At 30.9% G+C, this 63339-nt stretch overlaps 5 protein-coding genes across 7 annotated transcripts in view; 1 reads left to right on the top strand and 4 right to left on the bottom strand.

Annotated features, from left to right (window-relative positions):
- Positions 1 to 11379: 11379 nt before the first annotated feature.
- Positions 11380 to 13684, bottom strand: LOC137811925 (transcription factor bHLH19-like). 2 transcript variants are annotated; one of them, XM_068613784.1, is made up of 4 exons: positions 13549 to 13684; positions 12565 to 13119; positions 11903 to 12274; positions 11380 to 11641 (listed from the first exon to the last, which is right to left on the bottom strand). In XM_068613784.1, exons 2-4 carry the CDS (start codon positions 13102 to 13104, stop codon positions 11567 to 11569), a joined length of 987 nt encoding a protein of 328 aa, XP_068469885.1. In that variant the 5' UTR covers positions 13105 to 13119; positions 13549 to 13684; the 3' UTR covers positions 11380 to 11566. The 2 variants fall into 2 exon arrangements, with proteins under 2 accessions (XP_068469885.1, XP_068469886.1); XM_068613785.1 differs by having other exon boundaries at positions 12565 to 13116; positions 13549 to 13683.
- Positions 13685 to 18818: 5134 nt separating this feature from the next.
- Positions 18819 to 21420, top strand: LOC137811924 (L-galactose dehydrogenase). Its single transcript, XM_068613783.1, has 5 exons — positions 18819 to 19062; positions 19143 to 19371; positions 19475 to 19774; positions 20364 to 20492; positions 21016 to 21420. The coding sequence occupies exons 1-5, from the start codon at positions 18902 to 18904 to the stop codon at positions 21145 to 21147; spliced, it is 951 nt and encodes a 316-aa protein (XP_068469884.1). The 5' UTR covers positions 18819 to 18901; the 3' UTR covers positions 21148 to 21420.
- A 2820-nt stretch (positions 21421 to 24240) lies between these two features.
- Positions 24241 to 37327, bottom strand: LOC137811922 (probable protein S-acyltransferase 23). The gene is made up of 13 exons (XM_068613782.1): positions 36939 to 37327; positions 36569 to 36709; positions 35750 to 35862; positions 35266 to 35345; positions 34484 to 34647; positions 31232 to 31370; positions 31016 to 31115; positions 28604 to 28661; positions 28080 to 28157; positions 27855 to 27953; positions 27520 to 27598; positions 27273 to 27421; positions 24241 to 24726 (listed from the first exon to the last, which is right to left on the bottom strand). Exons 1-13 carry the CDS (start codon positions 37170 to 37172, stop codon positions 24538 to 24540), a joined length of 1623 nt encoding a protein of 540 aa, XP_068469883.1. The 5' UTR covers positions 37173 to 37327; the 3' UTR covers positions 24241 to 24537.
- A 6431-nt stretch (positions 37328 to 43758) lies between these two features.
- On the bottom strand, positions 43759 to 53729 carry LOC137811920 (probable sphingolipid transporter spinster homolog 2). The gene is made up of 16 exons (XM_068613780.1): positions 53144 to 53729; positions 52654 to 52782; positions 52321 to 52422; positions 51215 to 51319; positions 51024 to 51099; positions 50433 to 50507; positions 49937 to 50039; positions 49798 to 49860; positions 47691 to 47772; positions 47339 to 47436; positions 47056 to 47132; positions 46742 to 46855; positions 46022 to 46141; positions 45115 to 45243; positions 44936 to 45014; positions 43759 to 44090 (listed from the first exon to the last, which is right to left on the bottom strand). Exons 1-16 carry the CDS (start codon positions 53281 to 53283, stop codon positions 43951 to 43953), a joined length of 1632 nt encoding a protein of 543 aa, XP_068469881.1. The 5' UTR covers positions 53284 to 53729; the 3' UTR covers positions 43759 to 43950.
- A 2015-nt stretch (positions 53730 to 55744) lies between these two features.
- Positions 55745 to 63339, bottom strand: part of LOC137811921 (K(+) efflux antiporter 3, chloroplastic) — a 13274-nt gene continuing 5679 nt past the window's right edge. The window contains exons 11-19 of one of the 2 annotated variants that reach the window (XR_011081196.1): positions 63192 to 63326; positions 62492 to 62673; positions 62263 to 62398; positions 61792 to 61869; positions 61611 to 61712; positions 60991 to 61152; positions 60543 to 60648; positions 60306 to 60467; positions 55745 to 56194 (exon numbers count right to left, since the gene is read on the bottom strand). Coding sequence is in view for 1 of the 2 variants with exons in the window: in XM_068613781.1 (XP_068469882.1) it covers positions 55970 to 56194; positions 60306 to 60467; positions 60543 to 60632; positions 60991 to 61152; positions 61611 to 61712; positions 61792 to 61869; positions 62263 to 62398; positions 62492 to 62673; positions 63192 to 63326 (1272 nt within the window). In the remaining variant the exon portion in view is untranslated. The remainder of the gene's footprint in view (positions 56195 to 60305; positions 60468 to 60542; positions 60649 to 60990; positions 61153 to 61610; positions 61713 to 61791; positions 61870 to 62262; positions 62399 to 62491; positions 62674 to 63191; positions 63327 to 63339) is intronic. The other variant, XM_068613781.1, reaches the window with a different exon arrangement.

The following is a 63339-nucleotide window of genomic DNA, read 5'->3' as shown; positions in this document are numbered from 1 at the left end:
AGTTCTCCATTTGAGGTCAAAATCAATACTGCATTCGAAGAAAAACAAAATATATATGAATTATCCCTTCTAATCATCAACAATGAACAAAGAAAAAATCTTCCACATTATAGAATATAAAAACAAAATCGAAACAACATGAATAATAAATCTGGACTACAAAACCACTCCGTAACTAGTTATCACTGTTTTTCTCTTTATTTTCTATTTTTTTTATCAACAAATAATTAAATGAATTGCTACTTTAAGGGAAACATACCACCATTGTTATACCCCTAACCCAGTAGAGGTCCACACCATAAAACAAGCAATAAGAAAACCAGCAGAAACATCTATGAATATCACACCACACCAAAGACTTCTTAATACTTGTCCAACAGCTTGCTGCACTTGGTTGCCTTTTTCTAGAAGCATCAGCCAGCACCACTTCCCCCCAGCAGACACACATACACCAAACTAAGTTCCACCCATAGGCCAACACTCACATACGGTTAATAAAAAAAAAAAAAAAACCCTGCTTCTACCACACCAAACATCCCAGAATAATGACCCCTTATAGGATGCCTTGACAATCACCTCAGGAGTATTAACTTCTCCATTTGATGATCTCTTTATTTTCTATAGACATAAAACAATATCTTAAAACTTGAACTACGGCAAAAATCCAATTATTCCCTAAGTGTCAAAACTCTTCTTCAATCAAGATAGATATACTTTGAATATCAACCCTCTCCAAGAGCAAAATTGACGGGAGGTAATTCTGTTCCATAAAACCGTATCACCACCAAACCAATTGCAAGATTGCACTTCCTAGACTAGTGACCTTCTGATATACAAACCAACACGGTGTTTTGTAAAATATATAAGTATACAAACTTCTTCCAATTCTCTTCCTTCTACGTTAATTCCAGTATTTGTCCCACAAATAATTGTGGCTAGCCGAAATTACATAAATAAACCCTAACTCATGAATTATAAGGCATGTGTTAAGAAATCACACAATAACTCTGGATTTTAAAACATGAGTCAACAAAACAATAACTTGCCATTAATGTTTCATCACACATAACTATTGTATCTTAGCTTTTATTTACAAACCACCATCCAAACTCAAATTCCACAATAGGAATAAACTAGAGTTAATTTACACTAACAAAGCTATCACACACGAATGAAAACTCAAAGTGCTTAAAATTCAGTTTAAATAATCAATTGAAAAAATGAGGAATAAAGAAAATAAAGCAAGCAGTGATCATAAAGAATCATAAGAGAGTATAAATAATCAATTGAAAAAATGAGGAATAAAGAAAATGAAGCAAGCAGTGATCATAAAGAATCATAAGAGAGTATGAAGATGTGTATGGAGTTGAGTGAACATACCTAGCGAGTGAGAGATGGAAGAAAGAGAGAAGATTGGAGAGAGAAAAATAAGATGAAATAAGAAAAGTGAATGGATTTTGGTTTATAAGAAAAGAGACGGGGACTTCGTCTTCCTCTAACTCTAATAGAAACGAAGATCGAACTGAGAGAGGAATGGAGTGTTATATACTAAAGTTTTATAATTTGATTTGATTAATATTATTTAGTAGATATTGAGATTTAATTAAAGAGATTAATGTAATATTTGATGTAATATATAAATTCAATTTATCTCTAATATTTGGTCCGAAATGATAATTAATTTGTTAAATTTGGTAATGTGAAAATTTTAATTACTAGTTAAATTTAATATAATAAATAAATAAATTTTTACTCTAATTTGATAGATTATAATTATATTTTATTTAGTTCATAATATTACAAAGCTGCTGGTTTGATTCATAGTTGGGTATTGTGAAGTTTTATTGTGAAGACCAATTGATGTGCAGATTGCAGAGAGAGAATAACCATTTTTCTGGACTATCCTTTTATTTTAAAATGAGATTTTAAATATAATTTGTTACTACATAACATTTAAATATAAAAAATTATTTTAAAACTATATATATATATATATATTCTAACAAATCAATTAAAAAATAAAATAAAAATATTATACATATGTATATCAAATATTCCAACTAAAATATTTTTTATATTAATTATATTTCATGTGTTAGCAAATAATATAATGATATTTCATTTAAATTATTTATTTATTTAATTATATTATGTTTTCTAATTTAATAATTAAAATTTAGTTTCTTTACAAATATTATAAAATAAATTAAAATTAAAATTTAGTATCTAAAAACAATGCTTTAATGTTCGGATAGCATAATGTAATACCATTTTACTCAAATAACATAATATTTTCTTTCATCCTTTGCAAATTTAAATCAATGTAATGCCAAAATCCAATAACTTAATATCAAATCCATTTTTCTTCCTTTATTCACCGTATCCTAGGAAGGTTTGATAGATAATTTCTTTGATGATTATTAATCTCATAAACATATAATTATATTTAATATTCGTGTTCGAAAGTATTAGATGTGAAATTAAAATGTAATAAATAACTTGTTAATTATATAATAATCTTAGGTCAAAGAAAATATTTATTTTTTCTTAAGATTTTCCAACATTATAAGGTAGTATTAGTCATTAGGAAATTTCATTTAAGTTAGTTCAATAATCAGGTTCATATGTTTATTATCAATATTTGTAAAGTAATAAATGAGATATATTAATACTCATCCAATAAATATCATATATATATATATATATTTTGTTGATAAAAATAAATATATATATATATATATATATATATATATATTTTGATCTATCAAAATCATTATTCACAGTGATAATCATATAATAAAAAATAATTTAGACTAAAATATATTAAAATGAATTAAAAATAAAACCAGTTTTATTTATTCACATTTAATAACATGTTTGTGCCTTTGATTCAGCTTAGTTTAGAGATATAATGGCTTGTTTTGATGATAGAATTTTTGAGATAAAAAATGGAGAATGAGTATATAGCAATGAATTCGCAATTGTGTGACCTGGTGACCATTGATAAAGTGCAGTTGCACTTGACAGCTATATTTTAATGCTAGGCGATGCTGATAAACATGGTGTTTGTTTTGGTGATATGAACTTCATAAGATTGTGTGTTTGTTATTAGCAATGATTACGGTATTTATAATGTCTAAGTTGAATTATGTGATTGCTTATTTAAAGCTAACCTTTGCTTACATGTGCGAATAAACTACTTGAGCTCCTTTAAGTATTAATTAGTAACAATAACAAGATACTTTGATCAACATTTACTCGGTAAGTTCTTGTTCCCTTTCGTTTTTCATCTCCAATCTTAAATGTTGTTGAAATGGATTAATGCATATTAAAATTAGTCTATAGTAAGAATCTTATTTTAACTCTAAATATATTGATTAAGCACCAAAGGGAATTACTAACTCAAATTATGTAAACACACTAGTTAAGGTCATTTGTTATGTTAGTTTTCAGTCTATGTTGATAAGAAAATACTTAAGACGTGATTGCTCTCTCTGTCGAGCTCCCTTTCTTTTTCATGTTTTATGTATATAGCTAAGATCTTGTTTTTTCTTAGGTTGTTTCTTCCTGCACCTCTATACTTTCTTCTCTCACCTCCATAAATTTTTATATTTCCAAAAATGTCCCTCTCTAATATTCCAGATTACGTAATCTGAAAGTCATTTTTCAAATTTGTAATTAGCTTCCGGATTACAAAATCCGCAAGCCTTTTTTCATATGCATGGTAGTTTTGTTAATTTACACTAACAAGGCTATCACAAAATGAAGCAGACAGTGATCATAAAGAATCATAAAAGAGAGAGTATGAAGATGTGTATGGAGTTGAGTGAACATACCTATACCTAGCGAGTGACAGAGAGATGGAAGAAAGAGAGAAGATTGGAGAGAGAAAAGTAAAATGAAATAATAAAAGTGAATGAATTTTGGTTTAAAAGAGAAGAGACGCGGCTTCTTCTTCCTCTAACCCTAACAGAAACGAAGATCGAAAGATGCCTATGAGAGAAGAATGAAGTGTTATATGCTAAAGTTTTAGAATTTGATTTGATTAATATTATTTAGTAGATATTGAGATTTAATTAAAGAGATTAATGTAATATTTGATGTAATATATAAATTCAATTTATCTCTAATATTTGGTCCGAAATGATAATTAATTTGTTATATTTGGTAATGTGGAAATTTTAATTACTAGTTAACTTTAATATAATAAATAAATAAATTTTTACTCTAATTTGATAGATTATAATTATATTTGATTTAGTTCATAATATTACAAAGCTGCTAATTTGATTCATGGGTATTCATGGGTATTGTTAAGTTTTATTTATCTTAGTTATTAAACTATTGAATTTTTTTTTATAAAATAATAAAATTTATAATGTTAAATAAATGTAAAAGTTGAAGCATTATAAAAAGAACAAAGCAAAATTTAAGATAATCTTTTAGATTTAAAGTAGAGTTTAAATTTTATACACTATTATTGTAATGAATTAAAAATTGCTACTACAAAGCTGGATAAGAGTTCATCTAGTAAATTTGGAAATTCTTTAAACAATTAATAGATTAAATGCAAACATAAATTGTGTTCATCCTTATTCTTTTTCCAAAACTTGACAATATCTTTTAAGGTTAATATTATGTAAAATTAACTTCCCTCTAATTTTAATTTATTTATTTTTATTTCTCATTGAATCATTATTATGTATAACTAGTGGGAACACTCTCGCGCATATATATCCGCATTTTTTATTTTTGTTTTTAATGTATATTTGTAGTTTATTTTTATTACTATGGATCAAATATTTTATTTCTATCATTATTGTGTTTTTTTTTCTATTAATGTTATTATTATTATTATGTATCAACATTTTTTATTTCTACGGATTTATCTATTCATCAAATCTAGAGTAGTTTGATTTTTCAATATGTATGATCTTTGACCATAAATAATGATATTTCTTTAGAGTTTGACTACTTGATTGATTTTTAATACATAATATACAATTTATTTTTAACATTTTTTTAATTCTATTTCAAATTTTTTAATGTCTTTTTTTGAATGAAATGATGAATGCAACAGTCTATTTTAAGTGATTTACTTTGGTTAATTAACAGTAGAATTGATTATTAAAAGAGTATAGAAAGATAAAGAAGATTAAGAGTGTATCTTTGAGAATTAATGCTCAACTTTCAATAAAAAAATATTTTTTAAATAAAAACTTCCACATATGATATGATTCCATTTATACCTATTTGAATATTTTTTACTTTTTATCAAATGCAACAACAATTTTACTTTGTAAATGAAACTATTCAAATAAACCTAAATTAATGTGGTTTTTATATTGGATGTTACTTGAAACGTTTTAGAATGAAACTTTCTTTTTAAACTTTGAAATTATTAAGAATTATTGATCTATTAAAATATTCTTATCACATATTTTTAATGATTTTTTAATTTTATATATATTTTTGTACTTTTATATTGTGATACTGTAAAAAAATAAATATGTTTATCTTAATTAATATTAGATAAATTACTTGAATGAATTTTGAAACTAAAAAAAATTCATTTTAATTTAAATATTTTATTATTTTAGTTATCTTAATTAGTATTTCAAACTAAAATAAACTTAGGTCTTAATTAGTTTTTTAGTGATTATAGTAATATTTAAGTTTTAAATCAAATATATAGACGATCATATATATATACTCGTTTTGTTTTAAGTGAAAATTATGTCATAAAAATATTTTTTTTAAATGCATATTGATTGAAAATTATTAAAACTCATTAAATTTAGTAAATTATGTTTATTTTGGTTTATACAATAATTTTAAATGACCTTCCATTAAATTATGTTCCACAAAATAAATAAAAAATCAGATCTTCGTAAAAAAACGTATAAACCAAAGTAAGATAATGCATAAAATAAAAAATTGAAACATTTTACATACTAATTTTAGTGTTCAAATTTGAATTAGAGTGATGATGAAAAAACATTATTCTATGGTTGCGGAGGTGGAATTAGAGTATAAGAAGTTATCACTTTCCCTTTTTTTATAATTTACAAAAAAAAGTAAAAAAGGTTTGAATTATAATGCAATGCAATATTGAGAAAATACAGGTTAGGTTTTATGTTATCAAATTACAAAGACGGTCACTAAGAGAGAGAAAATCCGATGAGATAGGAGAAAATCCATTGAGAAGACTAAAAAAACAAAGAATTATGATATGCAGAAGAAAATCACAACAGATATTAGTTTTAAAAACAAATAAGAAATATCAATGGATCGAAACATTAACTAATATGTATTTAACTTTAATGCTTTATAATTAAGATATAAAAATTTGAGATATATGTATTAGATTTGTTGCACTTTTTTGATACCCATTGAAATACAACGGTTTCACAACCAACTTTATCTCAAAATTTCAACAGTATCCTTCTCTCTAAGAAGAGCTAAATGTAGTGTACATCATATATGCATATAATTCAAATTCATGGTAGATAATGAATTTCCCAAAGAAGAAAAACAAAAAGGGAACAACGACAGTAGGTTGTTAAGATCATATGTCATTGATTTGGACTTCACAGTGGTAGTTGAAAAAGAAAAGTGGGAAAATTATATTACAGATACAAAGAAAGGAACTGTACATGATGTTAAACTAATAATTAGAAAACGAACTCAATCTCATTATGAATGAGAATTGGAAAAATCAAAAGAAAAAAGAGAGCAACATGAACATAGAGAAAAGAGAGCAAAACGAGAGAAAAATGAGCATGTTTTCAATCCAAAGTTCAAACAAACCTCTAGTTTCTCAATCACTTTTTTCCAAATTTAACATTAAGTAATATTTTTCAATTTTACCATTTCAAAACTGTTGTAATTGTTCAAGTAGTTACAAAATAATTAAATAAAATAATTAAATAATAAAAGAGAACCAACCAGTGATGTGCAAAACAAAACTTACCAGATATTAATTTAAAAAAAATAAATTAAAAAGAAATAAAAAACAGTTTTCAAACTCAAATATCATAAAAATTGTAGTATAGTTAGTAACGGCTCAGAAAAAATAACAAAATGTCTGAAATATCCAAAATAAAATAATAAAATAAATATTGAAATAAGGGTAAAATTGAGAAGTAATTTATGTAAAAAGAAAAAACAAGTAAGAAGGGAATCCCCTTTATATATAGTTATAGATTTTCTATCAATTTTTATTTGTCAGGATAGAGATAAGTTATGCTAATTAAATCCCAACTAAAGATAAATGATAAATAATAGAAACTATTAATTAAATTCCAATATCTACTAATTAAATTTTAACAACCCAACAATAATATTAATCAAATCCCAAAACTTTAAGATATAACATGGAGTCCGTGGAAAGACAATGGAATGACTGAGAGACAAACAAAGAAGAAAAGAATAGTTTAGGTTTAAGTGTATTTCAGGATTTTTAAAAAATAATAGAGATATTTTTGTCTTTGTATAACATTGTAGAGTGAAGAAGAAAAATGTAGCGGTGCAGGAAGAAACTATGAAGAGACGGAAATGAAGAAGGGATGACATGGCCCTCAACTTCTGTATCTATCACTCCTTCCCAAATTTTAAATTATTTTTTAAGTGTGTAATTGAATTAAGTATTATACTTATTAAGGAGTAAAATTACTTCCTTATAGCCATTGAGGTCTTCATATGCATAAGTTGAGGCACATGCACAATCTGTTTGAAGACAAGAGACTTGAGTATATCCTTAACTACAATTGACAGATGATAAGAATATAACAAAGTTTTAGTAGATAACCAAATGATAAAAGAAAATTTCAATTCAAAATTACTTGATTTGATGTGTTACCATTTAAGAACTCCAATTTAAAATCTTTGTATGGGAATCAAACTAAAATAGGCGGGAGGACAAGATATAAAGAGAAAGGATTGAACAAAACTGTACCAGTGCATGACAGTATTTCAACCTGACGATGTGTTGTCGAGTAGAAAACTTAATTGGAAAATCACCATCTAGATAACAGTTGATCTAATTGGTAAATTAGAAACTAAAACAAACAAATTCAAGAAATAGGAATTGAAATGGACGAAATGAGATAAAAAAAAACCTCATGAATGGTCCAATCGTGAACTTACACATCTCAGCATATCCATCATAGAATAATAATATTCACATATTATGATTTTAAATTACATTTTGAATGTTAATTATGATGGCACGTAACCTTTCCCTGTACATTCAGACCCAAGTTTCATAAACACGCAAGGAGATAATGTTGCGGTGTTTAGAGTTATTCTATTACTTTTTTACCTAGATATTGATTCACCAGAAAAAAAATGCAATTCAGCCACATCAAACCCTTACCAATTTTCCAGAAAATTCACTCAGAATCTGAACATTGTGCATCAAAGGTAAAGATCTGTCTTCACTTGGCATCCAAGAACAAGGAGGAGTCCCAATCCTTAAATGTAATCCAACCTGCATTCATTTTAAAGATGAGGAGATTCTCAAGCAGATGCAAAAAGAAAAAAAATCCTTAGAGGCTTGCTAACGGCATGTTCAACTACTCTTTCAGAAAAATCAATATATATATTCCACATATATACAAAAAGGAAAAGGGTAATTGAAGAAGGGGTGACATGCCCTCAACTTCGGGTATCTATCGCCTTCCCAAATTTCAAATTATTTTTTTAAGTGTGTAATTGAATTAAATATTATACTTATTAATTTGTGTAAGTGTGATAATAGTATATATATATATATACGATGCATTTGTTTTAAAAGTATAGTCACTCTTAATATGAATTGTTTATTTTATTTATATTAATAACTCATAATACTCTCATCTTATCTTTTAAGAAGAATAACATTTTTCTTATATATGAGTAATGTAATTATTTATTTTTTCTTGGTTAATATATATATATATATATATTAAAAATAAATATTGAAGATTATAGGAAAAAAAAGTTAGGATATTTTTCTTTTCTCATTAATCTTTTCATTCATATATATCTTTCACAAATTTTTCTACCCTCCATGTACTTTCTACAATTATAAATTATAATGAGTTGTAATTCTATAGTAAATAATTATATGTACAATATAATTAATTACAATTCTTTAATAAATAATTTAACAATTTAATCCAGTCTAATTGAGTTATAGTTCTGAAATCGATAATATTTTATATGTTTTCTAAGTGTAGTTTATGAAATAAGTTGTGCATATGAACAATTTAGTGAAATCATATAGAGTCAAATTACATATATAAACTACCTATCTTTTATAGAAAAATCAATCTTATGTACATATTACATAAATAAAACACATAAATGTAATATTAAAATCTAAAAATTAGAAAAGAAAATAAATTATTTTTTCTTGTAAGTCTTATTATTGTTGCAATCATATTCTTCATGTTCAATTCACTTTTACATCTATCATTTTCTTCATATCTTTTTCTTTTATTTGTTTGTGATATATGTGGGTCTCCAAGAACTTATTGTGATTCTTGAGTGAGTTGTTCCAATATTGAATTTTGGTACCCATTTTTTTATATTTAAATCTAAAATAGACAAGTGTTGCATCTTAATTGTTGGCTTATAAGTTTGGACAATTGTAAAATAATTATATATCTTCTCTAATTCTTCAAATATTGTTGTACATACATTTTTCTTAAGAACTTAATATTGTTTCACTTCTTTTAATAGTAATTCATCCTAACAAAAAATGTACTCCTATTATAGATAGGTAACCATGATTATTTGATGATATATAGTTCCTGAAGTCTTTTTTTTCATGTTATACTTATTTATTAAATGATTCCGTTATTTTTCAAATATTTGAATACTAGGTGTGAGTCTCAAATGTATCTTTTAAGGTAGCATACATTTTATGACAAAATGGACCTTAAGTAAAAGCAATAATGTGGTTCTGGAAATGTTTTTGCAATAATAGCTCCAATTGTTAAAAAATTTATTTGTTTAAGATAAATACAATGTTTTTCACTCATCATCACAACCAAGTCTGAAACAACAAAGTAAAGAACTCTCTAACTCGTTTTTGCTACAAGACACAACCTAACAAAAGTAACTAAATAGTGATTATTCAATCTAGTAAATAGGACAAATGACATACTATATTTATTAGTTTTTTTTATGTGGTATGAAAATTTATAGCATCTCAAAATTATTAGTAAACTATTATTGTTCTAGCATCTACCAAAAAAAAATTACCATATATATATATATAATTTTAAAAATAGCATATTGTAATTTTTTTTCTCTTTCATAATTTTACTATTTTTCTTAAATCGAACAATATATAATATATATTTTCTTTTTCTCATCTTCTTTACTTTCTCTAACAAATAGAGTGTGAAATAGGATAAAATGGCAATATCTTAATTTTAAATAATATTATATAACTTTATTTTCAATACAATTTTTTTTATAATATATGTAAAACTATATATTTATGAGTTGTTTAATAACATAATAGATTTTTTTTCAGTGCAAGAGTAAAGGATCACATCATAAATCTAATAAATTTTATTAAAAAAAAATTAATAATATATTAAAAATTGAATCTAAATTTTAATTAATCTTAATAAAACAAACTTGTAATGGAAATTTTCGATTCTTATATAAATTATAGTCATGTAATCTTCAACATTTACTCAGAGAATAAAGATTGTAAATTTTAATATTTTGTTAGAGATTTAAGTATGAATGAGTGAATGGATATTAACTGTCCGAAGTGTAGGAAAGAGTTAATATGATACACCGGAAGATTACATAACACAACGACCTATAATTTGTAAAAGTGTACTAATAACTAAAACAATTATATTTTATACAAGTATATTATTCAGAAAAAAATATTAATAATTACATTACAATAAATATATATATATATATATATATATATTATTTTCATGAAATATTTTTTAATGGATGATCAATTTATATTTATTATTATTATTTTATATATGAAATATATTGCATTATTTAAATCATAATTTTAAAATATAAAATATAATTAAGGATAAAATGGAAATATTAACTATATATAAAATAAGAGAATTTTTTCATATATTTTGTTATAGATAACTATACTAGTTACTAAGACAGTAATTATAAAATATTTATTTGTACTATCATATAAAATAGATACTCATTTTTGTAACTGTCATTTTTAATTAAATAATTTTATTTTTTAACATATATTTATATAAAAAAATACATAAATATGATTAAATATATAAATTATATATATATATATATGTATATATATATATATATGAATATATGTGTGTATGTACAACTACTATAGAAAATAGCTAACCAGCTCTGTAGTAACAGTTGAAACTTGAAACAGGTGGGTGGCATTAACATGGTCAACAAGTTGACCATGCAAAAAGATAATATGGTTGAAGTATCATAGACATTACACAAAGTCGTGAAGAACTTAAACTTTAAACTGGTACATAGTTGAAACTCCTATTTTTCTTATGCTTTTGAAGTTGGTGATGTGAACAACAGAACCTCCTCACATGAAAGATGTAAAAGCTGAGCGCAGGTTTCTCACTACATCCTTCACTTCCATGCAAAATTCCATATCCATCTGTATGTAGCAGAAATATAATTTACCATATTGAAAAAAATACAGTTTAGTGGAAATAATTATGAAAAAATGATGCATAGATATCAATTAAACCATGTTTAGTCAAAATATAAAACGTGTTCAGGAAACCATTTATATTTACCTATTTTGCAGTGTCAACAAAAGGTTTCATTGTTACTTCAGATCTTACTGCTATACATGGAACTTAATTCAATAATTTTTATTTTACTGTTGGTTTTTAGTCTGCATAAAAATTATTACCTGAGCAATAATTGTTATATCAATGGCACATCTCCCAAATGTCATGGCATTGCTGTTGGTGACTTTCAGATGGAGATTCTCAATTTCATGGATTGTTTTTTCCACAACTCCTTTGGTCTTCTCACAGTGAACTGTTATGAGGACATTTCTCTCACAAAATCTTGCTGCAATTTCAGGTATTGTTCCGTCAAATAATGGACCATCATATTCTGAAGAAGAGGTGTTACCATCATTGGATAGTTGAGGTTTCTTCAAAATTACCACAGACTCCACAGTTTTCTTCATGTTTCGTTCCTCCTCAAGAGCCTTTACTTTCTCTTGCAATTGCTTCAAGTAGTTGATAGCATCTCCAAGAATAGAAGCTTTGTCCGTCTGATTGAAAAATGTGATCAATGAATGTGATATAGAAGCACACAGAATGGACACAAAATAGTAACGCTAGGTATGCCTACTTGCTTAACAATTACACATCTAGAGTTAATCAATAAACAGTTTAATCCTCTTGTAGTTTAATCTTTGAATTTATGTGTGCTAATTGGTCTTTAAACTTGCTATGAAGTTAGTCTTTTCAAATTTTATGGCCTTTATGCTCAATGTGTACAGCATAGATATACAGTAAAAGGAGAACTACAGAAAGGCATTTACATTGATATATTTTATACCTTCTGTAGTCCAGGAACAAGGGCAGATAAAGCAATGAACCGCTGGCTGAGCTTCTCTCTTCGCTTCCTTTCAGCTATGATGTGGTCTGGAGGTTGATAAATTTTGGAACGTCTTCCAATCTTTTTGGTCTCTTGGCAAGCCTTAAAGAGATAGTTATGATTCCCCAAGATTCCTTGAGAGATAGTGTCCAGAGAAGTTGTGCTATTGGTTATAGGACAAGCCATCTCATTGGCCTTCACTAATCCCAATGGACTTATGTGATTGGAATCCATAAACGAAACAAGATTTGGGAAAGAAACAAATTGTGTATCTGATGTCTGAGCAGCACTTTTGTTGGGATTCCAGCTGATGTTTTTGTGATGTTTTGTTGGTCTTTCAATGTCAGTAAGTGTAGTTTCCATGGAAGCTTTGGGATTGAAGTCTGGATAAGTGAATGCATGATGTTGAAAAGTCTCTCCAAAAGCAGCAGCTACTGGCAGTAAGTTAGGATCATCAATAGAACTCAGGTGCCACTGACGAAGAAAATTAGGGTCCTCCATTATTTCCTGCTCCTTCTAGATCAGAAAACATAATATATATACCATAAAAAAATCTTTCATGAAAGACATTTCAATAATCAAGGTCTAGCTAGGAAAAGATTCAAGTATTTTCATCTTTTACTGATTACTATATTAGATATCTCTTATTTTAATTTCCAACCAAATGCATTATGCAATCAAAAGAGCCAGAGGTAATATCCTGGAAGAGAAGTCAAGAGCATCAGCTCAAAGTTGATAAGCTTTGTTACTTTAATTTCAACTAGTTTATGTTATATAAGTGATCCCTAAACCCCATACATGTAAGAAAAAAAAATCCCCATATCCCCAGATCACAACATTCCATGCACTCGTGTCTATTATCAATTACAATATTCTTTGGTACATGCACTTGTGGACTACAATCAAAGATCTTTATGAGAGAGTTGGTGAAGATAAGAAACTTACTCATCAACAGATATTGCAGGTCCTTGTTAATGTGAGGGCACTATGCCTAGAAGCAGCAGCTTATATATTTCGTTGTTGTGACAACCTTTCTCCTACTTGACCTTACTGTATCCCAACTTATAGAACAGTTGCACTATCATGCTCACGGGTTTTATGGGGTGAATTGTCTGGGACAACCATGGAAGCCTAATATTTTCAATCAAGGAACATATATACAACTCATTTTATATTTAGATGTTGCCTTCAAAATGACAAATCAGTGTCTCCTAACTACTGTTCTTTTGTGGACTTTGGGGTGTTCTTCACCGACTAAACATTGAAATTCTGATAAGAGCCTAAAAACAAGGATCATAATGTGGTCCCTGACTCGTGTCCAAAGCCTCAAGGAACGCGCATTTATTTGCTTTGTTTCGTTAAGTCACTTCCTTTGCTGCTTCCGAGTCTCTCATTTGGTCAAAGATCATTTGCAATCGCAACAAAAAGCCATTTACAAGAGCTCGTTGGACAACTCATCATGAGCTATTAATTAACAAAAAACGAAAGCCTATGTGATAACGTGGTTAAATATACATCATGAATAAGCATTTCGTTGATTGCGATTTTCAAATATGATTTGTAAGCTTAATGATTCATACAGCACAGTTTCCATTGACTTTAGAAGATTTTAGCCAATTCCCTAGTAGCATCTGTGGCGGTGAAAAACTAGTGTGGCCGATTGAAACGGGAATAACAATCAAACTGTGTTCAATATTGAAAAGGTTATACTTTGTTCGTTAGTAGGAAGAAAGAAGTGACGTTAAACAATTATTGACACCAACAATATACTATATTAATTCCTTTAGAGAAGTGCTTAGGGTTGGATATATCTATCCATTCATACCTATGTAAAACATGCATATGAAGAATCTTTTGATAAATTCATCTTTATGAATTAATAAATTACCTTTTTATTTTTACATTATGCACTACAAGAAAATCATTAAATAGCAACTAAAGTTAGAGATAAAAAATAATTAGTCACTATGTTAACTAAATTAGATATTAATTTAAAGACTAAAAAATTATTTCTATCTATATTGATTTCTATTATTAATAAAAATTTATAGTGCATGATAGATGGATAACAGATTCAATTGAAACATATGACTCTACCAAATTAAAAATATATGATAAAATTGTTCACACAATTTAAAGGGATGGAAAGTGCGGGAAGATCTATATTGAAGGTATGATCTTAAAAGTGGTGAGAGAAAATATAGTAGTGATGAAAGAAGAAAAGATTACCATCAATTTATACATGATTTAGAGAGATATGTTACAAGAAGTTGACACACTTATTGCAATAACAAGTCAAGAAGAAGTAATGATGATGTAGCATCACAACTTTGATCATATGTTAGAGTAAGGTTTGAAAATCCTTGCAGAAAGTAATCTCTTACATGAGTTCAAGGAAGTTAATTTATCTTTTTGTGAGCAATACGTGATAGGCAAGCAACATGCTAAAGCGACTACTAGAAACAAAAATACATACTAAACTTGATTCATTCTGATGTTCAAAAATCACTAATATTATCCCTAAGAAGAGAAAAATATTTTGTTTCATATGTTGATGATTACTTTAACAGATTGTGGACATACCTCATCGATAAGAAGTCAAATTGTTTGCAATGTTCAAGGAATTCAAAGTATAAGTAAACTGACAAAATTATTAAGTGTTTGAAGACAAATAATACAGGAGAAGATGTAAATGTGACTTTTTGGCATTCTGCAAGTAAGATGATATTATTAAACAATTTTGAGTTTTGTTTACACAAAAAAAAAGTGTGACCGAATCCAAAATATAATAAGAGTTATGCTAAGAATGAAAATGATGGTCAAGTCTTTTGTGAGAAAAAAACAACTTAAATTGTTTGTTATGTGATAAATTGATTATCACCAATTAATTGGTTTGAAGACATCAATGAATATGTGGGAAATAAAACTAGTTGATGATTCTTTTTTAGTTTGTTTAGATGTCTTGTGTAAAAGATGTTCAATACCAATCAAAAACAAAGTTGGATACAAAATCCAAGAAGTGTACATTTTTTAGGTATGCTAACAATGAGAAGGTATCTTTTGTGAGACATTACTACAATTAAGATTGTTTTCAGTAAGGATGTAATCTTTGTAAAGTGGACTACAAAGTGAGAAAAAGAGAGTGTTATAGTGTAAGTAGAGAATAAGTTTTTAGTTAACTCTTCTGAATATAGAACAAAAGTAAAAAAAAAGTAATAGTTAGAGGAGGTAAATGATTGAAGACTTTGACGATCAACACAAGATAAATTTAAACCACCTAACACTCACAATTTGTAATAAGAGGAACCTTTCATATTATCTTCTAAATGAAGAAGGATAATTTTCAACATTTTAAGGCTATGAATGGTTCAAATGTTTCTCTATGGAAGACATCAATACAAGAAGAATCAGAGGCTCTTCGTAGAAATAAGTCATGAAAATTAATTGAACTTTGAAAATTCAAAAAGTCATTAGTTGCAAATGGGTCTATAAGATGAAACAAGATGATAATAATCAAGAGCAACAAATATCGTTCAATATTTGTGGTAAAGAGATATTCTAAAAAGAAGGTATTGACTTTTAATGAGATATTTTTTTCAGTTGTCAAATTAATCAGAGTTGTTTTGACTATGTGTGATGCATTTGTTTTACATATTAAACAATTAGATGTAAAAACTACTTCTTTTTAAGGACTTAAAAAGGATATATATATGCTCCAACCAAAAGATTTCAAGAATAAGAATTTTTTTTTGTAAGTTGATCAAATCTTTGTACGATCTAAATCAAGCACACCTAGGTGTTGGTAGAAGAGATTTGGTTCCTTTATTTTTAGTCTTAGTTACAAAAAAAACTAAGTTCAAACCACTGCACACATTACACTAAGTTTGATGAGAATATTTTTATCATCTTGTTGTTGTATGGTAGCTTTCAATAAAGTTCAAATCCAAGAATTGATGACAAAATTGACTAGGGAGTTTTTTACGAAGGACTTGGGACAAGATAACAATGCAAATTCATCAAGACAAAAAAGAGAAGAATGTTTGGCTTTCTTAGAAGAATTACCTACTAAAAGTTTGAGACGCTTCAATATGCAAGATTGTAAGTTAATTTCTATCATAGTTTCTATCAATTATAAGTTATCCTTAAGTATGAGTTCTAACAATGAAGCAAAAAGGATGAAAATGAGTCGAGTATTATATGACAATGGTGGAAAATTTTATATATGTCATGATATGTATAAGAACAAACATTGGATAAATAATGAGAACAATTAGTATATTCATTACAAATCCATGTGGAGAACACTGATTATTGTTGAGATGATCTTTATATGCATTAACCTCAAGTGTTGGGATGGGGTTTCTCTTGCTTTTGGCATAGCGGGCCCGGCGGGAAGCCCGCACGACGGGCTATTAGCTCAGTGGTAGAGCGCGCCCCTGATAATTACGTCGTATTATGTTTTGGAGGATCAAAATTTGATTTCAAATGCTATATTAATTTATATTTTGCAATTGATCTTGATAAGCAAGTCTACCTCAAAAGCTATCCAAGAACATAAGAAGTTATCTAGATTCAAAGGTTAATAGATAAAACACAGGTACTAGAATATTACTGTATATTGTTACAATTAGAGCATCTTGTTTATTTGAAGGAATTTTATCTTTCATTCTATGATAATGAATATACAATATCAAACTAATCGTAAGACAATAAAAAAAGAAATATGTACAAAAGATTCAGAAAAATGTTATGATAAAGTCAATCAACACTATAATATTAATCATACTATAGTTTCTCCAAGACGTAAGCCGTACAGATCTCCAAAACGCAAGCAATACAAATGATAAACAATTAAAAACAATATAAAAATTTAATTAATTCGGTCAAAATCTTCCGGTAGAATAGTTTTTAAAATAGAAGAACAAAAGTTCCACATCAATTAATTTTTCTTATTTCTCTATCTCAAATAAACTCCTTTTTTTTTCTATTTCTCTCATGAGAAAAAAAGTGAAATATGTTAAAAAATTCTTTCATTAGTTTTATTCTTCTATTTTTTTAAGAGAAAAAGTTTTATTATTTTTTCTTAGATTTACAAATGAATTTATTTTTTGCATAATGTATTTTATATTCCTACATTTCAATTCAATCTTTTATCTTTGTGCACTTTACATGAATTTTTTATTAAAACACTTATTAAATATTTATTCTTAATATCATACCCATATTTCATTAACGAATTTGGATATTAACTCTTAAGCCCATAATAATTACACGACAGAGTGCTGCCTCCCTATTAAAAGCAGAGTGTGAGTTGGAAGATGGCATGAGTGAGTAGTATAAAAAATATGGTGTTTTGTTTTTTCTTAGTTCATTAGTGCAACATTTCCTCTTCCTTCCATCGCTTATTGGATTCATTTTTTATGTTGTAGAAAAGAAGACAACAGATAACCAACCCATTCACCAACCTCTTCCCACATTCAAGTATTTCATAATTCTTTCTTATAATTGTGTGAATTTGACTAAAATTATGTATGTTTCAATCATTCACACAACAAGCCACCTTTTTTAAACTAATATAATTTTTTTTGGATGTGTTCATTTGGGGAATTGAAAAGAAAGGGAACTACAACCTCTACACAAACATCATTCTTCAATCATTCAACAAAGTTTATTCCAAAATAGATTTTAAATTTGTTAAAAAATTATTTCATAATATTTGAAATGATCTTTCCAAAAAGGTATTAAATTTATTTCGGTTTTTCTAGAAAAGATAAATTTGTCGTGGGAGTGCAAAGAAGTTCTAAAAATGCTTGGGGATATATTTTTAGGGGGTGCAGATGAGAATTTCACGGCGCAAAAAGAAAGAGCTGGAAGGTAGTTTAGTTTGATCCTTAGAACTATTGGACACTTTCTTTTTCACCATATGTGTGAAATTCTTTTTTTAAATACTTATTGATTTCTTTAAAATTAATTACTAATTTTCTTTTTAATAAATATAATTGATAATTATAAAGACTAAACACATTTAATTATCTTAACATTAATAAAATTTAAAAAATAAATTAAAATTTTGTACTAAGAATACATTGTTTTATTATACTAAAAAAACGAAATAGTTAAAATATTTGATTTTACTGAATGTAGCTAACCCTACCGGAAAAAAATGCAGTGCACTAATACGGCCGGTGGGTCCAGTCCGCAAGTTTCTTTGAAATTCATAAAATGGAAATTATCCCTTCCTCTGTGATGCAAGAAAGAAAGAAAAACAAGAAAAAAAAGTGTGTTTGAGAGAGAGAGAATGGAATTACGTGAGGTTGGTAGAACCGGACTGAAAATCAGCTGCGTCGGGTTCGGAGCTTCACCACTGGGCAATGTCTTCGGCACTGTTTCCGAGGAAGAGGCTAACGCTTCCGTTCGCCTGGCCTTTCAATCCGGCATCAACTTCTTCGACACTTCTCCGTACTCTCCCATTACATTCTCCCATATGCATGCATACATTCATACATACACATATATTGATTTTGTGTGAAAAATTGAAGGTATTACGGAGGGACACTGTCGGAGAAAGTGCTGGGGAAGGCACTGAAGGCTCTGGGAGCTCCTCGGAGTTCGTACGTTGTGGCCACGAAGTGCGGACGGTACAAGGAGGGTTTTGATTTCAGCGCGGAGAGAGTGACGAAGAGTGTGGAAGAGAGCTTGGAGAGGTTGCAGCTTGACTACGTCGACATTCTCCAGTGCCATGACATCGAGTTCGGTTCTCTTGACCAGGTTAGTTACCTCTGCGCGTGTCGTTTCTCGTTCAGCTTCCTGCGTTTCATGGAAGCGAATAATTGATTGATTGGTTGTTGTTGTTGTTGTTGCTGTTTGGTAGATCGTGAATGAGACGATTCCGGCGCTGGTGAAATTGAAGGAGGCGGGGAAGACGCGTTTCATCGGCATAACGGGGCTTCCTCTGGGGATTTTCAGTTACGTGCTTGATAAGGTTCCGCCTGGGACGATTGATGTGGTGCTTTCGTATTGCCATTACTCTGTGAACGACTCCAGCTTGGGGGATTTGGTACCCTATTTGAAGGCCAAAGGGGTTGCCATCATCAATGCTTCTCCGCTCTCTATGGGCCTTCTCACTCAAGCTGGTCCACCTCAATGGCATCCAGCTTCGCCCCAACTCAAGGTCTGCACTTTCACTCTGCATATTTTCCTACTCTCATATACTCATTCAACCCTAATTCAATTCACCACACACAGTTCTCCCTCTCCGTTTTCTTTCAATTTAATTCTCCTTTTCAAAGTTCGAAAGACAGTGTTAATTTTATTTTTTACCTTATTGTTCACCTTCACCTGATGTTAAATTCGTTTACATGACGCATTAGATGACATGTAGAAATGAAAAGGGGTGAAAATGAAATCTTATAACTAGTTTCAGTTACGAAAGAACCTTAAATGGGAGACAAAAGGAAATAAAGGAGTGAGTGATCATAACCCAATATTCTCTTAAATTAAATTCGTTTTTGTGAGTGAATTTCTTGTGACAGAAAGTGATCCGGTTCGGCTGAAAATAAAGAAAGAATTAGAATTTGGGAGATAAAATAATAACATAAAAAAAGGAAGACGAATTGGTCATCATATTGGAAGAAAATCCTGATTTGCCTCATTCTTTTGCAGTTTTTTATAAACGGATCCAAGTATTTGCTACTACCACACTGTTTCTATTAGTTTGGTCTTCTTTTGCCACATTTGTATTTTAATTTGGACCTTTGCAGTCTGCATGTCAAGCTGCTGCCGCTCATTGCAAAGAAAAGGGAAAAAACATTTCAAAGTTAGCGTTGCAGTACAGCTTGCTGAATAAGGAAATTTCATCAGTGCTTGTAGGAATGAAATCCGTTGAACAGGTTCGGTTTCATAGTCTTCCTGAATTGCCATATTTAAAAAATTGTATATATCTTTACTGTGAAAATCTATTGAATTTTGTGGATAATGCACGAAAGTTGCTTGCTCTAGAACTTTTGTATGGCTTGGTCTATAAATTTCTCACCTTTCTTCTTGTTGTGTTCATTGAAACATGTGAGAATCTTCCTCCATAAAATAACTATCGTTTTTTTCACCTGTCCTTTTCACACCCACCAACTCAATAATAAATAATGAACCAATATTGAGCATAAAGGTATATGCTAATGCAATTTCTTATTATCTGATGCTGTAAGTTAATAGACAGTACTGCATGAGTAAAGTACATACTAAGGAAATTTCCTGGCTCTAATTGATGGCACTGCAAACTGTTGCGGTTATTTGAGTATACGTCTTTTGTCGTATAATACCATATTATCTTGGTGTATTGATGGAATTCAAAGAAAGTCTTGAAAAAGTTGATGTTACTGTCTTGCTTGTTCTAACTGGGACAATATAACAAAATAGGTGGAGGAAAATGTTGCTGCTGCAAGAGAACTTGCAACAAGTGGAATTGATGAAGAGGCTCTATCAGAAGTTGAAGCTATTCTGAAGCCTGTTAAAAATGAGTCATGGCCTAGTGGAATCCAGCAGAGCTGATGTTTATTATACTGCCTGGTATTGCTTATGGAGACATCCACTCCTGATGTTTACTTTACTGCTGTAATCCTATTCAATAAGAGAAATTGCTTTGACAGCTAATAAGATCCACTATCTAGATCATTCTTGTTTTATAGTCTAGCGTGCAACCGATAATACATTTCTCACTACGTTGTTATTTAATGCTCTTCATCCTTGGTTGGAAAGTTAAGTCGCTGATTGAGTTGGTTTGTAAAACTACAATGAAAAAAAGGCAGTATCTTGTTCTCCTTCCTTGTTTATTTTTTATAACTTATAGATTATGTTCACAATGCAGAAATTTTTTTGAAGCACTTTTGCATTATCATTTAAAGTCAATACATATTGTTGACACGTTATCTAGAATATGATGATTCAACAACACACCAAGCCTAAGAAACTAAAGATAGGTTCAACTTACAGTTGATGATGTTATTATGTTTCTAATTTTATTCAATTATCTAGTGATAGTTTAGGATAATCTTAATAGAGCAGATTTTAGACACAATTCATGAAAAATAATAATGAGGCTAAAGGGTTTTTATTTATATTTTCCTATTTCCTCCCTTGTTAATGTAGTGGAAGGGATACACTTGGACTTTTATATTAAACTTGTTAAAAAATAGGTTTGTCCAAATCTAATTGTTTAAAACCAACTTAAATCTGCTCATTCATTGTGATTTGAATACTCTCTTAGGAGATTCACACTTTCTGGTGATTTATCTTGTCTCAATATTCTCTTGTGAGTATTGCTGGTAAGATCTGTGAAAATTTCAAATAAGCAGAGTTTGAGATAATTTTTTTGAGAATGATAATGAAAAGATGTACACTGTAATAAAGGAATAGAATTCTCTAAAAGTGCATCGAGAACAAGTTTAGGGCTGATTCTCCCTGCACCATATCAATTCAAACCTGCACCCAACACACTCACAAGAAATGTCCATTTTACCCTTAATAATTTTAAACTTTTGCCTTCCGGATATTTATATCCGTAAGTCAAATTACAAAGTTCCGGATATACAAATCCAGAACTAATATGTGACTTCCGGATTTCACTATCCGGAAGCTTATTTGGACAGCATAAATGACCTTCCGGATATTAAGATCCGTAAGCAAACATAAATGAGTTCTGGATCTCAATCCTCAGCACCATTTATAGTACACCATTCCGGATACAAAAATCCGGAACTCATAACTCACTTCTGGATATGACCATCCGAAAGCTTAAATGAAATATGAAAATAACCTTCCGAATTTCAAAATCCAGAATGTGTAAAAATGACTTCCGAATATTGAAATCCGTAAGCAAATGTGTGAAAAAGGGTAGAATTGGATTTTAAAATTTTTGTTGGGTGCGAGTCAAAATTGATTGAGTGCAGGAAGCAATTGCCCAAGTTTAGATGGATAAGGAGCGTCCTTTAATTCAAAATAATTCATGAACCCCTCTTGGCAAAAAGAAAGTCCAGTTAAAGTTTCATATACAGACAAACTTATTCAAGTGATCAAAAGGGTAAAAAAGAGCTAACTTTAAATTAAACAAATAAATGTTTTTATCCCCTTGTACTTAATGATGTTTCATCAAAATTTGACATTTTGTTCAATCTTTCTAATTTACGTTAGTCATTTTATATTTATGTTAATTTTTCTTATGTATATCAACTAGAAAAGTAATACGTAAATTTGAAATTTAATCTCAATGCTTTTATTTGTGATTTATAACTCCTTCAATCTCCAAAAGTTTCATTGTTATGTTTCTTTCCACTTTATGAACTATCACTTCGGACATTATATTTCACAAATAATATTGGTGGAGGTCAATATAAGCAAAAGTTAGTTAGCTGATTTAATAAGCATTTTGTTTTTTTTCAATGGATTCAAGCAATTTATGAAGGTCTTATTGGTTTCCGAGTTATTTTTGAACAGTGAAATCTGGAAGTTTTTTTTAATTTCGCAATTTGGAAATTTTCTAGAAAACAGCTTTATTCATTATAGTTATGTATTTTACAATTTGGAAGACCAATGGTTATATTTTGAAAATTCATAATTATAATGGATTAAGTTCTAAATTTTTCAATTTGGAAGAATCATCTCACTAAATTTTTGCAATCTAGAATGGTGGAATTGAGCTCATTCAAATTGAACTAATTGGCATTACTACCCGTGAGTAAAATCAACTAACAACAATGGACACCAAAAAATAGAGCTCGTCGATAATGTACTAATTATCATTCCATTATTTATATTTGTTTCTTGATTATTATTATTTAAATTATTAGTCATATTTAATATTTTCTCACTAATAATATAAATATCAAGTAATATAATCACGCAAACAATGTTCAACTACTTAACTATAAACAACAATAAATCCTAAAACCATCACATACAATACAACAAACTAACATGAATGTTAGTCCCATTGGAAGAGCCAATTTGTTTGGTGTAAGAGGTGAATTCTAAAAAATGGCTAAAAGTTTAATTAACTTTCAATTCTATTTTAGAAAACTTCTGAAATTTGAAAACTTAATAACAATATATGAAGAAAAAAAACTTAAACAATAAAATTCGTAAAACTATTGATAATTAAGTGATAAGATGTGAATTGAGTCAATAGTTTAAATGATTGTATATAAAAAATCATTTACCATGTACAATCGGAGGTGTTATAATACTACTTTATATTAATTTAAGCAAGATTGAGGCTCCTTCACACCTTAAAGATAATAAAAAATGCGTAGTGCAACCTAAACAGATGTGAGCCTAATTTTAGTTAGTTGGATACAATTTGAATTCTTAATTTTTTTTCAGAAGTGAAAAATACACGAAGTAGTTATAATTTCAAAACATAGAAAGGTACTCACTATTGTTTGACATCAATAAATTAGTGTCTTGCCTTTGTTGTTTTCATTCAACCACACTCGGAAATTTCCTAAGAATATGTATAGCTTTTCCTTTCTGACGTTTTCATACCAATAAACTAAAACAAAGTGTCCATCATTAGCACAAAAATAGGTACATCTATCTAATCCATGATTTGTTTGAAAAAGACTATGAAGTCATACGTGAGATTTGCTCTTTCAAAGAAGGATAACATTCCTTTTTCAAATATATATTTCAGTCCTTTAAATGCACTTCCTTCTATAGTAATGAATATCCCCACCAAACAATAGCCCAACTGGCACTTGAGGGTATCAAATAATGTTATCTTCTGATAGCCCAAAAGAAAAAATGTTTTATTTCTTTGTGCTCTCTAATAAAATGTACACGTTTCAGTGAATGAACACCCTAGCCGAAAATTACTATCATCTACATATCTACCAATTAAAACTATGTGACAATATAAAAAAGGATGCATAGACACAGGGGGACTGTTCAAGTTGCCACCTGCTGTAATCGAGGCCAAGCAATTTCATCATCATTTGTATATCCCAGAGAAAGGAAATCAGCACAATTCTTCCGACAACCATGGTTATATGGGTTTCTGAACCGCCCATCAGGACCACGAAGATAATCATAGCGGGAAGAATTTGCTAGTTCATTTGTGGTCACATTTCGAGCAATCTGCATTACAATATACAAACACGAAAAACTTGCCAGTTACTATCTTAAAGGTGTTGGAGTAAACAGAAAGTCAGAAGCTGAATGTTACAGATGCTTTGTAAACAACAATTATGATACTATGAGATAAGTTGCTCAACTGAAGAAATGATGCAAACTATAAAGAAAAAATACCACTCACGTATATCCTTTTCCTAAAGATGACTTTTCAATTTTGGAGAAAGGTAAACAAAAATATAAGGAACATTTGAATTCCTGCACATGATATGGTGGGCTCCTGCACATGGAAACTTGTATCTTTCTCCGAAATGACACTAATATTTCCTAAATAAAAATAAGAGACTGTCTATTCTATGTTTAATATTTGTTACAATGAACAGACTAGGAGTACCCAATATGTTTAATACTCAAGGGACAAGAAAGCAAGATAGGGAAGAGTGGCATAGAAGGTAAACTTAAAGAGAGAGAAAATTGAGCAGCAAAATACAAAAATAACACAGAATTGGTGAACATGTAAATGTTAAGGAGAATGCGAAAATAGAACCTCTATAAATGAACAGATAAACTTTCAAGAGTTTAACATTAAAAGTTAAGATGAAATAACATTGTCAAAGAAAACATGGATTTCCAAAAGCGGGAATACCAACCAACACCGAAGGACAGGATTGCTAATTAGAGGCACATTATTAACCCGTATGGATGAAACAGTGAAAGGCTTCACGAATAACAATATGTGGTGGCAAAGCTACTGGAAAAGATCAGTAATGCTTTATTGTAATCAATGTTGAGCAGTGAAGCACTAATAAAAGCATAAGAGTAAGGAATAAGAATGCTAATATGAATGAGTGGGCAAACAGTATTAAAAAAAGGATAACATCAGAATTGAATGCATTTGGGAACATGACTAAAGATGGTCTGGTCACGTGAGAACAGATGCCCAGAAAGAAAGATGGAAGAATGGAAGATAATCTCATTGAAAGTAGGTACTCCTTTTACAGGAAACATTAAAAGCCACTAAAAAGACCTTGCTCTAAACTGTTTTATAAAAAAACTTGGTTGTTGGGAGTAGAGAACTCAACGGTACCAATCTGTCCATGTAGTTAAGTCGATGTAGTGGAATTAAGCCTACTTGAAGGCTGGACAAGACAATTTGGTCAAACTAGGCTTAAGTATTTGATTATTTATAACCAACTTTACAGCCAGTCTAAATGAGCTGCAGACGGACACTGCACTACTCACTGTCCATACTAAGTATTTGGCCCAGCTTACTTTGTGCTGGTATTCTTTAAAGGAGTTGAGCCAAACAAAACATCACAGAAACAGCTTTTCTCTAAGAAAACATGGAAAATGCAATTTTACATAGTGATCGTGATGGAGAAGCCTACATGGAGTAACCTCTCATATTTGTTGCCTAAGGGGGGTCATCTAATATGGTATGTTGTCTACATAGGTCCTTATATGGCCTCAAGCAATAACCTTGTACATGGTTTAGGGGTTCTTAGACTATCATCCATCAGTTTGAAATGATACGAAGTATTGCTGATCATTCTCCCTGAGGATGTGTTTATCTCATTGTATATGTGGACGACATTATTAATGACGAGGGTTGAACAACTAAAACAATATCTTACTCAAAAATTCCAAGCAAAAGATCTTGGACACCTAAGGTATTTCCTTGGTATAATAGAAGTGGCACAATGCAAGGATTGTTTCGCCATATCTCAAAGAAAATGTGCTTTCAACATTGTAGAAGAAACAGAGATGATAAATGCTAACCCTATTGACACACCAATGGATCTAAGTGTCAAACTAGTACCTAACCAAGGAGAACACTATTTTGATCATGAGAGATATAAGTTAGTTGGTAAGCTAAATTACCTCACTGTACTTGTCCTAACATTGTCTTTTAGAGTGAGCATTATAAGTCAATTTTTGAAACCATGGGGATGTAGTTATACGAATCATAAAGTATATTAAGAAGGCTTCTAGAGAAGGTCTCATTTATGAAAATAAGGAAAATACTCAAATAATTGGGTATTTTGAAGTTGTCTGGACAGGTTCACCAAGCAATAAATGCTCCACTTCATGGTATTGTGTTCTTGTTGGAGGTAATTTAATATCATGAAAAAGTGAGAAACAAAATGCTATGGCAAGGTCAAGTGGATAAGCAAGATACAAGGCAATGGTATTAGTCACTTGTAAGCTCATATGCCTAAAACAACTCCTCAAAGAGCTTAAAGTTGAAGAAAGTTTGGCAATAACTAATAATAAAAGAAGCTAAGAGGGAGAGAAATCTAGTCATTTGTGGGAGAATTGGGCCTGTGGAGGTTTTCCCTATTATTTGCAGTAAGTTACCAGGTTTGATCAGAAAGTATTGTCATTCTAACAAAAGGAGGATATTTTGCCTTCATGGAATATGTTTACTAATAAATATTTATAAATAATTCTTCTCAGTAATTTTCCCTAATATATTTGCTCATACAGATTCAAATTAATACTATTTGCGGAGAGGGGAGGGGGGGTGACACGAGCAGGGATTAAGCAATCACCATGGAAATCTGCGTTATTGTCAATGTTGTAGCTGCAATGAAAACAACTGCGTCCATCACCAAAAACACAACTAAACCTGGATGTCTTACTACCACATACTGGATCCATGTTTCTCCTGCCAGTAATGTTGGTCTAGATGTCCAAATTCCTGTCATGGAAAAAAGGCTGTTATATATTTCAAGTAAAAATATAAATTATGCAGTTTTCAATATGTAGAATGGTGCAGAAGAGTTCTTCAAGACTTACTTTGAACTGCAACGGCAGCAGAAACGGAAGAAGTCAAAGTTCCCAGGCAGATAAAAATAAAGAAATCTCTTTTGTTCCTCTGCAAGATGCATACCAAGTATGAAAATAAGGCTTGAAGAATATAGACTGAGGAGATTAAGAAAAACATCTCTCGGTTTGACCAGAGAGTCAAGAAATGCATCTTATTTCCACATCAAACAATATATTGAGGAATGAAAAAATCTTATTGATTTATCACATTTCCATATACTGTGAACTGAAAACAAGAGAAATTCATCATAAGAATGCACTTTTGATTTCGTGGGTAACAATTCAGATAGCACAAAACTCCTTACCTTCCCAACACAGTTAGATATCCATGGACAGTGGTGGTCGAACTGTTCCACACATCGCTTACAAGTAGGGCAATGCTTAGATCGGACAGGTCTTATTATCTGATGATACAATTCGAGAAAACCTGATAAGTGATAACTTATTCTGAGAATATAACAAAGTAAAACATAAATGCATGCGAAATGTCAAAATTAGACACTTTAAATACTAAAGAATATCATGTAAACCTTGCAGGTAGGGCAAAGTTGAGACCAATTCCCCATCCAAACAGAGGAACTATTCAGATCAATATTCAATAAAGGATCCTGCAAAATATAAAACATGAAAATGAGATTTTACAAAATAAAGAAAAGTAAATAAGCCTATATTTAAGTAAAACATGATTCATATTAAAGATGTAGTAATATATTTTCTAGTCAGTGCTCTAGAGAAATCTAAGGGAGTTGCATGAAGTCGTGTGTTCCCTCACATGCAACACAATTCAAGTGACACATACATTGTCTGCTGAAATAAAACCAAGTAATTTCTATGAAACACAATATCAGAGTTACAATAAATGTAGCATAATCGCAATATGCAGATGTTTATGTCCCCAACATACTACCACAATGCCGTTAACAAAAAAGGAGGACCCATGAAATGATAGTTTCCATTTATAAAATCTGGTTTGCGGGTGCAAGTCTTTTCTTCAAAACAATCATCACTGAAAAGCAACATTTTATAAGACCACAGCTACAAATGGACTGCATACCTCTGTATCACTTTGAGTACCCAAGTCTCCCAGCCGTTTTATATAACCAGGATCTTTGCTGCATAAGATCCAAATAACATTAAATAAAGTAGTGTTGAATGAAACTTTAGAAATAAACTCCAAAATCTTTTTCTTTTTTGAGATTTCAGTAGTCAGGACACATTATAGCAAACATATTTTGCTATCATGAATATGGACAGAAAATACAAGATAAAAATAAATAACACAATATATGACAACAAAACAAAGCAGGAACAATAACTATCTCCCTATTAAAATGCACACGGAGAAGCCTTCCCAAATTCAGATCTGGGCAAAGTTATAAAAGAATTTATACTATCAATGAACATTTAGCAATTTGCATTCAGTAGAATTTCATATTCTTATTATGTTCATTTTTTTTCATACTGACTCCTACTTTCCTTCATTTGATATCCAGTAATGTTAAATAGTAGTTATGGGCCATCACCCAGAAGATTTCCAGTAAACTGCCATTACAGGGCTATGCATTGCAGGATGGACACTTTTGCTATAGAAGCTATGGATGAAAAGGCAGCAGCTGCTCTGTTTAAAAAAATTTATAAACCCAACATGGAGACCATCAACAGGCATTCAACGTGTTTGACGCTGAAATTCTATCTAAAAACATGTAGCCCCATGTCTTCTCAAACCTAACAATGGAGATTCATTTGACTGAGGGCCTCTGCAGTTGCAAACAACTGGTTTGACTATACAGCTCTATTCATGAGTCACTTTCTTCTTTTCCTTCTATTTCTCTAACTTTCTGTTTCTCTCTATTCCTTTCATTCGTATCCCTTTTGCTGATCTCTTCGTTGATCTATGGTTTGAGTCTCCTAAATCTGTAATTTTAGTATGTGTTCGAATATAATATGAAAAATATTACATTTTTTACTTTTCTTATAATTCATAAAAACAGAATATTCCCTTAATTTGTTTTGCCAGCTGTAAAAGTTTGTTAGTCTATTATCAACCTTTGTACAGTGTACTAATGAGGGCAGCTACTATAAATAAATGCTCCCTCTTTGTTTTGTTCAGTTGGAAGAATGAAACGAAAAACTCAATTCTCGGTTTAATTCTTTTTCTCTAAAATTCTCTATGATAGTATCCAGAGCCACCGATCCTTGCAGTAAAGCCTAACCTTTCTTGCAATCCAATTCTACTTCTCTCATGGTAAACTCACTTTCCCAATTCCACAGCTGAGAAATTGATGATTCAAATTATGTTCATTATTGACAACAAATCAAACTCATCATCAAACCGTACAAGCTTTAGAGGTTCGTGTTAACCCATTGATTCCCCCTCAATACCACACTAATCAAGATCATGGCGCTATAATGTTAAGCTCGAGTATGAAGCTTAGGAAGTCTAGGATCAAGTGTTGCTAACCTGGCTTCAGTCAACGTTATCAAAATCAGTCCTCTTGAGTCATGGGCTTGACTCGTATCAAGTATTGAATAAAATACATGAGTACTATCACATGCATACATAGGTGTGTGCTTGTCAACTTCGCACTGACCTTTGTGTCACCACTCTAGCATGAAAACAATGTGTAAGTTCTTGTCTCAGATCAAGAACATTGTTAACGAGCTTGCTAGTGTAGGAAATTTAGTGCCACACGAAAACATATCGATGCGATTATGGAACGACTATTGCAAGATTATGCACTAGTAATTTATGTTATTGAAAGCCAGTTCAAGACACCTCCATTTGTTGAAGTTGAGTTGCGTGTGAATGACAATAAGTTACAAAGTTTATACTAAGTTTGTCGGATCCAATGATCAACTTACAAATGTGTTAACAAAATCCTTAAGGGGACCTCGGATTGAATTTAGTTGTTCTAAGCTAGGTACATACAATTTGTATGCTCCAGCTTGAGAGGGAGTATTAGAAGAGGTATTAAATATAGGTAGTAAGTAGTTGCATTGAAAATTTGCTAGATGTACCTATTAGTTGTAGATATCTCTGTTCCTAAGACTAGTTCTGGTTTTTTATCTTTGCTTTTACCTCTACTCATTGTACTAAAATTTTATCAATATAAATACAAAAACATAAGAGAGGTGTGATCAATCAAACTCTCTGAAATATACCGTCTCTTTTATTTATCTTTATTGTAATATTAAGACTGATGGAAACAGAAATGGTTATTCTACAATTTTCTTCTTCAGTGAAAGCATTCAAACATGACTTGAACACAAAATGAAACAGTAGTCATGTTTTGGTCCTAAAGTCTTAGCTGAGTTACTGTAGAATTTTATTGGAGCATTCACAGGATGAGAACAGGCATGCATCAGTAGAAGGCATATAATATAACACAAATACAAAGAAAGAACACATGTTTATATTACCCGTAGCAAACACTAAAATAGAAAGAACACATGAACAGAAGATTACCTACTACACCTATAGAACATAATCAGGGCAGCAGCTTCTAGAGAAAGTGCTGTCCATGCCCAAAGTCCAGCAAAAGCAGTAATCTTTCCAAGGTTAGGAGCTGGCATTAGTGGAAAAGATTCATTGAAGTTGATCACAAAAAGCTTAAGTAACGATTAATGAGTGCAAATGTGTGGCTGTGTGGTATTGCAAATTAGTGTACAATTTTTAAAGTACCAACGATAACTGAGTTGATGAAGAGGATCATGAGAAAGATCATAATACACAATAAGATGGGAGCATAACCAATATCTGTCACCACCCCACTACAAAGTTTCCCTTTCCAGAAGTTGCTACGAGCCCGTTGTTGATTTGACTGCAAAAAAATGTAACACTAATCAGTTATAGAGCCAATAAGAGTATAACTGAGTAAACAAAGTGCAACAAGTCACTGTTTCCGAAACACTTTTCAGAAGTAATATTTGATGGTTTAAGGTAATAGCATTGTTGCTCTCAAATTAATTTATCAATTTCAATTCAACCATATAAAACATACTCCCATTGTTCACCAAACTAAATTCAGATGACAAAAAAAACTCAAAGTGCCACTATGGCTAAAGACTGTCAGTCAAGAGTATACAAAGTATTGAATAAGACTGTTTTACATCCTGAACAAAAAGGGATCATAGAACTTACAACCAAAAAAAAGGGAACAAAGAAATAGAAGTCAACAAAATTGAGAATGCAGAGAGAGGGGTTCAAATCTTTAAATGTTGAAACAGATGAGAGAGAGAAAAATGCTATCACATGAAGAGAAGGGTTTAGGGTTTAAGGTTGGGGCTTAAAGAAACACCAAATTGGGTTTTGCTCATCTGGGCTCAACTCGCAAAGTTGTGGATCTGCAACTCAGAAAGGGGTAAAAGCAACAAAAACCATTTTTCCAAACCAGGTTGCAAAAATCCAACATGGAACTTAGGTCCCAAATTAGCTGGTGAAGGCCAATCCCACATGTTTATCAGTTTCCTGGATGATCCCGATAGGATCCTACTAGACAGCAATGTTGTTAATTTGAGATACAACTTAGGATCGGGAATGAGGATGAAAACAAATAACTCAGATGGTAAGAACCTATGTTCTTACCAAAAATGCAAAATTATACTCATATATAACATATATGCATAAAAAACAGCATAGATAAAGAAAATAACCTCTTCTAAATTACAACATTAAACAAACTTCAATTTAAAATTTGCAAAATGACTTTAAATCTAACTCAACCTTGCAAAACCGATTTGTAAGGTGAGATTTGCAAAATGACTTTAAATCTACTATAATTTGATCATATCTCTATCTAGTCAATATGAAATTTTCAACACACCCTCTCGTGCTAAGAACTGGACATCTCTATGAGAATAGATATCTATGAGTGGTTCGATAATGGCCCGATAGAGTAGGTAGGTTCCAATAGCATCTTAGAAAGTGGATCAAATACTATACTATTTGCACAGCCTCACAAAAGGTAATATTTGCACCTCCACTTATATATATAATTTGGTAATATCTTTAGTTGACGTAGAATCTCAAACAATAACCACAATTATAACCATTCAAAAGAGAAAAATTATGTAATATAAATATAACCATTTTAAAAGTTATTGTCTGATTCCCAGGATAATTATAATTATATATTATATACTTAGGCCCATTTGTAACAAAAAAAATACAGTTATGCCCATTCCAAAAATGGTAAATCAGAGAAGAGATACAAAAATAGATGAACAGAAAAAAAAAATTAATTTAAAACCAGAAAAGGGAGAAACAAATCAGAGAAGCCTGGGGAGCAGTGGCAAAGTCACACTTTACACAATAGTTTGCAAAACAAAGTTTGCAAACAAAGGCCCAATCAGCAGTGGTTCAGGGCCTAGGCAGCAGTAACAGTGCAGGGTGGAGGTCCAACATACCAACTGAAAGAGAAGAAGCTTGCCAGGGCAGGTCGCAAAGGAAATGGATGTGAAACAAAACTGGAATGAAGAGTTTTCAGGGTTTTCGAAACATGTGTTTTGGCCCTGCTTCTAACTTGCTGGAGATCAAAGATCTCATGATTGCATATGGAAGATCGCAATCCCACTTGTGAATGATCCAAGCAACAATTTGGCAAACAGGAGGATGCACGGCACATACGATTACGTTATTTCATAAGTGAATTGCGACTTTAACAACATTGTTAGGTGGGTATCCTGCTTGGACTCAAGTATGGAATAGGAGAAGCAGCAGAAATCATACACAGGATTGTGCAATCCTACATGCAAAATCACAATCTTGACAGCCTAGATCAGGTGTCACCTACCAGCCATTAGCATCACTTCTACATGAGTTATAAGTCTAGAAGACTACTAAATGCATATTTTCAATAACTTACAACACATTCTTTTTTAACATTCAAAAGAACCTGAATATTAAGAAATAACTAGCACCCTGATTGGTACAGTGATTTGACTTAGTGTTCACTGAATTGGTGTTTATCATATAAGCACTCGTGTAAATTGGTCTATGACTGAAGAGGAAATTTGGCTATATTGTTTTCATAAGCTGTCCTAGAATGCGTATTAAAATAAGTTGTATCAACATATCATAAGCTATTTTCATAAGTATTTAGATTTCAACTAGAGATATGACAATATAATCCTTACCTTGGAAGGCTTAAGCAGTCTTCACTTACAATTCAATTCAGTCTACTAGAGTCAAGCCCCAAAGTCCATATAGCAAAATGAGATTATAGTCTATCCTAAATTCGTTATTGAGTCCTCCATATTTGTACATGCTCTAGATGTCTATTCCTACACATGCAGGGGTGTTGTCATTGGGTAACCCACATTTGTCCATGCTCTGTATGTCTAGTCTCAGGCATGAGGAGGTGTTGAGTTCCCACAATCTACATTGGCTAAAATATAGCCTATTAGTCCTTCATAGGCTAGGATGTCCTCAGCTTACCAGCTTTGAAGAATTAATCCTACACCCAAATTCTAAGACTAAGTACTCTCAAACACTTATGCGATCTACTTCATTAAAAGATAAATCCAAATAAATCATAACTAAACTCTTCCAAAGACACACTAAATATTAAAACCACCTAATATCTAATAATTAGTGGGTGAGCTTTTAACAAAAAAGATATCTCAACAATACTTAGTTGGAAAGTAATTCAATATTACCATAAATATTAGAGATTGTTATTCAAGTTTAAACAATTATCACATTCTTTGTACATTAAACTATTCAAAACTTTGGATGTTACATTCATGTAAAATAACCTCTTCTTTTTTTCCATTGATTGCTTTTTTCATGTTTTAGAAAAGACAGGAAATATTTCGAACAATTAACAGTGCCACATGAATTGAAATAAACATAAAACTTGTTTGTTAAAATATTGTTAAGAATGTTGTTAAAATATTACACAACCAACAGCCTCATCAATATAATGTTACGTACAAGGAAAGGAGCGACATGTCGATGACCTTTATCATATGCAAGTTGTACAGGTGTGTGTCCAGCATTGTCCTTCACCGTCAATTCTTCCTTTGTGCCTGCATGTACAAGCACAGCGCATGCCTCTGCATTTCCTCTTAATGCAGCCCAGTGCAACGGTGTACAACCTAAACCAGTTTTATTGAGTATCATCATGTAAAAAAAATATCAACATAACTATAACCTAATGGGAAAATCAACCTGTATTACCAAAAAGATTTAATCTACTGTATTAATTAAAAATAACAGTCAACTTTTATGACTATTTTGCCAAATGTCAAACAAAGTCTAACATATCAACATAAAAACTAAAGTATGTACCCTAAACAAGTCTTGAAACTATAAGCTCAAGCATCTTAGATTTCAAATAGACTAGTCCAGCATCCAAACCCATTGAAACAGTAACATTAAGATCATGAAATCATTGTGTACATCATATGCATACATAATACATAATAATAATTAAAGCTTTTTCAATCTAATATAGTATTATTCATGCAAACTTGTCTAGTACTCATTACCAAAAACATAATCACATATAATATAACATGCAATGCCCTCCTATGTGATGGCTAATCACAGCATTTGATAGAATGACTTCAAATATGTTTATGCTTGTTAGAGTCTATGTTGGACTGCTCTTGACCATATTAAAACTACAGAGACAAGACACCTTATGGAATAAGGAATATATAATTGGAGAACTTATAAAAATGTAAAGGAAAATAAGCGCTAACTAGGCATACCATCTTTATCTTGTCTTCCTTGGCATGCATCTCTAAATAGAAGCAATCTTATTGTGTCAGCAAATCCCTTATATGCGGCCCTGGACATGAGAACTAAGAAGTAAAAAACGAAGGAAAAAACTCAACTTCTTAAATGGATTTTCTGAATTTGCAACCATAATTATTAGAAACAAATCAAATCATTTAGGCGAGCTTCAACGATTTGACACAACACAACACATTACATACCTAAAGTACTTCAAAACTCTTTGAAGTGCAGGGAAACATTTCATTGGTCAAAAAACTCCATAAAAATAATTAGTTTTCAGGAAAATATACAGTTTAGTCCAAAGCATAATCTGCATTATGAAGATTTTAACCAATTTTATGAGTGCATTAAAAGCAAAAGAAAAATTAAAATTTTGGACCATGACATTGACAACCAAGTCATTATCAAAATACGGTTTCTTCATCATACATAGAAATCAAAAGCCTCAAGGCATACCAGTGAAGAGGACTCCTGCCATCATTATCAGGCACATCAAAATCGGCATGGTGCTTTACTACAATGTGATTTAAGAAAGCTGTTTGTCCATATTGTGCAGCAACATGAACTGCCTGCAGAAACCATTTAAGTATGAAAATAGTGCAACAGTAGAAACATTTAAACAGGTGGTAGGCAGAATAAATCCAGGGTTTCCTTATACAGGAAGAGATGCCAATCAATCTCACACAGTAACCCATGTGCTCACCTATTATGTACCGGACTACCAATAGAGTTTATATCTATTTAAAGGGGGGGAGGACACTAATTATTAGACAATAATTAAAATATAGACAGCTTTTAGTAATCATTATGAGTATTTTTTTAATAATTGATTTTATTCCTATTGGCAAAATATAAATCACAGTTTCTTAGACTCTTCTTTCTTCTTTTAACCTTAACATATACTGCTTGATAACTAAAACATAAAAGCTTATGTTTTAAAAAATTGTTATAACTTTAATCAATTAATCGGGTGAAATATAGATACTTGAAAATTCGAATATGAAATAATAAAGAAGAAAATTCTGTATACAGTTGCTATTCAGCCGTTTACATTTGGATATGGGTGGTTAACATTAAAATAGAGCTAGGGCGTGAGTTGAAAAAGATCAATAATTCAAACTAGAACATGAATTTGGATGCAATAATTTAAAATGTTATAAAAAAACCCAATCCATGCCTCTCAAATTACAGAAAACAAGTAAATTCTGCTGAAACTATCCATTTATACAAATTTTGACAAGCATGCAAGAGTACACCACCAAGGGAAAACAATACCCGGTATCCATTTAGGTCTGCAGCTTCAATCCGAGCACCATTCTCCACAAGCACATCAGCAGCTGCAGTTGAACCTCGAACAGCTGCCCAATGCAATGCTGTTTGTTGCATGTTGTCTTTAGCATTCACATCCGCTCCATGCTTCATAACAAGTACAGTTCAAATTAAAGGACGCTCAACCGAAATCACTTCATAAACTAACTTCACCGAGTGTCATGAAAACTATTAATCTCTTGACCGACACATAACCACCCAAGAAAGAAGAAACTTGCAGCATATGAAGCCGAGACCAACTTAAATTAAAAAAGTAAAAAAGAAACGCCCAATTTTTGCATTCAAATAAAATAAGGGGAATAATATCGAATGGTACCTGAATGAGATAGTGCGCAATGTCGTGAAAGTTGTTAAGCGAGGCCCATTGAAGAGCGTAATAACCACTAATATCGGGAACGGAGACGGAGGCCCCGTATTGTTCGACGAAGGTTCTCAATTTATTGAAGTCGCCGTGAGCAGAGGCGGTGAAGACGTCGAGGATAACAGGCTGGTCGTTGGATTTGGAGACCGATGATGATGATGATACCACCTCGATCTCCGAGGAAGCCATTGATAGGGTGAAGGGAATTGGTTGTTAGGGTTGGAAAAGGTTAATAGCTTCTGATTGAGAAGGAGAGAACGAATGAATTTGTGTTCCTCCCTCCTTTCCTCTTTTCTTTCAATTTCCTCATTTTTCAAACACACAACAACAAAAGAAAATGTCTCTTTTTGTTTTCTTTTTTAAAAAATTAAAAGAGATAAGTATTAATTATTTTAAGGCTAAAGTATTATTTTTGTGTTTTCTACTATTCTATTTTGATTTTTTATATTTTAGAATTCTTAATTTGGACTTTATCTTTGAACATTATATCATGTCTATGTTATTATCGGTCGTTCTGATATACTCATTTCTTTAGTTTTCTAAAAAGTATTTTCGTCTTTTTGGTTTCTCAAATATCAAATATAGTATCTCACTACTCTTATGCTTCTATTTGTATTGTATAAAATAAAATGTGGATTTTAAAATATTTCTTGTTAAGAAGCTTATTATACTGAAAACTTATTTATCTCATTTAAAAGAAAAAATTACAAGAATAATATAATTTTGCATCATATTTATAAGAATTTAAAGATTTATACAAAATTACAAAAATAGATAAATTGTATTTGGATAGCATGACTTATTTTTTATAAGTTATCATCCTCGAACATGATTTTAATGGCGAGTGAAAATTAACACATGAGCTGTTAGGATAGAGAACAATTTTAGTTATAAGAAAATCAATTGAAGAAATAGTATTCATTTAGCACGACTTTGATAAAAAAAAATCATGTTGTTAAATTATTTTTTTTAAAGATGAAGGCATTAGAAATATCACGACTTTAAGTTAAAAGAAATACACAAAATCATTACATATAATTATTCAATTGAGGTATACTTATAACCATTATTCTAAGTATACACCCCTTATAATTTATTTCTTAACGCATTTTATTTTTTTAGACCTGGCATTCTATCTTATCATTTGTTTTGTATTTGGATAAAATATTTCATAATTTTATGAATTTAAATATATTACTTCATTTTTAATTGATTTATTTTTTAAAATATTTTATTTAAATAATTAACACCAAATAAAAAATATTAAATATGAAAACAGTTAATAAATTAAAAAATTAGTATTGATAATTTTTTAGTCGAATTTGATTATTATTATTTTTCAAAAAACATCAATTTTTTTTTAATAACAAAACTTTTTTTTTTATTGGCGTCAATCAAAAAATTTTTCAATGATATTGATCACACTTATTTAAGCCAACATTAATGGAGGATTATTTTTTAGGGTTTTTAATTAGGGTTTTCTTTTACTCTCTTTATATTAATATCGATTGAGAAATTCATGCAAAACATTCTAGTTAATATTGACCAAAAGTTTTGTCAAACAACATAATGAAATAGTTTAATAAAATAACCACTACATTACTCAAAATCCAAACAGATCATCCTTCAAATTAATCCACTTGTACTATTATCGATCGAGCTCAAAAGATTTATGTACCTACCCGCAATGAGAGTAAGATACTCTCATGTCAATAACATAGTAATAAAGCTAGTGATTAAATTGTACTTATTAACTCTTAATATGATTAATGACTAGGCAATATTTAATATCTGGTAATGTCTGCTTTTATGTATTCTATTGGGAAAGACCTATAAATACACATATCTCTCTAGGTGGGGGACTCCCTCCTCCTTTTGTCGTCGACCAATACCAAAGAGTTTGGCTTTGAAAAAATTAATCTCTTTACCACCTCAAAACTCTCATGCTAGTAAGAACAATTCATAAAATATTCTTATTGGTTATTACTCACTTGAGCGTGAAAAGTTATCTACAGATGGTGGACCTTCTTTCTCTTTTTGTTGTCGACTAGTATAAAGAGTTAAACTTAGAAGAAAATTATCTATTTACCATCTCAAAACTCTCATGCTAATAAGAACAATTCATAAATTATTTTTACTGACTTGAGTGGATCTTCCTTTTCTTTTTTTGTCGACTGGTACTAAAGAGTTCAGCTTAGAAGAAATTAATCTATTTACCATCTCAAATCTCAAGACTCATATGCATAAAATTGATTTTAATGTTCTTTGTGTATATTAAATATTACATAAATTTATTTAACAAAAATATTTAATTATATTATTAATAACATATAATAATAAATAATAATAATAATAAAATAAATTATAATATAAATAAAACATATATAATTATATAAAATAAATATAATAATTATTATTATTTTCATAAATTATGATATCTAATAAAATTTAAATTTAATATTATTTTTTTTAATATTTTAATTATTTATTTTTATGTAACAATTTTCAACTTTTACATGATAATTTTTCATTAAAAAATACCGATAATTATAATTATTAGCATTATATTTTTAATTCAAACAACATAATTTTGTGATAAAATTTTATGTTCTAACAAATATACATAAACTGTATTTTTTCAATCGTTGTTAATACACAATACTAAAAATAACGTTTTAATTATAATAAATAAAAATTAACAAATAAATAAATAATATTTTTAAATTATAATTATATATAGCAATAATTTCTTTATGCGTTAATAGTATTATTTTTATTATAATTTTAATCTTCCAATAATATTACTAACTCATATTTTTATCTAAAAATAATTATTTAACTATTTAAAAATAATTAACAAAAAATTAATTACTTCAAATTTACAAACCCCCAACCCTAAACTAACATTTTAAACCTTTCAAAAATATTTTAATTTCACTTTTAATCATTTCATCACTCCCAAACTTTAATATTCTACTATCAAAAATTAATTTTAACATTCGTTAATCGAAACCAAAGAAGATGAAGAGTATAGAAGAAAAACATCTATTTACAAGATTCGCCACAGAAGCAGCAGAATTGTAGTTTCCTGCTTAATAAATTCCAAGTCGAACAACACAAGGAATCAGATTCAGCTGAATTTAAATGGCTCTGAAAAGGTATCCCAAGTATTGTTTTTTATTGATTCCTTCAAGAAGAACGTATGTACATGTGATTTCTGTGATAAAGGGTACTTACAGGGTGGTAAGCATTTACATCAAACATGGAAAGACAAAAGAAGAATGCAGCATTAAAAGTTGAAGGAAGAGGACTAGCAGGTACAGAGTTGAAGGGCTTATTCGAACCTCTTTTCTACTGCAGAGGGATGAAACATGCAATGGTTTTGAGTTTGAATGATGTTTTTCTCTGATCCTGCTTTGGCTACAGGGTTGTGTTTGGCAACCCATTTGAGTGCAGAGTCCTTCAACACAGAAAAAGTTGTGGCTGTGACAGATGAAGAAGATGATGATGATGATGGGGCATTGTGGGAGAGCAAGAGCATTGCTGCAGTAGGTGCCATAGATTTGGATAAAAAGTGAAATAGTTAAAAGTGAATGAAGCCAAATTGGGGAAAGTAGTGAATTTGTATTTATTTATAGAATAATTTGACATGAGAAAGTGGATGAGTGATAGGAGTATCTGTGGGCGACTTTACCTGTTTCTGATGGTTTGGGGTTTCAAACCATGGAAAATCAAAACCTTGACTGGTTTCGTATCTTACCATTGAAAACGTTTTTTATTTTATAAAATGGACAATTAAAAGAAGCCAGAAGAAAAAGGTGTGATACTATTATTTGTTTGTTAATATAAAAGTTATAACTTTATAAATTATTATTTTATTTATATTTATTATTATTTTATTATTAAAAGTAGTTATTAATTGAATGTAGATAAAATAGGGAGTGTTAAAAATATATTTCCATCTAAAACCTAAGATGTCCATTTACATCACTCAAACAATAACAACTTAGTTTGTGTTGGTTTCCAAATAACAAAACTTATTGAACTAAGAAAAAGGAATAAAACTCGAAAAAGAAGACATAAAATCATAAAAAAATAATATAAAAATTATCAGACTTTTCATTCTCAAGTGGGACAAAAATTTGATTTTTATAACCTTTGATTCACCAGATACAATTATTTGATTACAGTTAAATAAAATATAATAAAATAATTATTCTTTTATTCTAAAATAATAAATAATTAAAATATATAATAGTTAAATTTACAATAAAATAAAAAAATTGAATATTTTGTTAATATATATTTTTTAAGAAATAAGTATTTTTCTTTCTCTATTTCTCATGTGGATTAATAATGACATTGCTACGAGTGTCATTTACTCTTCCACTGCGATCTTGTGGGAAGATTTAAACTCAACAGCCTCATGTTTTCCAATTGAAGAAAACGATTTTGGCTAATTCTTCTTACACCTTATCATTTTGAACCTACACTTGATGGTTCAAGTGGACTTACGAAATTACCCTTGATGAATTTTAAATAAAAATTGGAATTGACAGCTTGTATGTGCGTGACTTTTGTGCAGCTTCGACTTTTGTGTAGTGAAGATGATTTGGTAACAATGGTATTCAAAAGAATTCCGATGATCAGTTTGAGAGTCTTAATATTATTTAATATTATTTGAGAGTCTTTTTTAATGATCAGTTGTTTATCTTTATAAAAAAGAATAATTAGGTGTCATATCTAATTAACAGTTATTTTTATATAAAGAGAAACAACTGATAATTAAAAAAAAAATTCAATTAATACCATGATCCTTATGTAACTTTGATATTTATATCCTTTAATACATACAAATATGAGTTATGGATTAAGTTATGGATTAAGAATTTTACATACAATACCAACGCATACATACATGTCTTCTAGAAGTAGAAATACAAATCAATTCATACATATGAACATATGTGTTACGGATGCACAAATTCAGAAAATCAGAAGTAATTCCAACAAATATAAGCAAGTGTGTTTCAAATAAATAAATCCAAAATATTTCCAAGACATAAAAATATGTGTTCCGAGTGCACGAATTCGAAATCAAGTTCTTGTGTATGCCAAAGTTTCTTAGGAATTTTATCTACAAATTTTTCTCATCAAACTACTTTATTATTATATATAAAAAATTCCTAAATAATTCAATTTCACCTGCAAATAATATTCTGATACGTAAGCCCAAATTTATCTACAAATCTATATGTAGTAGGTAATCAAAATCCAAAATCTTTTAAAATAGAAAAGACAAAACATATTGAGTATAAATCCTCCACAAAGTCAAGAAACATGAAATTGTAATCACAAGTAGACTAAAAATAAAAAATATAAAACCATGAATTCCAATGATAAATTATGCAAAGCCATTCTTGAGAAAATATTTCCTGATTTGGATTTCCGAAACATATTTCCAAAGTATGAAAATATTTTTTTAGAATGCATTTTCGGATTGTGTTTTAGATTTTTCTTTTCGAAAAGTAATTATTGCATTATAAATTTACTTTTTCAGAATGACATTTTGATTTTTGATTTTTTTTTAAATTTGGATTTTCAAATTCAAAATAGAGTATAATTTTGGAAATTTTGAAAAGTAATTAGATGGAGATTGAAATGGGTACCGTGCATTAAGAATTTGGCATGAATTAAATGCCACATAAGCTTCCTATGTTCGGATAGAGAGCCACACCACCATTAATTAGAGGTTTAACAACCATAGTTGTTGACCTAGAACTTGGTTTTTCCCAGATTTAAAATCAATGCATGTGATGTTACTTTCAAATTAACTGTATAAATAATATAATTTTAATTTTAAAAATAACCGGTTTACTTTTCGGTTTTAATAAAATGTTAATTACTTTATTTTATCTTATCACAAAATAAATTATGTCAATACTTGTCTTGTCTTAATATAAGAAAAAAATAATGTATTTATTCATAGAAAAAGGTTATTTTAAAAAATATATTTAAATAAGTAACTTATTTATTAGTCTGATATACAGGCGCTTCCCGCTAGTATTTATAACAAAAAATAGTTTCACACAGTTTAAAGTATTAAATTTTATTAATCTTTTAATATTTGTTTTAAAGTGTCCTTGTTATTAATCTCGGAAATAAAAGTACATATTATAATATTATTATTAAATAAAGTAAAAGTGGCAAAAAATTTGTTTATATTTAAAAATACAGTAGTGTTTTTTTCTGTTTATAAATGAGAACTGAAGCAGTATATAAAAAATGTATATGTTTCAAAAATTTTGACTCTAAAATTATTTAGAAAAAAAAATTCAAATTACGCAGTTGGGAATGCTTCTAACCCACATAGAATTTAGTTTTTTTTCCCACACCTATGAAGTTGGAGGAAGAAAGTATGTGAGTGCTTAAGGAAATTGTCCTAAATCTAATATGCCATGGAGTGAGTTTGACATTGGAACATGATTTTGTACTTGAGAAACCATTGTAGCAAAGAACCTTTCAACCCTAATTCATTTAGAGTTGCAACTTAGAACAAAGCTTTTATTCAACCATCATCCTAACCCAATGAATTAGTCTCATCACTATGCTAGAAAAAAGATTACAGAACCAGAAGGGTAAGTAGATGCACACAAAACAAAGTAAATTTTGGACAAATTGATCATATACATTTACAAGGTTATGCCCAAGATAGTGAACTATAACTCAAGCAACATAGTTATAAAATAATCTTTACCAGAGAAGAGGGTACATGTTACCAAAATAGACTCTACCAATTAATTTCCCCCAAAGTAAAAAGTTATTTACACAAAAAAATAATAAAGCAAAATTTCGAAAAAATAATAGAGAAAGAAAAGAACACTATTAACATTTCAATATGCCAATACCAATGCTATCATTGTGCCAAACAAATTCTACGGGAACTGGATCAAAATTTACAAAGAAATCAGCATTCTTGGGATTGACCAGATATTGATGTTTTAGCAGTGTTCTCTTCGAGCAATGGTGCTGTGGTTGTCCTTTCCACGCTTGATACTTCTTGCTCACTATCTTCATTATATCTATCCACACTGTGCAAAAATATTCCTGCAATAATGCACAATAATACCAGGACACATGCCATTCAGAAAGCTCTTCCATTTCCATATATTACACATTTATGAGTTTATTATGATGACCATGGTATTTTAACCAGTTCTAATGGCCAAGCAAGATCCATCACCATGGTGTGCAGAAATATAGGTGAGGTACGTATAAAGAATTCACTAGGGTAAGAATAGATTTCAATAGAGAATTTGATTATAAATTATCCACTAACAAAGTCTTTGTTAAAACTCACATTGTTGTAAGATATGAATCTTATTATTACCAACTAGACCAATCTTTCACATTCATCATGATATAAGATTAGATGCATTACTAGAAAATCATTAAATAGAACCAATTTTAGGGACAAAAAGTAATTAGTAGTTATATTGACTAAATTAGATACTAATTTAGAGACTAAAAAAATAATGAGTATCTAAATTAGTTTATATTATTGATAAATAGTTTCTAAATTTGTATCTAATCAGTAACCAAAGTTTTAATTACTAGTTATTTAAATTAGCTAAAACTTTGGTAGCTAATTAGATACAAATTTAGAAACTATTTATCAATAATAGAAACCAATTTAGATGCCAATAATTTTTTTAGTCTCTAATTTAGTCAATATAACAACTAATTATTTTTTGTCTCTAAATTTAATTTCTATTTGATGATTTTCTTATAGTGATGTGACTTGTTCTCATTTGCTTTTAGGTTCGGTTGGACATGATTTCTACAATCATCAAGGTTGCTTTAGTCCAGCCCCTTTTTCTTATGATATGATTAAGAAATTAGTAATGTGATATGGTTGTGGCAAATCAATAAGAAGTTGCATAAAGACTTACCTATAAACCATATTGCAGCTGCTGGAAAAAATATAGTTGTAAGAATCAAGGCAGTCGTCCTCCAGTTCTTAATTTTGTCCTGCATTATCAATGTATAGAACAACCATTTTGTCATTTTCTGGAAAAGTAACTATTTTCCCTTAAAATTTGTAATGAATACACCTTAGAAAAAGACCAACCTGGACAACTCCAACAAGAGGTGAGGAAGGTACATCTCCAAAGATATGAATAGCAACAGTAGATAAAGCCATAGACAGTGGCCTCAAACTTGGTTTAACACAATGGAGACACACGTAATTCACAGGAGCCTAAAAACAAAATTACAAGGTAAAAATTAAAGAAAGTGTGAAGCAATTGGACCATGAGTTCTAATGATCACAAACTATAGCTTTAAACATAAAATAATGTAACAGATAACTATCTGTGCTAGACTTAGTGTACAAACTCTATTCCATTTCCATTAAAAAAATGATCTTTTAAGGCATCATGTTAAAGAAACAGGAAATGTATACTAACCAATGGATAAAAGAGAAAAAAGGCTAAAAAACTATTAATCTGGAAACAAGTACAAGAAAGAGAGTTTGGAACTACAGATGCGCCATCTATGCACTGTGCAACGACTGTGTGCACTGTGCACCACCATTTTTTTGGTGCCAAGTTTATGTTTGGTCAGCTTCGGAGCAGAATTCATTTTCACCTCATGATGTGTGATTAAGCCAGACATCCATTTGGTCAAAATTTATACTCCAGACATATTTTACATGATTTTTCCCAGGATAATGGTTTTGATATTGTTGATAATATTTTAAATTAATTAGTTAAAAAGTTTTGATAATATTTATTTCATACTCTAAACTAAAACATTCCGGGAGTTATAATAGAGTTTAGAAAATAATTTTCTTGAGAATAAAACATTCCTGAAAATGTTTTTTATAACCTTCTAACCAACGCAGGAATAAACATTCCCACTTGCAAAAAGATTCCGTGAAACAAATGCTTCTTAAGATGATAAGCATCTATATAGTTTAGTATGTCATACTATAAAAAGGTAAACACGAAGAAATTCTTGAAGAGAATGGAATGTACCTGAGTGGCAAAAACAAGTAGTTCACCAATGGCAAAAAGAGCCAGGAAGCCATACTCGCTTCTAAATAAGAAGGCACCAAAACAACATGCGCCACCAACAAGAGTTGATAATGATAGAAGCTGCAAAAAAAGTTGAACATGTTCATGAAAGAGAAAGGGAATTTCTATAAGAATTTTATAAGTGTTATGTGGAGATCACAAAATAAGTCAGTATGCAGGGCCTAAGAGTTCAACTAATTATCCCATTACAGCTTAGATGGGTGTATTCGAGAAAAACGGAGTTAAAAAACACTGAAATCTTTCTTTGAAAACATTTTGAAAAATTGATAAATGAAATTTACTTGCAGCAGACTTTGATAAAAGGGTTCCCTTATTTTATGAAAAAGTTATTTTTTACAAAATTTCAATACTGAGAACATGATGTTAAAAGCATATATGAGGCATACTTTGATCAATGAAGAATCAGATAAGGTGACTGAAAACAAATTTTCCTACTCAGATACAACAACATATACTCCTAACCTCTTACTGCAGTCTAGTACAGAAGATTTTGTTGAGGCAAAATCCCTCTTTTTGGTCAATTAAAACGTGGTCACTTAATATTTATAGATGACTACAGTTTATGTTAGGGACAATGATTCAGGCAGTGCAGTTTAGGCAATGCATATAAACTTGTACAAAAGAAATGCTAGAATTCACTCTCTGAATTCGAATACCAACCTTAAATGCGTTTGATATTGTGCTATTCATGTAGTCAAGAAGAAAGCCTCCTCCTAAGCTGCCCAATATTCCACATACAACAGTAACTCCCCCAAACATCATATCTGCATTAGCCTGCCAAAGTAAATTGTTCTTAGTACAATTATTTGATATAATAATAGTACAGCAATAATATTGCATATCACCTGCAAATTTTAAAATTAATGGGAGTATACTTATTTTAAGCAAGTAAAAAGACATAAGAGATAGAAGGAACAACCGTGTTAATGAAATCTTATGTATAGTTGTGGTCATATGACAAAATAAAATCTCACCATGTTATATATACTATAACCAGCTTTGGGCCCCCAATACGAGTAAGCACCTATTACAAAGTTGTATGCTATGTAACCTACAAATGGACATTCATGTGACATAATTAAATTATGGCAAAAAAATATGATTGTTGAACATGGTATAATATAGGTAGAGGATATTGATATATGAAGTTCCCAAAGAAGCTAGGTATATGCAGCTTCTAAGATGAATTTAACAACACAAACTAGATCAAAAGAAACTAGTAGATGCACATAGTAGATCAGTAGGAGGACGAAATACCTAGAACATTGACGACAAAAATCTTGTCAACAAGCAGTTCTTTGAAGTCTTGCAGAAATCTTGAGAACTGACCTAATACTGTGGTTGCATATTTTGACCTAAGATAAGACAGGTATTAACAAAATATAATTTTATGAACATTATTCAGTGAGTTATATCAGACACATACAGTCAATCAATAGAGGTAAAAAGAAATTAGTAAAGAAGGACGGTGGGGGTAATCATCCTCAGGTGGAGGGAGAGGATTTTATCCTTAATAAAGATAATGCTTCCATTGGCTAATGGCCAATAGGCCATATACTCTATAAAAACAGCACTCAATAAACCAAGAATGATTTATTATTGTTCTCACCTGGAAGGTTCATGTGAGTGTTTGTCTCTGAACTCTGCCTTCAAGGACAATGTTTCATCTTTTCCATTTGAAGCATTCACATCTTTTCATAAAATAAGTGAATTTTGTTAAGTTCAACAAAAGATATTGTGAATCAGCAGCAGACCAATAAAACAGAAATGTAACTTCAGTAAACTGAAAAAATTTAGTGAGATTTGAGCTGTCCCAGAGAAAATGCATATGGATTTCTAAACAATCATGAAACGGGGGAATGGTTACAAAAGAACTTCTAACACAGACAATTTCGAGCCTTCCAAAATTTTGATTAGTACACGCTTACATCTTTGTAGTTTATAAAGCAAAATGTCTCTTCTCTCTACTAGTCTTCAAAGGAAGGGCAAGAGAAAACTGAGGAAAACATGTAAACCTAGTTGTTCATCTGAAGGTCTGCTCAACAACTAGGGCATCTTGGGAGAGGAATAGATTTTAACCTTTTTTTAGATAAAGTCACAATAATACAACTGAAATATAAAAAAGAAGGATCGGGAGTCCTCCAATAAAGAGAGAAGAAAAGGTACTTCATAGTACAAGAGAGATAACAAGCGCAAAAATAAGTTTAAAGAAGCAATGAAGGAATAGCATGGGCACATCCTACGAGAGATAAGCTGGTTAAAATCAATTGCTAAAAAAGTAAAATTTATTAATTTTGTATGAAACTGGTATAGAATATCTATCATTTAATTTTACTGAAAGACAAAAACCAAGAAGACAAACGATAAAATTCTGTGCTTAGACCACAATGAGCTATTTATAGAGGATAACACATAACTACAAAATATTCATATCTATTAGGCTAACAACACAAATACAAAATCAAACTAAGCGATCTTAATATCAACGGTTACCATATAAATACAATTTTGACATATCTACAAGATTCTAACACTCCTTCTCAAGAGCTTACATATGTATCATATATGTCAAACTTGTGACAAATGTCATCAACACAAGACTCCTTGACAAATGAACATGTTAGTCAATTAGTTGCTGAACTGGACAAAGTAAATAATAACAAAGATTCACAAGGGCACGATAGGTGTTGGTAAGACAGGTGTTGGAGAGTAAAAAACTACTTGGACATTGCAGTGGCTACTGGAGAACTAAATTGGTCATGGCGATTACCAGAGAGCAAAAATACTTAGAGAGACGGTGACTGCAGGTAGCAAAAAATACTTGAAGAGTGCAACAACTGTTGTAAGCAAATATACTCAAAAGGCATGACAATTGTTGAAGAGCTCGACAGCCAGAGAGCAAAAAATGCTTGGAGGTGTTGGTTTTCACACGACAAGGTGATGTCAATGGTGGAAGTCATCGGCTAGAAAAAGCTTGCTGGAAATTCGTTGTTGGTGAACAATTAAACACAACAGAAGAACAGAAACCAAAAAATGCTACATGGTTTCTAAAAATTTACATTAATTCCTATACATAGTAGTATATTGCTAGGGACTTTGATATTATGGGGTGCCTAAGTCCCACATTGAGTAACTTGGAATGCTTGGTGGAAAATTTAAGTGTTAGGTTTTCCCCCTTTAATAGCTAGCTTTTGAGAGTGGGTTACCCAAGTGTTAGGGTTCTTATCAATTAGTATCACAACTAGTTGTCTGTTTAAAAAACCCTAGAGTGAAATCCCTGACAAGATGTTGATTCTTAGAGGTGGTACTATGATATGGGACTTAGGTATTATTATGGGGTACCTAAGCCCCAGATTGGGTAATATGGGATACTCAATGAAGTATTTATATGTTTGATAGTTTTCCCTTAACAGCTAACTTCTGGGGGTGGGTTTCCAAAGTGCTTAGGGGCTTATCATGTTCATATTTATTATTATTATTATAGATAACACATTTATAGTTTTAAATTTTAAATTTTAAATTATATGTTCAATGGTAGATATGCTGCCATGTACATAGTACTCAGCATGGAAGTGAGTCTATATTAACATTACTCTTTCTTTATAGAACTTTCATCCACATAAATTTGTATTAGACGCAATTCCAGTAAATACTGTTTCCAATATGGAGGAATTTCTTTGGCTTTGTAGCACCACTCTAAAACATAATGTACCTACCTTGAGCTTCTGACACAGCTGTCTCAAGTGTCAGTTCCTTTTTTGAATCCGTAGGGGCAAAACCTGGATGCACAAGTAGTTTAGTGATGGGAAACAATGCTAGGGAACTACGGGAAATAAATGCAGAAAAAATGCGCACCTTTCAACTGCAAAGGCTTCATAACAAATCCCAAAATAGCAAACGGAAACATCAATATAGCTTCCACCCAAAATGCATATCGCCAACCAAGATGGCCTCCAACCTGTTTATAGACAATGAAAGTATAAAATAAGAAAAAACCACATTAAAAGCAAGTAAAAAAAGAAGAGATACATGGTTGTTGCTAAAGTATAAGTATGGTACAGGAAAAAATCTTTCCTTTACCTACACACATACAGGTCCAACATTGGGTTTCTATTGTAATTGAAAGGGGAGGAGACGGTTGTCATTCCAAATTTATTATCAATGGACTACTTGTACAACCTTTCTACCTTTAAGGACTTTCCAGTTTAAGATTTGTCTTGTCTAAAACATTATACTTTTCATTCAATTTTCAAATTTATAGAGAACTATACTGTCAATCTATATATATATTATTGAAACTATATATCAATTACAATTTAATACTGGCAAATAAAATAAAAGGAAATCTTACCAAACCACCATAGACATAGCCAACTGCATATCCTGCTGGTATGCACATGTAAAATGTACCAAGCCACACCGTTTTCTGACACACACACACACCAATGTAAGATAGGTTTCCACCATAAAGAAAACAATAACAAGCACAATGACATAAAACATTTCAACTACCAAGAATGGTAGGGAAAACATCAGTCAGCTTTATAAGATATTATATGTACAAACTATTAAAATGTTGAAAGGAGAAAGCATATAACTAATGTAGATCAACTCTCCAGAATGATTAAAGCAAATATTCCATAGGTTTTGCCAAAATGGAACACCAATGACAACTTGTTAAACAACTATTCTAATTCTTTAAAGTATAATTTTAATAATTCAGTCCAAAATGTGATTGCACAAAGCAAATAGCTCCACGATTTAAAGGAATTTATGCTGAATTAACATTTATTCACATCATATTTGTACATGGAGCTATAATTGAACCAGGATCCCATAAAAATTGCTTCAGAGTTCAATAACTAAATGTACAAGATGGCTACACATGAGCATAATAGACAATAGAAACATTCTAAGATGATTACCAGGAACAGAAACAAACCTGTGAAGCTGGGGCATTGTCATCAATGAAAGGTGCTGCAAGACTTATAAATGAAGCCTCACCAACACCAACAAGCCTGTAGATAAATACGAATATAAAAGGAAGCAAAATAAGATTACTCTTGAATTGTGTACTATATTATGTATGTATACAAAAACCATGGAGTTCAAAATATAATGGAAGACACTTACATGCGGCAGACTGCAATGGACCAGAAATTGAAAGAGAAACCACAACACAAGGTTGCAAGAGTCCAAACGGATAATCCAACTCCAATAAGTCTAAATGGGTTTACACTGCAAAACATTAGAATTATATAATGATTAAACATTTATCTAAGCCAATGATAGCACTTACAAATCAGATAAACAATAGTCAGTTTGCACAACAGAGATCAGAAATTTTCATTATTAGATGATTATGTCTAACATAGGAAACCTAAATTTAATGGAAAATAGGTTAAACCATGGGTGAGTGTGGTTAAATATATGCTGCAAAACATAAAAGACATACACAGTCATTAATTTAAAAGGATAAAAAGTCAAACTAAGGGGACATTCTGAGCTTCAATATAACAGATCAGTGGTTGTTCAAAAGCTTCTTCAATTTTCAGAGGTTTCATAATGTCATGAGTTGACAAAATATCTTCTGAAGCATTAAAGGTTGAATATTTAAGTTAAATAAACCTAAAAGAATCCAACAAATAAATGAGTAGTTGCTGATGTATAGCTCAAGAAAACTAAACCAAAAATATAAGCAGCCTTTATGCTTGGACTTAAATGTCTACATCATAAATTGGTTATCAGTATGCTAATCCTTTAGCCATAACAAATCTGGAGTTATATAGACAAGATAAAAACCAGAGATTGTTCACATCACTGAGTCTAAAGTAGGATTAGCCCAAGCTTGACGATTGAGCGGGAAGAACTTAAGTAACTATGTCTAAAGTAGCTTATTTACTGTATTAAACACATAGGGTCATGCATTTATAAATAAGAAAATACAAAGATATGAGCCTAAGCCCCTTACATTACATTTAACAACTTTGATCCCAAAAATGCCACGGGACCTTGACATACTCATGCCAAATAGGAAGTGAAGTACAAAAAGTGCTATACAACATTTTTTTGTGCCCCCCTATCCTCTTCACTTTGTGGCATTTAAGTGGGATATGGTACACGGGGAATCCCAGATATACATATAAATCATTTATCATAACCACCAAACTATGAACCCAGCTTATTAAAGGTATCAAGCAAAAATATGAAACAACAATTTCAACACAAACAGTCATTACCTCTTTGCTAGAGAAGCAAATATTGGAGAAGCCACAAGAAGTCCAACCATAAAAGCGGAAGATAGAACTCCATCCTCAAAATTGCTCAGTTTAAAGTCCCCCCTGTATAGAAGGAGAAAACAATGTAGCCAAGACTACTACTACTAAGCTATGAAAATCTAATGCTCCATACATAGTACAACATGCCATGGCACAAAACAAAGGAAAAGCTGTTACAGGCAATAGCTAACTTGCTGGGTATAAATTTAACTTTCCATTTAAATTTAATACCAAAGTTTATGTTTAATTGTTTTCACTATTTATGTCAAAGACCCTACTATATCTTACACTTACTGTATTCCGGTTCCAGATTTGCAGGTGCCACCTTCACAAGTTCCTCGACTTCCATTAACACCATTGCTTGCTATTGCTCCTCGGTCCAAATAGTTTAACATGTTAATTACACAAAATATAGCCAACAACCTACAGGGAAGAGATAAAAAAAAAATTCAAATACCCAAAAGCATTGAATTTTGAAATTTCAACTTAATCTACAGCTGCATTGGTCAAGCATGAATAATATGATACCCGACGACAACTCAAATCCATGTCAAACATTACAAACAAACAAAAAGTAGCAACAACACCCCAAATACACTTCAAGGAATAAAAAAAGTCCATTTCGTTTAATCAACAAAAATTGATGAGAGAAAAGAAAAACCCAGACTTACTCCCCCTCCCTATCACATACCCATATCACAAAAATTCAAAATTCCCTCCCTTTACGCACTCTTTTTTTTCCAGCGCCGATCTATTAACTAAAAAGTAAAAATTGAAAAATTACCTCTTTGGTGTAAACCATGAAGTTGAGGGAATCATGGTGGACTTGGTGTCCACGCCTGGCTCCAAAGAAGGTTGAGGGTGAGAAGAAATAGAAGACGACGACAGCTCAGGCTTTCCTTCATGTTCCTGTTGCGGTTCCATACCAATATAATATATAATATCTAACACAATAATGTATTATATTGTTTTACAATGACCCTTTTCTTAAAGATTGGAAATTGAAAGGTAGTTGAAGGAACGAGAGCAATGGTCAAAGAGACAGAAGTGCCCTTGCTCTTCCTTCAACCACCCAAGCTCTCATATTCTTCTTCTTCTTCCTCTTCTTCTTTGTCTGAAATTTCACCAACGTGATGAGGTCACACTTATGTTTGTAATCACAAATAAATAGAATTGCTGAGAAATAGGGATTCGTTTTTTCATCGGTAACGAAAATAGAAGTTCAGGACAGGTGGTGTTTCCTGTTAACAACGAATCCTAAGATTCCGAATCCTTATCTTACTCTCTCTCCTTTTTTGCTATCTTTCTTAAAATTTTCCGAATTTTAAGGTTCAAAGAGAATTTTTTTGCGGCTGAGACCTCGAGATAATGAAGCTCATTTTTAAATATTTTTTATTTAATAACTTTTTTCCATTAAAAGTGTTGAGTTTCAAGTAATTAGAACATGGCCCTATTTTTATGAACAAAAAGAAAAAAATAATATATATTTGTTTTAGCATAATATATCATTTCTGTCGATAAAAAAATAAAAATTGAAGTAGCTATATATTGATGATGATAGGTTGGTAAAGTTAGAATCCTATAATGATAACAATGTTTGTGATTGAGGTCAGAAAATTGAACTTAAAGTAAGATTTAGATGATTAAATTACAGTGAAACTCCATAACTATATAATTGATTTAAAATGATGATGATAAAAAAATTATAAGAAAGTGGTAGAATAAACCAGTGAAATCTTCCAAAAAGGAAAAACTACAGCGCAGCAATTAGTGAAATAACAAGCACATGTGTAATCATATTTTCAAACTATATTATGTTTTAATTAATATCATTAAAAACTTTAGCATTATTATATTTTAACTGTATACAAATTTTCACCGCATTAACCACAAATAAAATCTAATTTCAAGTCAACTGTATATTCTCATTTTCTATAATTTTTCTTTTCCTTTTTAAAATAAAATTAATACTTTTTTTACGTTAAGGAAAAGGAATAGAAGAAGAAACAATTTTTTGTTTATGTATACATTGACTAAATAGTTTTTCTAGCTTAAGGAAAATGAAAAATATTTTATTATTGTATTTATTAATTAAGTCATAGAAATAGTAAAACTACTTTACATTATTGGAAATGATTATTTTAAGGGGAAAAGTCTATTATGATTAGTTACAAGACTTAGGAATTATATTTGGTAAAAAAATTTAACCAGCAGGATCATATTATATTTCTTATCAGGACAGAATACGAATTAATTTAAAGCATTTTGGTGCCTGATTTTGTCATGAAAGGCACAGTTGCAAAAGAATTGTGTGCATTGTATAGTAAGCAACATGTGATTTTGCAAAACTACACATGAACTGGTTTGTTAGATACTCAATTTTAACTTGGCATGTGACAAATAATTTGGATATGCTCGGTCAAAAGATTCTTTATACAAGAGAAGAAGTGACGTTCCAGATTTTTTTTAACAAAGTGGGTCAATTTTATTCTTTTTTATTCAAATGAGGTTGGTTTTAAAAAAAACTAAAAAGAGTATGGTTAGTCGTGTGATTAAATTTTTAGTTGAAAAAGTCACGGTTTTTAACATGTGAAAGTAAAGTCGTGATAAGTGATAAGGTGGTATGATTTTAGTTATGGAATATCACCATTTTGATTAATGATTATTTTTTAATAAAATCGTGTTTAACTGATATTATTTCAGTTCAAACCATATCACAGTAACATCGTGCTAATCTTACATTATTAATGTGGAATTAGATTTGAAATGAATTCATGTCTATTTTTTTTTATGTTATTTATATACGTATTTTGAACTAACATTTTTTCTAAAACAAAACTCCAACATAAATTTGATTTATCAAATAACCTAATCAAAATATTACATAACTTACTACACACAATTTTAATTTATTTCAATTATAATTAATTAAATATTATTATTTACATAAATGTTATCTACTATTAAATAAACTAATATTATATATTTTTAAAAATTGTGTCGAGATGGTAATTATACAAAAAAAAATCTTGTAAGGTTGATGACTTCAATATAACACGCTTGAACTACATCATGCCACTACTTAAAAAAAATATATAAAAAAACAATTGTATTAATCAAAATCATGTCACACAACTTCATCCTTGATTTTAACATAGTAAAAATTGTATCTTACAAATCCTAATCCGTATTTTTTTTAAAAAGTAACCCCATTTAAGTAAAAACAGGGTAAAATTGCCTCAGTTTGGTAAAAAACAGAAATTCCACTTATTTTTGTTCTCATTTTTCGACAGTGAATCGATCTGCTATGAACATTGCTAAATAATTTTAACAAGTAGGACGTTATTTTTTTCAGTAGTTTATGCCACCTTGAACTGTTTCTGACTTCCCACAAGAAACAAAAACTATTTTAAAGATGTTAAATCACTATACATTTTGTGGCTCTCAAAAGAATCGAAGTGAGCATCAGAGTTGGAATGATGCTGTTCTACAAGGCATTGAGATGTTTCCTATACATATATTGTTAGCTCTGCAATGAAAATGAAAACTTCCTGAATCTTTCAGAATTTATTGGGGTTAGAGGACCAAAATAAATGGGAAGAAGCCCTTCTCAGGGTTCCTCAGTGACAGCAGTATGGGAAGAAGAAATTGATGAATCTACAACCATTGCGCTTTCTTCACTACTTTGTTTGCCAAGTAAAACACCATTTCCTTCTAATTTCACAGCTTCATTAAGTTCATGTTCTTGGTCTTTCTGATTCATTTCTGATAATTCAGATTCTGGTGAAGTTGTTGCCACCGGAACACGTGCTTCCCTCGTGTCAGAAGCTTTCACCTTACATTACAGACACAACAGTTTCTTGTTATGCAAGTTTCTATCACACCAATAGCAACCATAAAATTAAAAAAAGAACAAATTAGTAACGTGAACATAGTGAAAGTTATCTTGAAATCTAGTTATAGAAAGATAATTTAATTTCCTTGAGAATAAATTCATAAGGTACTTAGTAGCTAACTAACTTTAGAAGGTAAAGTAACAAATACTAATCATTGAAGAGAAAGTCAACTGTAAAAATTACATGCATATGGAGAACAAATTATTGATGTGTTGAAATATCAATGGAAAATTTCCTTAATTAGCAACTAAAATTACTTATTTTACACTTGCTCACTTTAGAAGAGCCAAATCTATCAAAAAACAACAACGCATCAAGCAAGATCAACCCACAAAAAACAGCATGCCCAACAGAATTGAAACTCCTATAAGTCTCCAGAATTTTGCTGCCTTACACTGTATCTGTTTTGAGCTATTCTTTCACCGTTGTTATAGCTGTCATCTTTAGTGTATTTTTTATATTTGGTTTTCTTTGAATTCTTGTCTCTTAGATTCTATCTTATCCTTTTGATGAGCTGGAATAACTAGACTACATATATCCCCAATATGTTGCTAATGGTTAAGAAATGTGAAAGGCCTTTTCCAATACTGTCTTTTATCAGCAAACCAGTTTTTCCAGTATCCGTTTTTGTTGTGGTATCAAAGCTCCTACAGCTCTGTTGATACTGCACAAGGCTCATACCTGGTGACCGAATGCTATACCAAGCTGAAATCAATCTAGAAAAAACTAGAAAACTACCATCCCATGAGTCCTTGTACCTGTGAAGCTAGCTAGAACATATAACAATCAAGATTTCATCGTCTACTTTCTCAAAGGACTTGAATGATTCTTTGTCGTGTATTCTCACTTTCTTCCTATCCAACCTCTACCAACAACCGAGAATTTATACAAGGAGAAAAGAAAAAAAATAAAAGAAAGCCATCAAGTGGTGGTAGGTATTGTTATTGGATGTTCCCATGCTTCTAAGAAAGGTGAGATGCAACTTTAGCCTCACTAAGAAGGAAGGACAAATAAAAGATTCATTTTAGGATTGAGGATGAATAGGAATTTGATAGCTCTAACTTTGAATCTGAAGAAACTGAAGAAATACTTAACTTTGACAAGACTTGCTTTGAAGGGGAAGAGGAGAAGGGATATTGGATAACACTGAAGATAAGAGGCAGATGATTAGAAATTTAGGACATTTGTCTTATGTTTTGTCGTTATTTCAAGTATTGAACTTGGTGGTGTTTTTCTTTGATTTTATTGTTATTTGAATTTTTGCACTTGCTACTATTATTAATTATATGGTTGTCTTTCACTACTTTTGCATTACTATTATATTTCTGCATTTTTTTAATATCAATAGGTATATATTATACCTTTTGTCCGTGTTACTTCACTAAAACACTGGCATTAAGCGATGTTTTCCCCAATATATATACGCAGCACTTCGAGAATTGATGTAGGCAATTTAAGACATTCCGACACTCCCCTTCCTTAGATGTTTATCAAACCAAGTGAACCCACCAGAGTAAGCAATTACCTAGATGATCTATAGGCTTGCGAAACAAATATATAAGCCACACTCCAAGACTGAGAGGCAAGCGATGTAGGACTTCCCTCCACAGATGTCTGTCAAACCTGGCGAGCCTACCAGAATAGCCAGTTACCAAGATGAGCTATAGGTTTAAAACCATGTTAAATTTCAAATCTGATAGGAAATAGCACATTCAACTATTGAGATTCCTCTTTGTTAGTGAAAATATTGTCTAGACTTACTCATTAATTACGGCTCATTGGGTTCGAAACCAATCTCCACACCTATGGACACCACCTTTTGTAAACAAGACTGTTGTAGTTTGTTGCCAAATCCATTAACCCACATAAGCTTCGTTGGTAACTTGATATACTTCACCAACAAACGTCCTAACATTGCCTTTGCAACACAATAGCCAAGTCAATTTGTGTCTTGATCAACTCAAACACATCTTTCTACTACTACTTGTATTATCAAATATCTCAAAGGATGTCCAAGAAAGGGACTCCCTTTTAGAAGAGTCACCCATTTACATTCGTGGATTCAGTGATGCAAATTGGGTAACATGTATTGATTCAAACAAGTCAATCATAGGGTACTGTTTCTTTCATGGTAGATTGCTAATTTCATGGAAGACTAAGAAACAAAGCATAATTTCTTGCTCATCTCTGAGGTAGAGCATAGAGCTCTTACCTCAACCAGATGTGAATTACAATAGCATACTAACCTTCTCAATGATCTCCATGTCACTTGTTCTTGTCCAAATGTGTTATATTGTGATAATTAAAGTCTTTTACGTAGAGCTGCAAATCTATGTTGACCAAGCATTTAAATATTGATTGCCACACTGGTTGAGAGAAAAGTCAACAATGATTCATGTGATTGCTTTGCAATTCGTCCTTCAATCGATTAGCATGCATTTTCACTAAAGCTCTCTCGTGCCCAAACCTTTCGGTGGCAACTTTTCCAAGCTTGAGCTAGATGACATTTTCCTATCACCACACCAGTTTGTGGGGGTATCAGCAAAACAACTGCCCATGATGCAAGATCTGCCCACACAAAACAAGAGGCCCAACAGAACTGGAACGTCCCTAAGTCTCCAAAATTTTGCTGCATAACACTGTATTTGTTTGAGCATAATAAATTTCAACACAATTGGAACGTTCCTAGAAGGATTGGCCCTAATGTTGTCACTCTCTCAAACTAAACAATATCCAATGTATGCATTTTTGCTATCCCATAACCCCCACACTCCAAGCATATTTTGATTTGCCACCCCCGGAAACCACCATGTTCTTTGAACAGTTTTTTGCTCCTCGAGCATTTTTTTCTCCCTAGCGACTATTGTGTCCTCCAGCAATTCCCACGCCTCTGAGCCTTTTTGCTCTCCGGCAACCCCTATGCTCCTCAAGTTGTTTTCTTTGTTCATCAAAAGCTACCACGCTCTTTGAGCATTTTTTTTCTTGTCTATAGTTGTTACGAACTTCAAGCATTTTTGCTCCTCAATAGGCCCCACGCCCTCTGAGCATTTCTACTCCCTCACAACCACCACACTCTTAATTTTTGCTACTCGACAGTAGTCATGATCTCCAAGCATTTCTTTGATCTTCGGCAACTACCATGCCCTCCAACATTTGTAACAAACTTGACTTATATGATAAGTATGCTCAAACTTGAGGGAGAATGTTAAAGATGTCACTTATTTACTTTAAAACACCTCCAACAGCCAACTAACTGATATGATTCGGGGTTTTGTGTTAATGGCTTTTGTAATAAGTTTGTCTCATATGATACATATGTTCTGGCTTGAAGGAGAGTGTTAGAGATATGATTTGATTATGTTAGATATGGTTTGATTATTACATCAAATAGAGATATGATTTGATAGGGAATATCTTACCAAATATTTTCCATTATTAAATATTGATTTTGTTCCTTACTATTGTTTCTCTTCTTCATTATAAATAAGAATACCATGTGTGTACACAATATACAACACATAATTACAAGCAATACTTAATAAACTAAATTTTATATATATACATATATATATATATATATATCTGTACGGTGCTATTGATTAATAAACGTGAAAGGCCCTCTTTCAATACTGTCTTTTATCAGCACACCAGTTTTTTCCTAAATTCATTTTTGTTTTATGGACTCACCTCAAGGTGCAGGTGCAGAATTTATCATGTCAAGAACAATGTAATCAAAGACAAACAATAGAAGGATCTTCTTTCCTATACTTTCAAACATAATGAAAGGGGGGGGGTGGGGGGGAAGAATAGCCGTCTAAACGAAAAATCAGAAGTTTAAGGTCATATTACGGTCAACATAAGGAAACCACACAACGCAACATCAACACAAATCACAATCAATTAAGTACTAATGTTTATACTTATTACTCATTACATTCTTTCCTCCCACTTTTTGTTAGATATCCTATTAATTTCAGACAAATCCACAAGACAGCTCATACACAACCATATTTTAGCATTTACTCAAGCCAAATCATTGTTTTGTAGTACCTGCAGCGGTTTCATAATATCTAATCCACGATTTTCAGGTTGGCTGCTTGCTTCTTCAGCTTGGAGCTCCATAGAATCTCTAATAAGCTGACTCAAAAATGCTACATCATCAGACATCACACCAAGGCCTTTCAGCAGCTTAGAACCCAGGTGCAAGCTAGTCTGCAAGAATAAAATATTTAGCACCAGTTTCCTTTCCAAGTATCAGGGGAGGGCAAAAAAACTTTTTGGCGCTACCTCTGCATTTTCCAAAATGGCATCTGTTGCACCTGACTTTTTCAGATCTAATAGATGCTTTAGATCACGAGCTCTGGCATAGATTGGGATCTGAGGAATTTCATCACTAAGTATACAATTAAGCCAAGAGAGAAGACAGCAGGATTAAAGGAAGATATGAAACACAGTTACAAATTTTTATCAGCCAAGTTACACTTAATAAAAACCTAACAAGTAATACAAGTCCTAGTGCATCAGATACCCTTTGGTTCTGTTTATAACTTGGTTGGTAAGAGATTCTTATGATACATATTGGAGACTATCACCATTCATTTTATAAACAAATTAAAACTAATATAATCACATCATACTATCATATTTGCTTTCATTTATAGAAATCCACTACTTCCCCCCTCTTGTGCACATATAAATGCATGCTCTCAACCAATTGAGATAAGAAGAAAATTACCGTGGGAAATGTCAATCTTAGCCTCTGAACAGCATCAATTGTCTTCTTCTTTCCAGTGTACATAATCATAAAAGCCTTTGGAGAAGAGACACCAGCAGATTGAAGAACATCGGGACGTGATCCATCCCCATAGACTATAGGAAAGCCAATTTTTCTAGCTGCCTGTCCAGCAGTTAAAGATGGGAGAATAAATTAAAAGAAAGGTGGATAAAAGATATTGCAATATGAAGGGTAAGAAATGACCATAAATAAACCTTTCATTCTCTTAATAAAATAAAGAAAAAGAAAAGATAAGAACAAAGAGACGATGAATGATTGATGAGTGAATATTAAATTGGAAAATTTATAGTTGCATATCATGCTATTCACAATATCTGTGAAATTTTAATTTTTAAAAGAGAAAACTGTGCATCAGTTGTGAATATAAATAGAGAATTTGACCATATAAAGAAGCTTGTCTTTTTATTCCATGCTTCATATAAGGCATCAGAGAGAATGTCTCAACATCTAATTATTGCAGATATTCTAAACAGCAGATCTCTACCTAATAGTTTCAAACAATTCCTCAGAAAATGAAAAGAAAAGGGTCTCATGATGCACAACGCTTAAAATACACCGACCTTTACAACATTGGGGTCCAGATCAAATGCCACATAAGGCCATCCTACTTCATCACTCTCTCCTCCTGAAGCTAATGGATTGGACAGGAAATTGGCAAGGACCTTTACATATAGAACAGAAGGAGAAATTTTAGAAATGAGTGATAGAAATGATAGGTTTTACAATGTATTGATGATCTACCTGGCCCATTTGTCCAAATCCAAGGATAACAATAGGTTCCCTAGCGTTGAAGTTAATAGTCTCCGAAGCTTTCTGATTCTGCAAATAATTCAGTAATTAATGTACACTTGCAGTTAAAAATGAAATCACTGGCATAAGATTGAAGAAAAAGTTGTACATTGTTTTTTACGTCTCATAGTTTGTCCTATGACACATTAAGTTGATAAAAGAATAATAATTGAAAAGAAATTGATGGCTTGAACAATAAAATCCACCAGAGAATGAATTTTGTGTCGAAAGGACCTACTTTAATACAGCTAGTGAATTTTCTTGTATTTTTTTTAATTACATTTCTTATGGATGACATTTTTTTTTTTCAAATACACCAATATTCATCATTGCTACTTGCAATCCTTATATGCATACACATGTGTGTTTGTATTGGAGTGCAAATAACTGCCAAAATTGTAAATCGTACAAAAAAATACATACATTCTCAGGATCAGATTTTTCTTCAATAAAACTAGCAGCCCTTCTTCCAGCTTCGTTCAGAAATGGGGTTAATGCCATCGACAATACCACAACAATTATAAGCAGCTTGTTGAGCTCAAGAGGAAGCACCCCAAGCCTGTTACAAGAAGCCATAAATTTTTATAACTAAAAACAATCTGAATGTTCTCACTCAAATAACATCAATGCATCATATCACATAATTAAGTACCTATTTGCTAAAGAGAAAACAACAAATCCAAATTCGCCTCCTTGGGATAGAAGCAATCCTATTCTTACACTTTCTTGTAAAGTAAGCCCAACACGAGGACCAATTGCAGTTATGATCAATGTCTTTATAACAATTAAACCTCCCAAGAGTGAAAGTACATTTGGCCATTCTCGTAAAAGGAGCTGCAACAAAAATAATATATTATGAAGGGTAAATATACATCTGAAGTTATACACACAAACACACATACACACACACACACACACACATATATATATATATATATTCATTAATTCATATATCTAACAAAGACTATTCGTTTAAACTTCATAAATTCATGGATCCAATTGCACCAAAACAGATAAATCACTTATGTTCCACTCAAACAAGTACTGGATTTAATAGAATAACACAACGGATGTGTGAGTGAGTTGGTAGATGAGTATCCCCACTTCAAGATAAATCAAGGAAATTACTATTTACTATACAGTATTTGAATTTATCCAAATACAACTTCAGTATGTTACTAGAATGTTACACCACTGGTGAACAAAATCTTGGACCTCTGTAATAACTAGTTTGATGAACCTGATAATAAAAGTTTGCATATATGCAGACACAATGGTCAAATTAACATAATAACCATGCTTAGAAATACAAAAACCATGCTACACATATCATGAATGATAATCATATTAACCTGCATGTCAATTGAAGTTCCTGTAGTTAGAAAAAACAATCCAAGCAGCAAGCCTCTAAATGGTCTTATGTCAGCTTCAATCTGGGTCCTGAAGTTTGTCTCTGCTAAAATCGCCCCAGCTAAAAAAGCCCCGAGCTGTATTATGATA

This window comes from Phaseolus vulgaris, chromosome 2, assembly GCF_000499845.2.
Source record: "Phaseolus vulgaris cultivar G19833 chromosome 2, P. vulgaris v2.0, whole genome shotgun sequence".
NCBI classification, from domain to species: Eukaryota; Viridiplantae; Streptophyta; class Magnoliopsida; order Fabales; family Fabaceae; genus Phaseolus; species Phaseolus vulgaris.
The sequence above is the reverse complement of the archived record's forward strand: the minus strand, read 5'-3'. Positions and strand labels throughout refer to the sequence as shown.

Bases quoted from the DNA above. Each gene is read 5' to 3' on its own strand.
- LOC137811925 (XM_068613784.1), bottom strand. From the start codon at position 13,104: ATGGAGGACCCTAATTTTCTTCGTCAGTGGCACCTGAGTTCTATTGAT. The intron at 12,275-12,564 runs GTATAAAATATA...TTTTTCAATCAG, and splicing joins TTGTTCCTGGACTACAGAAG to ACGGACAAAGCTTCTATTCT. The intron at 11,642-11,902 runs GTAATAATTTTT...TGCTACATACAG, and splicing joins ATATAACAATTATTGCTCAG to ATGGATATGGAATTTTGCAT.
- LOC137811922 (XM_068613782.1), bottom strand. From the start codon at position 37,172: ATGGCTTCCTCGGAGATCGAGGTGGTATCATCATCATCATCGGTCTCC. The intron at 34,648-35,265 runs GTATGCCTAGTT...AAACTGGTTTAG, and splicing joins AGGAAGACAAGATAAAGATG to GTTGTACACCGTTGCACTGG. The intron at 28,158-28,603 runs GTATGCAGTCCA...TATATTTTGCAG, and splicing joins GTACTCAAAGTGATACAGAG to GATCCTTTATTGAATATTGA.
- LOC137811920 (XM_068613780.1), bottom strand. From the start codon at position 53,283: ATGGAACCGCAACAGGAACATGAAGGAAAGCCTGAGCTGTCGTCGTCT. The intron at 50,040-50,432 runs GTAAGATTTCCT...GTCTATAAACAG, and splicing joins GCTATGTCTATGGTGGTTTG to GTTGGAGGCCATCTTGGTTG. The intron at 45,244-46,021 runs GTACATTCCATT...TTTTGTTTTTAG, and splicing joins TACTTGTTTTTGCCACTCAG to GCTCCTGTGAATTACGTGTG.
- LOC137811924 (XM_068613783.1), top strand. From the start codon at position 18,902: ATGGAATTACGTGAGGTTGGTAGAACCGGACTGAAAATCAGCTGCGTC. The intron at 19,775-20,363 runs GTCTGCACTTTC...GGACCTTTGCAG, and splicing joins CAGCTTCGCCCCAACTCAAG to TCTGCATGTCAAGCTGCTGC. The intron at 20,493-21,015 runs GTTCGGTTTCAT...ATAACAAAATAG, and splicing joins GAATGAAATCCGTTGAACAG to GTGGAGGAAAATGTTGCTGC.